Consider the following 72,089-nt stretch of genomic DNA (forward strand, 5'->3'; position numbering starts at 1 on the left):
GTAGTTAAATATAGCAATTTTAGGAGTTTAGTTGGGTGTCTAGAGCTTTTGGTCCCAGTATCACTGCATCTGCTGCACTATTGTAATCATGACCCTGTTGTCTGCAAGGTAACTACACTTGTGACTGCATGTTTAGTTTTAAATTATAGAAACAAACAAACTGGGTTTAGTGGGGTCTCTAGAGCTTTTGGCCCCAGTGTCACTGCACCTGATGCACCATTCAAACCAAGTCCCTTTTTACTGAAATGTAACTTCAATTGTAGCTGCCTGTTTAGTAGTCAAATATAGCAATATTATGTGTTTAGAAGAGTTCTGACAAATGTTTGGGCTCAGTGCTACTGCTACTGCTACTGCTTCTTCTGCACCATTCAAATCATGACCCCGTTGTCTGCAAGGTAACTGCACTTGTGGTTGCCTGTTTATGGGAAGTGACAAGCGACCCCTTTTAGTATATATGAAATACAAGAGATTTCACAACCACAGTGCAAGCGTTGTGCAGGCGAAACCTAAAATACGGGTATCGGAAATCTGCAAAAAGTGTAACAAGCAATTAACAGGCTTGTACTAATTAAAACAGCAGAATAATGGTGCCACTTGTTTACCGAGGGGTGGCACATCGAATGGTTGGCGCTTTTTGCTTCAAGGCAGAAAACTCTTGACAATTCAAGGTGCAGACGCACTGTTACCATTAATCCCTGTGCACCGGAAATATGAGAATAAATGATGCGCCTCGTGCCACTGTGGGAGGAGGGAGCACATGAGGGGGAGGTGAGATATCGGTAGTGTGTCTTTTACTTTTTGAATTTTATATATCTCAACGGCATTTAGAGTGCTTTACAAGAGATCCTGATGATGTTACATATTTTTTTCTTTACCACAAGCCTTTACAGCAGTAACAGGTAAACCGAGTATGTGAGTGACACAGCCTGATATTTATTAAATGGTCTAGAGAACTCTTTTAGTGGTCGGTTGTATACCTTTGAGTTAAAGAAGTAAAATCCCGAAAGTTTCAATATTGCCCTTCATTCGATAATTTTCAAAATTGTTCCTGTTTTTTGCAACTGTAAATCTAGGCCACCCAGACCCTCCATCAGTTAAAAGGAAGTTATTCACAATGAATACGCAGCTTCCTTCCTTCCTTTTATTCTCTCGAAAAGTAGACGCGCCAGAAAGTGCGCGTTCAATCGGAGCTTCTCTGAAGGACTTTGCTTACCCCCCCTCCACGTGACTCCTGTGTGCGGATGCGGTAGCTGCTGGTGTGCGCGCGGTTGCAAGCAGCAGCATATGTTTCCAATTATCGCGCCCATATCTGGGCACGATAATTGTAAACATATGCTACTGCTGCATGTAACAGACACCAATAGGCCATGGGTGGAGCAATGCACCCGCCTTTGGCCAATTGCGTGCTGTCTTTGGCTTAGTGAAATCTAATTTTTTGAAAAGTTCCTTTGTGGCGTGCGAACCATTCCGTGACAAGGAGGATGAGTTGTACTATTAGGAGAGAGGAAGGTCGCACAGCTGAGTATAGTTTGAAAGGTTCGAGTGTACACACAATTTTTAAGTTTGTGAGGTTTGCAGCCTGGGAGGCGTCTCCTGTCAAAGACGTCCAATGTTATATACGAAGAAGTGCCTACAATGGTCATTGAAAGCATCCCCTGGCGCTCCACTCTGAAGTCATATTTGACCTAACATTCACGTGTTTTTTAACGGACTACGTGAATGGTTGCATTTCCTAGATCGCCACCCGCGTCACACGCGAGAAAGAACTCGGTTTTGAAACACAGAAGACATGCTTTGCGCGTAGATTAAGTAAGTAAAATCTCCCCGGTAACTTCTTCACCCCAGCTACATATGTCGGTCAGATCATTTCATTTGCACGTTTTTCATTTTTTAGTTTTCAAGTTAAAACCGATGACAGAAGAATAACACGTGAGAGAATTTTACCTATACTTTTTCGCTTGAGTTTTGCATGCACTTGCACTAAGGCAAATCACACATTTTTTATGGGTCAGTCACATATATACATGTGTTATGATGTATTTCTATATACATAATTTACAATTATTTGAATGAGTTTTTTTTGGTCTTGTTTCTAGCTATTGTCCCGGATGAAGGGCGGACAGCCCGAAATGCATTGGACACAAATTGTGTTATTTCTACTTTGTACATCATTCTATGAACTTTATAACTGAATAAGAGATGTTTTGAAACTTGAACTTATAAATAAACAATAAGACTTGATTCGAACAAAATATTGTATGCATTTTTCTTATAAAAACCGTCAAATATGACTTCAGAGTGGAGCGCCAGGGGATGCTTTCAATGACCATTGTAGGCACTTCTTCGTATATAACATTGGACGTCTTTGACAGGAGACGCCTCCCAGGCTGTAAACCTCACAAACTTATAAATTGTGTGTACACTCGAACCTTTCAAACTATACCCAGCTGTGCGACCTTCCTCTCTCCTAATATATGAAACTTTGCCACAGTAAGTGCTCCATTGAGAGGCTTGATTAAAAAGAATGTTTCCTTTCATTAGTCAAATGAATGCAAGCAAACTTCAAGAAAATCAAATGAGCTATTGAAAATGCAACTGAAATGGCATACTTTGATCCAAAGCTTCATACTGCAAGGTTGTTGTTGATGCTAGCCCAGTCGGGTTACGCGCAATCCGAGCACAGCACAGCGGACACCCAAATGCTCAATGACATATCGTGGTATATGCAAGCAGAAGTTTATCCCAAACTGAACATGATTATTAACAACCTGAGAAAGAATGTTTAACAGTGGTTTGGGCTTGTAAATATTTTCACATATTCTTATATGGAAAACCTTTTATGCTTGTGCACTAGGGAAAACACAGGGGTGCATCATATTGTAGTTAATACGGCTCATCACTGCATTTTGAAAATGTCGGTGTTCTACGCTACCAATTTTTGGCACAGTTCTGCGCTCCAAGATTTTGTTGTACATATGCTCCAGAACAGAAGTAAAAAATTTCAAAGATGAACTGTCCATTACTCAAGAAGGCATTATCCTGAGAGGTTCAAGATTTTTTATTCTAGGGAGTCTACGAGAACAGATATTTGAAGTGGCCCATGAAGAACAACACAGAATCGTTGCCACAAAACGAGATCTCCGAGACCGAGTGTGGTTTCCCCATCTCGATGAAAGAGTTGAAAGAAAATTGAAGGCCTGTCATCCATGCAACTGACTTTCATCCAGAACCACTCAACTCACCCTAAACAGGACAGAGTTGCCAAAGCATGTATGGGAAGCAATTGCTATTGACTTCTTTGGTCCTCTTGACAATGGACATCAACTGATGGTGATTGTTGATAAGTACTCTTTTTTTCCGTTGATAGATCTCTAATTGATCACTCACAAAAGAGTCATCAATAGATTAGATGACATCTTCGCAACATGGAATGTTCCTTCTATTTTAAATCTGTCCACCTTTCAACAAATGAGAATTTTGAGGATTTCTGAATCATCTTAATGTGAATCATCAGAAGAACACACCTCTTTAGCCACAGTCCATTATCCTTGTTTCATGTTTCATGAGTTGTTAGAACTGGGGGTCTCTAGTTGGCCGAGGTATGTACCACTGTCCAAATAGGGACCCTTGCTTCTATTCAGGGTAAGGAGGAAACCCTCTGACATAACCCCTGCTCACCCCCTTGGTAGCTTGGCAGGAGCAGTCAAGGCTTATCAGAGGCAATGTGTAAAGTATTTGTACCAAAACTCACAGTAACACAGTGAAAACACCACAAACTGACTCCACAACAGTTTAGAAAAATAAAGGTATTTAATCTAAACTTAACAAGACCAAAACGACAAGAATCCAACATACACAGTTCAAGAATATGGTTGCAAAAGAGTTCTTAAGGTTCTTAAGGTTAGCGATAAAATTATCCACAGTCGCGTCACGTGTTAGCCACAGTACCTTTGTTAGCGATAAAAAGTTCTAAGCACAGGAGCTGTAGACAAGCGATGCGTTGCTCCTGAGACCCTGGGGAGGCGTTATCGACAGCCCCGCTGCAGCAGCGGGCGTGTTGCGACGAATCCGGTCTGTATGGGGCGGAAGGCCACTTGTATGGATTCCGGTGCGTAGGTTCTGTAGGAAGTTTTCTCCCACAAAGGCACGATGCGATGATTCTCGGGTGTTGCGACGATCTCCAGGGAGACGATGCGCGGTCCAGCGGTGATCTTTACCTCGCAGCTCCTCGATGCGATGGCTCTGCGATGATTCTCGCAGCGACATGATGCAATGATTTCACCCAGCGATGACAGGCTCTGCGACGATGTTCGCAGCGGCAGAAATCTTCCCGCTAACGAAGGGTGCGATGTCTTCAGGCAGCGGCGACAGGCGCTGCAACGATCTCGGTCTTCGTAGCGGTGGGAATTTTCTTGCTCGGCCAGGATTGCGATACATTTTCTGTAGCAAAGTCTTTAAAAGCTTGATTTCTAGCTCCCCAACACATGTACAACTTCCTGAGGCACCACACATGGGCCAAGCACTCCAGGAAGGACAGAGCTCTCTCAGCAGAGCTCAGGGAAGCTGGGGGTGGTCCATTTGTTCCTGGGACTTCAAAACAGGGAGCCAGCTCTTCTCAGGCCCTTGGAGATTCCTTCAAGCAAGGGGACACAGCACAAAGCAATGTCCTTCCCTCTCCTTCACAGCTAAGCAACAGCAGGTCAGTCCAGCAGAGCAACAGCAGGACAGTCGTCCTTCTTCAGTTTCAGCTTTCTCCTTGGCAGAGGTTCCTTCTTAATTCCAGGATGATCTAATTTTCTGTTGTCAGGGATCCTGTACTTATACCCCTAAAAGTCTTTGTTCCCTTTGTGTAGCAGGGCTCTGAGCCCGGTCTGAACCAGTTCTGGGTGTTCCTTGAGCACTTTGTTTTCCTGGCTTCTCCTTTCCTTTCAGAGTGAGGGGCAGGGTCATCAGCCGACCAGCAGGAGGTGGAGCCAGCATTGTGGAAGGCAAACACTCTAGATAGCTTTGCCCTATATTGGAAGATATGTAGGGCCCAAGACTCAGAGGAGTTAAAGGTGAGTCCCAGATAAGAAAAAGTGCTAATGCATTGTAAGGAGCGAGAGCCAACTGTGATATTTAACAGTTGGATGCACGCTCGGCCGCACATCATTATAAAGGATTTGGCAAAGTTTGTTGTCAGGTCAAGTCTGGCCATGAAGCCCACAAAGGAACGGACTAACAGACGCAGGGCATTGGGAGTGCGGGTAATTAATATGGCTTTGAATGCATAGAGCGGAGCTCAAAGTAAGACGCAGTTGATTTGAGGGACATCCAAAGTGCTCAGAATCAGCATAGCTGAGTTTTTTGGTGTATAAAATAAATAACAATGGTGCGAGCACACATCCTTGGCTCACTCCGCACCTAATGCAAATTTGGTTTGAAATGCCACTGTTCTAGCCGAACCTAACAATGGCCTTTGTATTCGTGTGGACTGAAGCAAGTGAATGCATAAATGCCTCAACCAGCCCCATCTATAAAAGAAGTTGCCACAGCTTTGACCGGTTAACACTGTTAAAACCCAAGGACAAGTCTATAAAGGCAGTATAGTAGAAAGTCTGCCTTGTCACTGTGTATTTCCCAATAACTAAGTTAAAATGTAGGCATTGCTCCACCGTGCTAATGCCAGTGTGGAAACTGTACAGGCAAGCATTTAGAATGTTAATGTCCTTGACCCACTCCTGTATTGAGCTGGAATGTCAATTACCTTAATGGGACGGTAACAGTGGGGTTTTGAGTGATCCCCTTTTTTAAATTTAGAAAAAATGACTGAGCTCACCCAAGGTTTTGGTATAGAAGGAAGGGTTAAATTGTTGAAAACATTAGTCAGCAGAGGGGCCCAGAGGTTCATATTACACTAAATTAAATCTATGGGGTCGCCATCTGGCCCAGTGATTTACCCCTGCTCTCTGCTTTATAGTGGCAGTGACTTCTTGCATGGAAAATATTATAAACTGGGGAAGGTCCTTGCGAGCTGGCTTCATAAGGGTTGACTTAGTGGATGAGTGAATGAGAGATTAGAGATCAACCCTTGTCTGGCTGTTTATGAGTGAGTTAGTGAGATCAGTTTTATTGTGCTGAGTTAAGCATACAGAGTGGGTTAACCAATGGTTAATTTGTGAAAACATAAGTGCTGGGGCTCTTGTCAAGAGGCAGCTTGCACTGGCCCTTTGCTGCTATTAGCAGACCTAACAACAGAACTAACTACTAACTATGAAACCCTACAAGTGGGGCGAGAATGTGGCCAAACTGCTGGAACTGCCGACTTGGAGCTGGGGAACAAGGTTCAAGCCTTCGTATATGTTCAACATCCTATGATTCCGGGCAAATCACTTAATCTCCCTGTGCATATAAAAAGTGAATGTGTACTTAACAGGTGCTCATGAAAAGCGCCTTTGGGTCGCGTTTGCTCTACAAGCACCGGTGTGGATAATTAAGTGCTGCTGCTGAGCACTGTAAACTAATGGCTGAAATTGAGCACTGGTGTTAACCTAGCTGGCCTATAAAATAGACTGTTGAAATGCCTGGGCTCGCTCATCAGTCTAGTCTTTTATAATTCTGGTTAGCTAGGACTCCTTGAAACTCTATGTATGAATTGACCAGTCCACAGGCAACACCAATCTCTTGCAAATTCTGTAATGCAAGATGTTTGGATAGGTTCTAGCAGGTGGTAGGTGGAAAAAAGGGTCCATGTCTTGAAGGAAAGATAAACAAAGTTAGGCCTCACGTGAGAACTTGATGTCCTCTCACAAAATAGTCAATAGAAACTAGGGATCTATTAGAATCAGCAAAGTCTCCTCTCTTGGATGGAGGGCTTCAACAAGGAAACATGTAACACTGATGGTAAGAACTTCTATAGTCTCTTTTTGATAGAACGCAACTGGCCGGTTCTAAACTTTGACTGAAAATCTTAGTATGTGGTGTCATAGGAATGTTCTGATCAAAATATTTGATGTAAGCAACTATTTTTACTGTGCTATTCTGTAGGCTATTTTCCAGAACTTAGTTGAAATCAGTGTGAATTGTTTCTGCATTTAGCTATAATAGCTCTTCAGCCTTCTTTATTTATCTTTACAAGCACAAGAATTATTTCAATTTTCTCAGTTTTGAAAGCCAGAGACAGCACTTGCTAAATCCAAAAGAGTGGCAACTGGCTTAACTGTGGTATGCAGCTAATTGACGTTAAGCTATCTCCTTCAATTATATCAGCAATGGATCTCAAATACAGAAAGCACAACAAAGTGACAAGCAACTGAAGGCTTCCACTTACAAGGCAATGATTTCAGGGCATACAACACGACTTACCGAGCTCCCCGATCAGTTTCAGCTGGTAAGAGCTTGCTTGGAAGCCCCTGTGTAAGATAAGAGGACCTTTGAAAACATCTTTGCTCTGTTCCTAGATGAGATATTTACGTTACATTTGCACGGACACTAATAAAGCTAGACGGTTGTGTTGTAGGCTGTCATTTTAAGTTGTCCCAGTTAATGGATGCAATATGTCGGAGCACTCTAGGGCAGAAAATATGTAGCCATTATGACGCGAGCAGTTTATTTTGCAAGGGTGGAAGGAAGTCTGAAGAAGTGTAGCTTGCATGTTATATCAGTCTCACCACATCCCAAATGGATGTGTCAATATTGATCTAGACGGGGGACTTTTCGGAAAGTATCTGCAAAGTGTGTTTGGCGGAAACACTAATTTCAGTTAGTTATGCGTTGTTCAAAGTAAGTTAGTCCAGATGTAAAACAAATCGCTTTCCAAATGCATCTTTTATTGGCTGGTCAGTTTTGTTGTTTAATCATGTAAGGGAACAAGCTCTTTAATATTGTTGTAAAAAAAATAAAAATATATAATTTTGAAAGAGTTTGAGAGTTGTCTTTTTTTTGGTGGACGTTAGTAGAAATTAATATTAAAACTGCCTTTTGTATGACTGAACTTCGATTTTGGGATTAAACATTTTACATTAAAGCAGCTGGGAGGCATTGTTTACAGCGTAGAGGGAGGGGTATTGCAAAAATGAATGCTTATATTATTATTTATTTTGAGATGTATAAATCCTTGACCCTGCCCTAAAGGGGATTTAAACACTTCAGTTATTACAGAGGTGCATATGACCAACACATGTTTGCATGTTAATCAACATGTACAAAAGTACAGCAACAACAAAAATCTCTTTGAGCAATTCAAAGAATAGTGGAAAGCTTTTCAGAACAGATAACTGTGCAAGGATAGCACCGTTGACAAGAGTGAGGTCTATCAGTGGAACAGCAGGACAGACTTTTGTAAGAAGTTAATTTAAAACACAGGTTACTATTCAGATAGCATGTGTGGAAAGTTTAAAGCTGGTATCAGAAATAAGGTAGGAGAGGCCAAATGAAGACGTCGAAGGCATCATAGCTGTTTCAGCAAAATATAAAAATGTCACAATAAACAATCCAGAGCAGTCTAGAACAGGTAAATGCTGACGAGCATGGGTTGTATATGCACTTCGAACAAAAGATATGTTATGCAACAAGGAATCATCATATACAGTGCCTTGATTCCAACTTAAAAATAACTGCCCCTAGGAAATTAAAACCTAACAAGTGCACTCCAACTGTAAAAGCCTGCAAATTGGGGATTTGTGGAATGGAGTGCCCTGGAATAGCAAAAATACTTGTTAAGCAGTTAGAACTCGATAGGGAGCCAACATTTCACCTGAGATGTTACATATTTAAACATCAGACTATTGCACCGTTCAAGTGAGATTAGTTATTGAGCTCAGCCCTGTAAACGGAGGTTTGGGAAGGAATATCCATATCTTCATCCAAGGCTTTTTGGAAAGGATTCATATGATTCATTTTGCAGTACAATTCTCCAAATGTATTGGCAGTTCCAATAAGGAGATCCTGTTCCAGTCCATCTGGGTTTTGTTTTGGGGGTCTGGATTAACTCAAGAGTACCTTGTTTTATCCACAATTAAAGCAGGCCACTGTGCTCCTCTTTAACTTGGCCAGCATTCTCCATTGTCTTATGCAAAAATGTCAGTCCTGCATCATTTTCTGGAGGTATCTTTTGAGGCAGCACAGGTCCAACCGAAGCTAGTCAGGGAGGAAGAGAGTTGAAGGCCAAGGACATCTCTTGGACAGGTGGCAACCTCATCATGTCTTGGGTATGAGATCACTTGCAGTGCTCCAGCTCAATATATCCAATTGCTGTACCGTGCAGCAAATCAGACAGCAAGACAACTGAATCCAATGTTGAGCACAATTCACTCCAGACTGTGGTTTCTGGATATCAATCACTGGGAGACAAGAGATCATTAAACAGGATGGCCAAATGCACTGTCAGGTAGCTATCATCCTCTGATCTCCCACCACAACAGAAAAAAATTGATAATGCTCTGTTAGTCTGACTAAAGATCAAATTGATTTTAAGGGTGTGAGAGCAGTTACTTAGCTGCAGCCCTCTCTCCCACACTCACCCATGCTGGAAACAAATACATGTTGGTAGCATTGGAGATGCTCATCCAATTCTGGCTGTGCACAGTGCTTTCCATGCAGAGGGTTTCTAACAAGAAGGCCAAGCTATATGGATGACCACTAGTCTATTTACGGATCTATGTTGATAATTTGTGCGCAAGGCCACCTGCTCATAAGATGTTCATTTTGACGTGTGTGTGTGTGTGTGGGTGTGTGTGTGTGTGTGTGTATGTGTGTGTAGAGATGTTAAATGAGTACTGAAACTGGAAGCATCTCAGTCAAGTCCAGCAGGCTGCCCAAATGCTTTTCCCTATAGTCACCCAAGTGCACATTGTGAGGCAACAAATGAGCCTTATTTATCAAAAGTACTTAAAGGCTTAATGATGTAGGGTACCTTGCAAGTGAAATCATGTTCTGGATGTGGAAGCAGATGATCCATTGCCTCCAGGCCAAAAAGAATGCAGTTACATGTTTTTTCTCAGCAACTCTTTATACCACTTCAAACAGACTGATCGCAGGCCTCAGGCTTTCTAGTGAAGCTTTGAGGAGCTTTGCCTCATAAAGTAGCCTCACAGAAAAATTGCCTTAGCACATTTTTCCAGGCAAAGTTACACTCTTGTACCACCAGAATGAAATGACTAAAAGGATTTCACAGTCTCTGAAATTAAAGGGCACCTTATTAGTCTAAAAACAACAGTTGATGGACAGAATGCAGAACAATGACATACATTCACCCCAGTACAGAGATCTGGGCCTAAATCCATCGTTTTTTTGCTCACCCCACCACCCCAATTCAGACATGGCCAAATGCAAATCAGCCTTGACCCTGTGCCTCATGGGAACAGTCCAGCCCAAACTGCAAAGCCGTGTCTTCCTTGGACCGGAATCAAGCATCCTAGGACCGGTTTCTGGCTATCAGCTGTCTTCAGCCAGGATAGCTTGACTCAAGTGGTGTGGAGAGCACGGGACTCACGTCTGAACATACCTGTCCCACTCGGGGTGACAAATGCAATAACAACAGTTGGTGGACAGAATGCAGAACAATGTCATACATTCACCCCAGTAAAGAGATCTGGGCCTAAATCCATTGTTTTTTTGCTCACTACACCACCCCAATTCAGACATGGCCATATGCAAATCAGCCTTGACCCTGTGCCTCATGGGAACAGTGCAGCCCGAACTGCCAAGCCATGTCTTCCTTGGACCGGAATCAAGCATCCTAGGACCGGTTTCTGGCTATCAGCCGTCTTCAGCCAGGATAGCTTGACTCCAGTGGTGTGGAGAGCATGGGACTCACGTCTGAGCATACCCGTCCCACTCGGGGTGACAAATGCAAAAACAACAGTTGATGGACAGAATGCAGAACAATGTCATACATTCACCCCAGTACAGAGATCTGGGCCTAAATCCATCGTTTTATTGCTCACCACACCACCCCAATTCAGACATGGCAATATGCAAATCAGCCTTGACCCTGTGCCTCATGGGAACAGTCCAGCCCAAACTGCCAAGCCATGTCTTCCTTGGACCAGAATCAAGCATCCTAGGACCGGTTTCTGGCTATCAGCTGTCTTCAGCCAGGATAGCTTGACTCCAGTGGTGTGGAGAGCACGGGACTCACGTCTGAGCATACCCGTCCCACTCGGGGTGACAAATGCAAAAACAACAGTTGATGGACAGAATGCAGAACAATGTCATACATTCACCCCAGTACAGAGATCTGGGCCTAAATCCATCATTTTATTGCTCACCACACCACCCCAATTCAGACATGGCCATATGCAAATCGGCCTTGACAAGTGCCTCATGGGAACAGTCCAGCCCGAACTGCCAAGCCATGTCTTCCTTGGACCAGAATCAAGCATCCTAGGACCGGTTTCTGGCTATCAGCCGTCTTCAGCCAGGATAGCTTGACTCCAGTGGTGTGGAGAGCACGGGACTCACGTCTGAGCATACCCGTCCCACTCGGGGTGACAAATGCAAAAATAACAGTTGATGGACAGAATGCAGAACAATGTCATACATTCATCCCAGTACAGAGATCTGGGCCTAAATCCATCGTTTTGTTGCTCACCACACCACCCCAATTCAGAGATGGCCATATGTCTTTTCTTGTCCTTGTAGATATGGCCCCTTTATGCGCAACACTATGCGTGAAAGGGGCGTGCCATGGATGTTGTTGTGGGTGTTCCCACGCATCACCCATGGCTTCTGTCACAACCTGGAAATGTGTCAGAAAGCTACGCCTCCCCAGGGGAGGCTCAGGGAGGCGCAATGAGGAGAAATGTTTTCATGCACAAAAACAATCATCCCTGTGACGCAGGCCTCCCCTTGCACTATGGTGCAAGGATGCATGACTCGCCACATGGCAGCTAATTGTGTGCCAGAGCAGGGGAGAGCAAAGGGATCTGCCATATCATTGTAGGCGCATCCCTTTGCTTCGGAATTAAGGCATCACGGTATAGCCAAATGGCTTGCGGCACAGCGCTGGGTTAATACTTTTAGAACTGAGTTGAAGTTGACTTATTCACACATCACGGAATAAGCAGACCCAAAAACAGCTGTTTCTGCCAGGCTTACGTTCTTGATGAATATGGCTATCCCTGTAATAGGAAATAACTAAGAAGAAGGCACAGAGTTACTACCTCCATAGTAGAACTAGATGATGGTGCAGAAACAATGGAGCTGGCAGGGAGACATGAAAGGTGCAAAAAGCTGCAAAAATCTATGTTGCTATTATGGAATCTGTGTGCATCCTCACAACAGGCCCCTCCTTCTATTCTGTTTTCTATATCCACAGAATCCAAAATATTTACCAATATATGTCTATCATATTGTGTGCTTGAGAGTAAATTCTGAAGTTCACACATATATTTTCACATGCGAAGCAAAGTCAGATATTGTGACTTTGTTAGCAAAATGTTTCTAGCGTTGATTTCATGCTGTCGTTACACGTGCCTACGAAGAGCATCTTTTGATTTAATAGGTCATAGGACATCAGTTGCAGTGTAGCCCATCAGAGAGCCATGTAACCCCAGCAGCGCTTTTCTCAAAGAAGGCAGTGAGACACAGCATGCTGCCAGAATGCTGATTGGCTACACCCGAGAAAGAGGATTTGTGACTTATCAACAAACTGACAGTTTCCAAAAATAATTTTGGGTTCAAAGGTCACAAATGTGTTTCTTCGGCCTGTGCTTAGTTTGAAATCTTAATGCATCCTCGCTGGCACCATGTTTATCTGTGAGATATGACCCAGCTGGCCTCAGTGGACCCTCCGCAGTGATTAACTTGCAGATAGCCGCCCCAGACATTAAGCTTTATGGCTCCTTAACGTGCGGAAGCATCTTTGCAGTGCAATGAGGGGACGTTTTGTGCAGGCTTCGTGGCTCATCAGTCACGCCTTAGTCTGAGAAGATGACTCAAGTTAGTAGGAAATAGGACACTGCAGACCTGCCGAAAAGAAGTCACAAATTACTTTGTTTTGCTAAATTAAATTTCTGATTCAGACAAGCAAAAGGAGCAAGGTGTGTAAATCTCGATGCTTTTCGGCACGCCCCGGCCTAAATAATCAAAATTCCTCTGGGCAGAATTTGACAGAATTGAATTACTAACCAGGCCAGTGAGAAATGCTCGTGTATGCCACCGGTAAACAGAAAACTCGTCTCGGTTGCTTTACCCATTACTTACGTGACTGTGGTTCACCATAGATTACAGAACAGCCTCATTACGCGCTGTTTATCTCTTTTAGTAGGTTTGCGTGCGTGGGAACGCAGCCAGCCTGCCAGAGGTTATCTGGAGTCAAAAGTAGCAGGGTCAGGTAATGCGAGTGTGGGATGAGCTAATGCAGCCCTCTATGAGCACGACCCTTGCTCTGGCAGACAGAGGGCTCACACAAGGAAGGCACGCCACCTCCTCTTTTATTGGCCTTTCAGGTGCGGCTATCAACAAAGAGCTGCCAGCAAGCAGGATAGGAAGGCCAGAGTCCAATCCAAGCCTCTTTCGGTGATACTATAGATTGCCTACGTACTTAATGGGCATGTTTTTTTTTTTCTTCTAATTTTCTGTTGATTTTATTTGTATATCTTTTTAGAGGTGTGTGAAGTTGTAGGGGCAGTGGGGCATTTGAGTGAAAACCAGGACTTTTATGATGCATTTATTATCTGATTATTCAAATTGTCACCCTATTGTATGCAAATAGAATACGCACAGAGAGCTTCCTGGGATATTCCCTTGTGTGCAAAACTTAAGCTCCAACTGTCTAAAAAGGGAAGGGCAGGAAAAACGTTACTATCCACATGCTTCATGAGGGTCATAATTGGGATATTTGCAAAAGTTTGTTTGTGTAATAAAAACTATGTACAACCCTACTTTCTTTTGTGAGCCATGCCTCGCCTAGTGTGAGCCAACTATGGGTGGATAGATTGTAATACCTAGCAATTAAAGGAATTGACTGTCCATCATCCTCAACTAGAACAATACATGTTTTGAACCCACGCAAAGAATACCCGAGAACAAAATTCAAGTGTGGGTAAGTGAGGGTGTTTGTTTTGCAAAGTGGAGTTAAATTGCATTTGCTCAAGGGGAAGTTTATGGATATCCATTTCTGTTTCAATGATGCAGCACGCGGTTGTGTTTGGCATGAGTTCATGTCTCAGCTCATTCCCAGTTGAATACAATGTGATTGTGATTAAACCGTGCTATATTCCTGCACAATACATAATCATGTGCTTACTCGATGTGTTGTGAAATTGTTATTGCTACTTGACACTTATGTAGCACACAACGCATCATTTGTTTGGCATTGCAGTTCTTTCCACGCCCTAATGATGAATTCCCAGATGATTGCAAGGTTTCCTTCTTAAGCTGGGGTCTGAATAGTTTTGCAGAGATGTTGTGTCACCAGGGTATCCAACGTGTCTTTTTTAGGCGAGTATGGCCCTATTACGATGTCAGTCGGACGAGCGTCTGACCAACACCGTAGCAGGATGGCATCTTCCAAACTATTAGTCGGCGGGTCCACCCGCAGTATAAGGATGCGACCGCCCAATGAGCGGTCGGAAACACCCATTTTTCTATTGCAGCTTTGGATGTGCGATGAGAGTTTGGAGCATTAACTTGCAGAAAAGATGTGTGGTATATGTTAGTGCCTAGTGTTTTTCTGTAAGATAGTTGCAATTAACTATGTGACAGTATTAGATGTGCATATATAGTTCTATTTAATGAAAGCGGTGGCATATTCTACTAGCAGGTGTTTGGCTATAGATCTGCTGCAATACCACCCAGTGTGGTATTTCAGGCTCTGTTAGGTGCATGTGTGTGATGTTGTGTTGGAAGTCGAGCATTAGAGATGCAATCTGTTGTCTGTATGTTTATGTCTAACGTTATGGGGTATGCATGCAGAGTTGAATGCATGAGAATAATTATTTCTATTATGTATAGTACAGGGTGAGGCAAACACACAAGTACAGTCCTGATAGGGAAAATGGAATCTGAAGATTACAATTTGCAGTAATTGAGCAGGTTTAGGGAGATTACGATAACAAACGTTGATGTGCCTACTTGAAGAATTTGAATCTTAAGAAGATATTGCACAGAGATTGAATTTTGTGTCCCACTATACATGTCACATACATATGTGACATATGTGAACATGCAAACATGCATGCACATGGACATCTTTGTTGCCTCCATAGTCAACAGAAAAAGCCCACATGCTTGTGGCAACAAAGCTTACGGTGTTCATGAAGAAGCTTTTAATATTATCTGATTTATTTTCTAATTTCGATGTATTCAATGTTGTAGAGCTCTTTGGTCTGACCAGGATCCTGGTGTACAGTACAATATGACACCCTAGGTATGGACCAATAACAGCATTAGCTACAATGTCGGCTGTGAACACAGACAATGTATTTGATACTGGACAAAACATCAATTTTGCAACAAGGAGAATCAGCCTACTTTATAAATGTAATTGTGGATCAAGTGCTTTTCAGGTTATTGCAGGGAGGCCACATTCAGGATTAAGGATTAAGGATTGCATGTGAGAGTAGCTCTTCATCCACGGAGATCATGCAGCATGGCACCTGCAGTGTCTCCAGCCCATAATCAGGTTGCTGTCACAAAGATAAAGCGAGTCATTCAGCAATTGTATGATGTCAGCATTTCTCTGGACTTGATGACGTCTTCCCTTAGCCCAACACACTGGAAAGTAGACCTGGGAGACATGTCCTCTTTTTGAGTAGCATCCACCAGTAATGAGTTGGTTATAACCAAATAATTTGAATTGTTTTTTTGATAACATTGAACATATCCTGCTGAGGGGACTCACCCCCAATACTAATGTAAGTATTTTGCAGAAAAGCTAAAATATCTTTGTGAAATTCAAAAGAGCCTTGCACTTGTGCCCTGCTTTAGTCCAGCTGAGTATTAGGTTATCATGGAAAAGGCTTTTAGTCCAATGGTTTAATCACCTAATCTGACGATTTCAAGTCGGCCAGTGTCTTGCCATTACCCAAGTTATCCAGCATTAAATTAAAGCAACATGCTGCACTAAGTTATTTCAATATGTTTATATATAAAAATTGAACCTGCAAGGTTTCGACATGTATAGCTGGATGCTGCTGTTCAAGAACAGAGACCCAATTCCCCAGAGCTGTTTTAAATGTTAAGCAGTGGAAAAATGGTGTGTCTAGTTGGGGACATATAATTAAACTATTTGAGACTCCAGCCTGGTTTATAGTGTTAATTGTGACTTTTTCTCAGGTTTTTTAATCTGTTATACTTTTTATCTACCTGTTTTTAGTAAGTTTATTATTTATATATTTGTTTGTGTGCTTATTAGAAATGGGGTCACTAGTTGGCAGAGGTATGCACCCTGTCCAAGTAGGGGCCACCACTTGAGTCAGAGTAATATAGATACTCACTAAAAGTTGACCTGTGCTCACCCTCTGGTAGCTTGGCACAGAGCAGTCAGGTTTATCTAAAGAGACAATGTGTAAAGTATTTGTGGTTTAGAAAAACAGACAATAATTTTATAAATAAATCAAGGCCAAAACGATAAAAATTAAATAATTAGAATTCAAGTTATGCATTTCTAAAGAACAAAAAGAGTTCTAGCTCTTAGAAGCAATAAGAACCAATGGGGCTTATCTGGTCACGCTGGACAGAGGCAAAGTTCAGGCTGACCATGATGGAGTGCAGGCCAGGAGCAGGAGCCACACAGGGCCAGTGAACAGAGTACTTTGATCCTGGCCGCAACAGCAAGATGCAGGGTACAGACAAGTGATGGTTCAATGTCGACCCCGCAATTGAGGTGATGCGTCGATCTTCTCCATGCAGTGATGGCAATATGTCAGTTCCAAAGATGGAGTGGCGAGCTGAGATGCGTTGGTCTGAAGTGTGATGCACCTGGTTTCTCCATACAGTCAAGGGGGTGCATTGATTTCTCTACATTGCAGCGGCAGAGATGCAGAGTTCCAATACATTGGGTCCTCAAGGCGACGCTTTGGTTCTGAGAACGATGTGCCAAACCTAATCCCACAACAGGGTTGATGCGCCGGTTCAGCTGCACACAGACTAGAATGCACAGATTTTTCTGGTGCAGGTATCTGGGTCCACTTTGGCATAGAATCATCCACTACAAAAATATTTTTTATATATGTATTTAACATTATTGTAACACTACAACAATAGTTATTTATTGAAATATAATACATTAATAAAAATGTATCCTGTATAAAAACATATTGTTAGACGTGGAATCCTGGGATTTGGTTTCCCCTTAACGTTTAGCCTTGAGACCTGTTTTTGTTGACTTTGTTTTTGCTGTGCTTAGAAATCCGCATACTTTACCATCGTTGACCAGTGCTAAAGTCCTGGTGCTCTTTCCCTAAATCATGGTAACATTGACTTTCGCACAGTTGGCAAGTGTAATTTACTTATAAATCCCTAGTAAAGTGCACTACTACAATTACACAGGGTCTGTGAATTAAATGCTACTGGTAGGCCTGCAGCACTGATTGTGCCTCCCGCTTAAGTAGCCCTTTAAATGTGTCACAGGCCTGCCATTGCAGAGCATAAGAGTGCAGAATTAAACTGTTTAGTCAACATGACAAGTTAAACCTCTTGCCAGGCCCAAATCTTTCTTTTTAATGCACATGTCACCTCTGGGGTAGGTCCTGAACAGCCCAGAAGGCGGGGTGTAGTGTATTTAAGAATCAGGTCACATATTTTCAAGTTTGACATGTCCTGGTAGTGAAAACCTCTTAGATACATTTGTTACTACTGCTTGGCTTGTCTCTCCTATAGGATAACACTGGAGTTTCAAAAATACTAACTTATGGTTCTATTTAATGGATTTCTGTCATTTTGATGTTGTTGTATTTACAAAAATATTCTCTATTACTGGTGTGGGATCTTTTTGCGTGGTGCTTTCACTGCTTTTACTGTTTGAATTGTTGCACAAATAATATACACATTGCCTTCATGTTAAGCCTAACTGTTTAGTGCCAATTTACCAGAGGGTGAGTACATGTTAATTTGGGGATTGATGGTGACTTACCCTGACTGGGATTGTGGTTACTGTTTGACCAGGGTTCACACCCCAATCAACCAGGAACCTAATTTCTATTACATTAACAGTAATTTAAAACGTTTCAAAAAGTTACATTCATGCAAATATATGTAACAAACAAATTATCTAAACATTGTGGCCATGTGGGCCAGATCAACTATTCTAAATTCAAAATAACAATTGGTGGAGAAAGTGAATACAGTGGGAGGGTAGTGGCAGGGGCAAATTTAGTAGCAGGCTATATAGGCTCCAGCGTTAAAGGCCCGAGCCGAAGGCGAGGGACTTTAACAAGGGACGGTACTTTAATAGCCAGTATAGCCCTGCTACGAAGGGCTTTAAGGCTATTAGAACATTCTGCCACTAGAGAGCAGACTGTTCTAACACATTAAAAAAAGACTTCTCAAAGCTCGAGGGGATTTAAATCCCCTCGAGCTCCGAGAGGACTTTGTAACACATTGGAATGTTGCTCTGCGGGCGTTTACCAGCCCGTAGAAGCAGGGAGCAATCCATTGTCTTCAATGGAGCTCCCAAAATTCCAATGTTCTAATATTCTATAAAGATTATGATCAGAGCCTGTTATAAGGAACATAAAAAATACAGGTCGAAGGGTGACAAATGCCCCAGAGAAGGACAACCGAGTCGTGTTTACATGAAATTAGTTCAGGATTGATCTACGGGCTCACCCTTGTTTTAATTGTTTTCTTCATGATAATCATTTAACATCTCATATCAGATGTATTTTGAGGTCTCAGGTGATCCAGATGGGTGTAGATTGCAGGTGAGAAATTGAATATAGAACTGGATAGTGTCACATCTCTCTGACGATACACTCTGCCTTAATTAAAATGTCAGATAAGAATCAGGGTTATAATAACACTTTCTCAAGCTCTCTGAAAAGGTGAGCAAATTGTCACTTAGTACATAAGGAAACAGCAAAAATTGCTGAAAGATATGTTTTCTGGGAAGGAATTTTGAAAATGAAGATATTTAGAGTATTTTTAGACTAGTTGAATAATTGTTTTAATAATAGCTATGTATATGGAATGCAAGATACATTTGTAACTTACTGCTTAATAGCAGAGGCTAATTACTATTCAACTCTATGGCCACTTAACATTCAGTAACAAGAGCTGTGTAAACAATAACTATAAAAGTGTGCATGTATGCATATTTGAGTGTGTGAGAAGGGTGATCGAAAGAGGTATAACCTTTTCACATACACTTTGATCAAAGTCATGATTTTGCCTTGCATATTGCAGAGAGCTTGCCCACAGCTGGTTGTAAGCCCCGACCTCTGACTGAATATGACCATAGCTCTTGGGGAACTAGTGGAGTAAGGATGGAGGCTGGAGTGTTGCGAGAAAGGTAGGTGAGAATATCCAGCCTGCTGAGCCACTTGTAAGTCTTCTTTCCTCTCATCCTCCTCAACCCCACGTAGGGCAAAACATGATGGAAAGATATGTTTGAGCCAATAGAATGGGGAAATGTACTCTTTGCACAAATGAATGAAAACCTATTCAGAGTCTCTGACCAATATTTTAAACTCAGTTTAAAAGAAACCCCGTATTTAGAAGGTCCAAGCAATAATTACAGTCAGTGAAATGCACTGGAATGAAGTGATTGTTTTGGTAGACACCACTAAAAAACAGCCCAGGTGAAATGAAAACTCAAGGGACAATTTACAAAAATGTCACACAGTGCAGCTCAGCAAGTCACTTTGCTGCACTGCGCTGAACTGAATGACAGGGATATGGCAGGAATGCATCCTACTTAAAGTAATATGGGCACATTCCTGCTTTTTCCTCTGCACTGGCCCCCTTTTGACAGCCTAGCCCCAACACAGGCACCCTTGTCACATTGTGCAAGGATGCCTGCGTTGCGTGCAGGATTGTTTTTGGCCAGTAAGGGGCAGCTACCTACAGATAAACATTCCTGGGAGGCATATTTCTCTTGCTATGTGTGCAATGGAATGCAGCACACACAGAAAGAGGAAGTAACAAGGAGAAATAAACATATGTCTCCTCGTTATGCCTCTCCTGAGAATGCATATCTTTTTGCCACATTCCCAGGTCTACCAGTTCTGGTAAATCTGGGAATGCATAAAAAAATCATAGGAGTTGCATGTTCACCCATGCAACGCCCATGGATCACCTTCCCAGGGCAGAATAAGGCAATGCGGTGACATGTACTGCCCTAATCCAGATATATAGAGCCACTCAGGGCCACACAAAGTCTCCTTGTGCGGTTTGTGTTGTGCATGTACCATGTTGCATGTTGCAAATGCAATGCAAACTGCTCGTAAATAGGTCCCTGATTGTATAATGCTGGGTCTGACCACCATTATATACTTATTTTTATACACAGAGACACTTTTCGTGTTCTGACTTCCCAAGAATGTGCCTTGCCGAATGCATGTTAGTAAATTCCATTTAAGAAATCATGAATTGGGATTTGGTATTTGTCAAATGGTATTTGTCAAATTTCTCAAATGGAATAGATGAAGGCCGTAGCTTTCCTTCGGCACATCTATCAGTCTATGCCAAGCCCACAGATTTAATAATAATCTTTAAGTGATGATCTGGTCTACTTATTATTTTTCACCTTCCTTAAAGCACAGCTCAATTATCTTTTGATGTTGATACTGTGTAATTCTCTATACTTCTCTCATGCCACTACAGGACATACTGACAAGCAGAGTTACAATGGTGGCAAAAACATTGTGTGTGCAATCATAGAGCCACCAAGTACATAGGACACCGAGAACAAGTACAACACTACTTTAGCAGCAAACAGAACAAACTATACTCATCTCATTAAAACTATGGAACATAAATAGTTGCTGTTAGAAACGGGGGTTCCCGGTAGGCTAGGGCACGCGCCAGAGCCAGGCAGACACCCCCGGTCTTGTCAGGGCGAGAGAGCTACACCCTGAGGATAACCCCTGCTTACCCCCCTTGGTAGCTTGGCTCGAGCAGTCAGGCCTATCCCAGAGGCAATGTGTAAAGCATTTGCGCAACACACTCACACACAGCAGCGACAGACCAGGCACACTACAAAAAAGACTCCACACAAGGTCATATAAAAATATCCTTTGTATTATAAAAACACATTAGAATCACAATCGCAGAGACATATACACTGTGCCAACCGGCACCAGGACATTATTTACAGGGAATTATGTACAGGGCAGTGCCAATCGGGTCACTGCCAGAACCATCAATAAGCATAAACAGTGAATGTAAACCCTCCAGTTCCTACTAGAAAAATTATGAAGGTAGCAACACTGCAATCAGCGCAAATCACACTAGGCATAAATCATGTTAGCATTAGGCCTACCCCCAATAGGCATAAATCACACTATGCATAGCATTAGACATAACCATATTACCATTGGGCAAAATCATATGAGGCATCTCATTAGGAATAAAAGCATTAAGTGAACTGAGCATTATCTGGTTAATCATAAATCACATTAGCATGAACCCATTAGCTCAGGCATAGCATGAAAGCATCATCATCATTGTAAAACATGAGGCTTGCTCATATGGGCAAAAAAGCATTAGGCATAAACCTTAGGCATAGTAACCCATTGTGCATCATATTGGCATACTACACCTATGGTATAAACACATGAGCATTAAGACATTAGTCACAAAATCACAAATGCAAACCTTAGGGAAAAGTTAAATAAATGATAGGTGTCGCCCACGAGGCAGGTGAGTCTCTGGCACCAGTGCGCCTGGGGAGCGCCACTCTGGGACTCTCTAAGATTAAAAATTATGTGGCACCTAAAGTACTTGCCCGTTGGAGCCCCCTCTGGGACTCAAAAGCATGTGGCACTAACAGTGTGTAGTTGGGATGCACTCTGGGAATTAAGTGGTGCCCACACATTGCAGCCGCCCGCTCCTGCGGTGCAGCTGGGTGGGATAAATCAGCCCAGTACTGGGAACATGGGAGCCCCACTTCTGGGGCTCTCAAATCACAGAATGGTCCCAACCATTGCAGCGGACCGCAACTGCAGTGCCGCTGGGTATCCCACAAGAACACTGGCACCACTCACTGCACAGGATCCCCACTCCGGGGCTCTGAAGTAAGAAAGAATGCGCCCGTCACAGCTCCCCGCCTCTGCGGTGCAGCTGGGAAAGCAGTGTCCCTGGTAGGCTCGGGATCAAATGCGGAGTCCCCCGGCGTGCCGCCACTTATTCTGGCCAGTCCCTTCAGTTTATCCACGCTGCCCGCTACTCCACAGCAGCTTCTCTCACAATGCTGACCGTACCTGGGGCCGGCTCAGGGCTTCCTGGGGGTCGAAGCTTCTTCCTCCGTCATCACCAGCCAGTCGCTGGGGTGGAGCGGGAAGCCTCGCACTCCTGTGATCCCAGTGCAGGTTCCTTGGTGATGAACCTTGCTGCTTCAATCCTGACGCGGCTCCCAGCAGGACGCTTCCTCGTGGCGGGGCAACCCGGGATGCCAGCACCTGCACGGGGCTACCCTCTGCTCACGGGGAGCCCCCACCTAGGTATCGAAGTTTCTGGTGTTCTGGGGGCAATGTACCAGCGTGGGGTAGGCTCCCGCCTGGATTCCTTGCAGCCATGGGGCTCCCTCTGCACCACGGGAGCCCCGTCCCTCACTTCCGGCTGGGTTCCTCTTCGTGCCCCACCCACAGGTATGCCCAGGTGCCGGTCTTCCGCTGTTGGCGCTCCCCTCCCTGTGCCAATCACAGCACCGCTACCCCGACGTCACGGGGGAAGCCCTCGATGTCCTTTTTGTGGCTCCCAGGCTAGCGGCGGTGAATTTCCTTGATAACGCGGGGTAGGCTCCCGTTATGCAGTGAAAACCGAGGGGTGGGCACCCGCTCTGTAGAATTCGAAAAAAAGCGGGGAAGGCACCCGCTCCTCCTGGTGAAACGTGGGGTGGGCTCCCGCTCTAGTTTAAATAAGCAAAAGTGTGCATAAATGCGGGGTGGGCACCCGTTCCTTGTAGCACACAAGGGAATACGCAGCACAGCGCTGCAAGGGACAGATGACCCTCGCCTCACCTATAGCGCAGAAATGGAGAATGCAGAATCCAGTCTTAGCACTCACAAGGTGCTAGAGAAGACAGCAGTGTTTGGCATAGGTCAGCAGCCTACAGGGCAGCTCTTCCCCAGCAAAGTGCAATCCCTTGGGACAGTCCAATGCAGTGTGGTTGGCAATCCTGAAAGTCAGCAGCCCTGGTTCCAGTGCAGCTCCTTTCCAGTCCAGTAGAAGGTAGAGGGGCCAAGTTGGGCACAGGGGCCAGCACACAATGTCCCACGGCGGTTCCTCCTGCCAGAGTGCCCCCTCCACGTCAGCACAAGCATCCCTCATGGGCTCACAGCCCTTGCATTTATACACCTCCCTGCCCTGCGTCTGGAAGGAGGTAGAAGTTTCTGAACGGGTTTGGGGGTAGGGGCTTCTGGAAGGGTCTTGGAGGCTTCAGTCCCAACTGGCACTGGGAGGGGTGTTAGTTGGGGGCAGAGCTAGCCATGCACAGGGCAGGCACTGACCAAGTCAGGGAAAGGGGATTCCTCCGCCCACTACCCTAGTTGCAGACGTCCCCCTCAGCCTGACCCTACCTCCCTGGTGCCACACACTCCTCACCAGCCCCGGTCACTTCTAGAAACAGACATGCAGGCAGGCACACAGCACACAGAAATCCCAACTTCTAAAAGTGGCACTTCTAAAATAGTAAGAGTAAATCCGCGCACACCATTGCACAGCATTTATTATTCCCATTCCACACATACTAAATATAAACTACTTATTTTGTCTTATTTAGGAATTATCCTATAAGGGGGGAGTTCCCAATGTTAGCCTATGGAGGGCAGAGATCGCCCGCACTCTGCACTGCTACCCAGTGCTAAAGCACCCAGAGTCCTAAAGCCACCAACACCAAGTCAGCAAAAAGAGTAGAAGGAAGGCAAAAAGTTTAGGGATGACCCTGCAAAAAGGGCGAACTCCAACAGTTGCTGTTAGAAAGGGGGTCTCTTGTTGGCAGAGGTATGCACCCTGTCCACGTAGGGACCACTATTTTAGTAAGAGTAACTCAGATACACACCCTAAATATACCTGTGCTCATCCTCTGTTAGCTTGGCACAGAGCAGGCAGGCTTAACGTAAGAGCCAATGTTTAAATTATTCATGAAACACATAATAAAGTATAACAGTGAAAAACACCACACAAAAATACTCCATAACAAGTTAGAAAAATATTGTTTCATTTAATGAACAAAACAAGACCATTTAGACAAAAAATTCAATAAGTAAAACCAGAGTTAGGAATTTTTGAAGATTACATTGATATATGGTGCGTAATAGTCAAAAGTGCTTAGGGATTACTTGAGGTTGCGTTTGACCGAGTCAAATCTGATGGAGTACGGGTCAGACACAGCAGCCACGGAGTCCCTGCTAAAAACAGTACCTTCCAGGAGGATGTGTCAACATCGAGGAGCAGCTGTGTCAATTCCAAACCCCTTTACAATGCAGACACTGCATCTCGACAAGCCTCACAGTTGGATCTCACGTCAAAGAAATACTTATGATGAAGACACTGCCTAGTCATCGAGCCTCACAGTCGGGTGCTACATCATCATCAAACCGCAGTGCCAAAGCTCTGGATCTCTGAAGTGATACTGTGTGGAAGGCAAATACATCAATTCCGACTGGCACAGAGCAGATGATGCATGGATTTTGGTAGTAGAAAATAGCTGCAGAACCCCTCTTAAAAGCCAAGGACTGGATTGACACCTCTTGGTAGGGCAGTACTGACAGTTAGAAGAGTCCAGCAGGTGAAGCAGAGTTGAATGAATTGTATGTCACTGAGACTTCAGAACAGGAGACAAGCCAGCAAGCACTGGGAGACACATGGTTCTGGGGATGTCGAGATTCAGGTCCAGTCCTTCTCACCACCAGGCAAAGGGCAGCAGGCAGCAGGGCAGGCACAGCAGAGCAGGAGTCCAGCAAGTTTAGAATAAGTGTAGTCCTTTCAGCAGCACAGCAGTCCTTTTTTCTTGCAAAGTGTCCTTGGGCCCCAAGTGCACTGAGTTGGTGGTGTCAGGAATCCAGCACTTATACCCAGTTGTGCTTTTAAAGTGAGGAAGACTTCAAAGAGGCCTTTGAAGAACACAAGTTCCCTGCCCCTCCTGCCCTGGCTCCAGACTCACTACAGGGGGGTGTGCAGCACTATGTGTGGTATCAGGCACAGTCCCATTCAGGTGCAAGTGTCAAATCCTCTCCCGCACCTAGCTCAGTAAGACCCATCAGTCTGGTGATGGCCCATCAGATGTGAATGTCACACCTAAGCTCCCTTTGTCTAAAGGGAATGCACAACGCTTAGCTGTCACTCACTCCAGACGTGTATTCAGAGAAAGGCAGGAGCACAGAATGGTTAAAGTAAGAACATGCCTAGAGTGGCATTTTCAAAGTTGCAATCTAAAATCATACTTCACCATAAGTTGTGATTTTAAATTGTGAGTCCAGAGACATCAAACCTATCCCAATTGGTAATTACACTTATAAGATGGAACAAGGTAATCCCAATGTTAACCTATAGTATAGATATGCTGTGCAGTAGTGAAAAACGAATGTATACAGTTTTTCACAACCAGGATATGTAGAACTTGAAAGTACATGTCCAACTTTTTAAATACACTACACCCTGCCCTTCCTTGGGTTTGTCTATGGGCTACCTTAGAGGGGTGACATATGTATTAAAAAGGAAGGTTTAGGCCTCGCAAGTTGCCAGGTAGAGATGGCAGTTTAAAACTGGAAACACAGGCTTTGCAATGGCAGGCCTGAGACATGTTCAAAGGGCTACTGAAGTTGGTGGCACAATCAGTGTTACGGGCACACTGTTATCATTTCATTTACAGGTAATGGGTACATGTAGTGCACTTTACTAGAGGCTTATTATAAGTAAACTAAATTTGCCAATTGAGGATAAGCCAATGTTTAAGTAGAGAGCACATGCACTGTAGCACTGGTTAGTTGTGGTGAAGTGCCCAGAGTCCTAGACCCAACAAAAATGAATTCAGCAAAAAAAGGGGGCTGGGGTGGAGTGAAACAGTTTGAGGTGACCCTGCAGAAGGGGGCATATCCAACAAGTGCACATGCTGAATTTTTAAAGACGTATGTGTTTATGTCTGTATCACTTCTAAAGAGATATTCTCCTGTCCATTCCTACAGTTTCTGGAGAATATGTTATATTTTCACTCCTAACACTCCTCTTCCAGTTTCATAGTGGCACTTCTTGGATATGTAACTGTACTTTGTGTGTTTTTTTTGTTTCTATTTCTATCTCTAATTCTAGCTCTGTTTCTGTTTCTACTTCTAGTTCTATTTCCACGGTGCTCTTGTTATATCTTTAAGAAAAATGCTATAAAAATGTGTGACTATTTTCCTGTCAAAGTCGGTGGTTATATGCGACAAGAAATAGCTCTGTCTTGCAAGGTAAATGTGATCTGTAATCTCATGTGCCTGAGCAAGGAGTTCAGTGATCTGTGATCATCAGGCTACAGCTAATACCAGCACATGTTCCATCGGATGGAAAATGTGATTTGTGACAGATCAGTGATGATGAACAAAACGGTATAAAAGATGTAAGGATTTTTGGCTAACTTTATAAGATGTGAAAGGGGGCGCTTTTTTCATTACTTTCAAGTGAACTTATAGGGCAAAACAAGTACTGGGCTGGAAAGCAAATGAGGAAAAAAAAGATTTTGCATCTATTTGTGTCACTTTTGTGATGCAAACACAGCACACAATCTTAGTAAATATATCCATAATGTTAAAATACATTATATGTCAAGCAAGTGGCACAAGAGGTCTTTAAAAGGCAGTGGAAAGGGAGAGTAATGCGGATTGGTAGGGGTACTAAGGGAGGGAAAACACATTATTTTGCGAAATAATCAACACTTTTTTCATTCTCTTTCCAAACAGAGAAGGGAAGAGCATGTGCGTGTGCATCTTTAGTTTGTGTTGGTAGAAATTCCAGGTGAAATCCGACAGACCCCTCACCATACCCGACTGAAAGCACTTTTTCCCAACTATTTATCACAAAATACATTTATAGGGTTCTTTGGGGGGTGCAACAACTTAAACACCCCTCACCCCACTGCTACAACCCTGGTCTTAGTGATTTATCAGAAATTTTCAGAGGCTGCCCATTCTTTCCGTAATTGTCCAAAAAAGACTATTTTTTACAGTGACTGTTGACCCCGTGTCCTCTCCTTAGATAATATTTTGACTTCTAGTTCTAGGAGTACTTTTTGGTAAAGTCATCAGTTTATAAATAAATTGATATTTGTTAAATTACTGTTTATTGCTTTTGAATCCAAATCTTGAAATAAAGTTTTTTTTAAATTTTTTTAATTATATTTCTATTAGATTGTACATCTTACAGAGTACAAAAGTGACACACAACAAATTACAGGTTTGTAGGGCAATTGCATAGGACCTTGTGGGTTTCGGTGGTGGTTGTGCTTACATCTGATTCGGAGATTGGTTGTACAGTCTTCTCGTGTCTGCCCCTAGTTCCTGCGCACATATGACATTTAACATAAAGATTGATGCGGGTGGTTGTGTTATAGTTAGAACATAAAACGTGACATAGAACATAAAATTGGCGGGCGGGTATTTAGTGTCAGGTCGCCAGGTCGTCTTGGAATCGTGTTTGGCTGGTTTAGTTCTGGGTTTTTGTTCTTCATGGAGATTCGTAAGGGTTTAGGAATATGTCTAGTTTCGCCCACATTTTTCTGTTTGGGTTCTTCCATGGTGTGTGTCTGAGTGCAGTGTTGTCCGCTCCTCTGAGAAATGTCACCCAGTTCAGCCACCCTTTGAATGATACTTTGGAAGTATCTTTTCATTTGGCTAGAACTGTTTTCACTGCTGTCGTCAAGAGGAAGTCTAAGAGGGATGTGTCCTGTTGGGTGGGTACATCTGCTATGATATAGGCAGTGGTAGTTGTGGCGAAAGCTCAGTCAAGTGTGCAGTCTATGGTTTTGTTGATGACATTGACTACCTTCCCCCAGAATTTGCTGACCTTACTGCAGTGGTATATGAGGTGTGCGAGGTCGTTTTTTTCTGTTTCGCAGTTCCAGCATCTATTGTTCTCTTTCAGTCCTATCGATGCTAGGCGCGCTGGTGTCCAGTATGCTTGATGTAGTAGCCAGAATTTTGTTTGTGCTAGTACCGGTGATATCATGTTTTTCGATGGGCTGCCCAAAAGGTTTCTAGTTCCTGTTCCATGAGTTTGTTACCTAGCTGTGCATCCCAGTAGCTGGTGTTTTTGGCGTTGGGTCTGGTGGATGTGGGGCGAAGTAGTTTGTACAGGTGTGAGACCTGGTGGCCTTTCGTGTTTATTGTTGTCATGCAGTTAAAGATTGAGGGTTTGTGCTTAGATAGCTTTGATTAAGTTAGGGCTGTTTTTATAGCCAGGAAATTGTATAGTTCTCTGTCTGGGAGTGTGTGTTGAGCTTTCAGGTGGTTGAAAGTGTGCGGAGACCTTTCTGCCTCTAGCTGCACTGGGTAGGAGAAGCCTAGCTCTCTCCATTACTTTATGTCTAGGGGCTTCCCCCTGTATTTAATCTTGGGGTTTGCCCAGAGTGCTTCCCAGTGTGAGTTTCTGATGCTATGCTTGAGCTTCTGATCTACTTTGAGCAGCGCTTGTCTTGTGATCTTAAAGATCGGGTTGTTTGAATGTGCCTGCTTGTTGGCGGTGAGGAGAGTTAGGGGATCAGTGTTATTTAGAATGGCCCTCTCAATAGAGAGGCATGTTTGTGTGTATGGTTGGCTAGGGAGTACCCAGTGCATTCCCTGTCTGGCTATAAAGGCTGTCTGGAAGGTTCTCAGGTCAGCCACGTGGAGCCCCCCTAGCTTCTTCTCCAGTCTGAGTTTTTTAGGCCTACTCTAGGTTTCTTATCTCTCCATATGAATTTGTTTAGCATTTGGTCAATCTTTCTGTGAAATTCATCAGTGAATGCCATGGGTAGCATTCAGGCCAGATATTTCACAATGGGCGTAATCATCATTTTCACTGTGTATATTCTGCCCCACCAGGTGATGAACTTGGGTGACCAGGATTTTAGTAGTCCTTTGATTTTGTCCAGTGTGGCTTTCTAATTCTGTTCTAGGGTGATTCTCAGGTTTTTTCCAAATTGGATACCTAGATATTTTACAGACCCGGGTTGCCAGGCCAGCCCTTAGTTTCCTATTATCTCTTTGGTTGTATGCATGTTGAGAGGCATGCATTCCGATTTGTCTCTATTGAGCTTGTATCCTGAGTGTTTGGCGTATGTTTCGATAGTGTGCATAAGTCCTGGTATGGATTGAGTAGGGTCTTCTGTTATTATAAGCAGGTCATCTGCGTAGGCTGCAAGCTTAGCTGTAGTGTTGTTGATGGTTACGCCCGCTATGTTTCTGTTAGCTAGAATGTCCCTAATCAGGGGCTCGAGTGCCAGCAGGAAAAGCAGCGAGATAGCGGGTAGCCTTGTCTCGTTCCTCTTTCGAGTTTAAAGTGGGGCGATGTAGTTCCATTTATAGCTATCTGTGCCTTGGGGTTTTTGTATAACGCCATGACTTTCTTCGTGAAGCAATCTCCTAGGTTGTTTGCTTGCATGCTCTTCTCTAGGAATCGCCAAGGTACTCTGTCGAAGGCCTTTTCAGCATCTAGTGTGATTGCTACCACTGATTTATATGATTTGAGGAGTGTTCTATTATCTGGCAGAGGAATCTAGTGTTGTCGTGAGACATGCGTGTTTTGAGGTAGCCTACCTGAGTACTGCCGATCAACTGAGGGAACCCTTTTTTTTAGTCTTGTGGCTAGGACTTTGGTGTATAGCTTGCAGTCTAAGTTTATTAGTGATATGGGTCGGTAGTTTTTGGGGCATTGTGAGTCCTTGCCTTCCTTGGGTATTACAACTATGTTGGCTAGTGACATAGATTCGATTACTTCCCCTTCTGTGGCGCAGTGGTTGAAAACTTTAGTTAAGACAGGCAGTAGATGGTCTTAGAACGTTTTGTTGAATGGCGCGGTATATCCCTCTGGCTTTGTTGTCTTTTAGTGCTCTAATGGCTGCGTTGATCTGATTCATTTTTATGTCTTGCCCGAGTGTCTTGGCTTCCTCTATAGTTATCTTGGGTAGGTTAGTGCGGTCTAGGTAAGCTGAGCAGCCCTTCTGGTCCAGGTTGTCATCTCTTTTATATAGTTCTTTATAAAAATCCATGAACGTGTGTAGGATGTCTTTGTGCCTGGTGTGTATTTTGTTATGAGCGTCTGTGATTGTGGTGATACAATGTGGCCTTTGTTTGTGTTTAAGATATGACGCTAAGATTTTCCCCGCCTTGTTTGCTTTGCAGAGGTTAATTTGTTTGTATTTTCTTATCCATAGACCGGTTCGCTCGCTTAGAATCCGGTTGAATTCGTATTTTTTCCTTGTGAGTTCTACCAGAGCGGCTGTGTTTGAAGTGTCTCTAATGTGTTTGGTTTCTAGTTGTTTTATGTCGCTTTCTAGTAGGTCTAGCTGTGCCTTTGTTTCTCTGTCCCTTCTGGCTTTGATTTCTATTAGTGTGCACCTGATGGTGGCTTTAAGGGCGTCTCACAGGCTTTTTGGGTCTATGTCTGGTGTGTCATTTTCCTTGATGTAGTCTCTGATAGCTTTTTCGATTTTGTTTCTGTCTTCCTGTTTTGCCATGGTGATGTTGTTGAGGCGCTATCTGCGGGTGATGTGCTCATTGTGTTGGTCCGTCAGCTGCAGGCTGATGCGAGAGTGGTCTGAGATTGTTCTGGCCGCAATATTTGTGTGTTCTATTAGGTGTGCGTGGGAGCCTGAGATGAGGATGTAGTCTATTCTACTGTAGGAGTTGTGTGGGTTGGAGTAGAATGTGTAATCTCTGGTGTCTGGGTGTTGCAGGCGCCATGGGTCTTTTAGGTCGAATCTGGTGCATATGTTCTTTAGAGTGTTGTGGGTGGAGGGAGGTCGAGCCTGGGATCCTGTTTGTCTGTCTAGGGTGTGGTCCAGTACTAGGTTGAAGTCGCCTGTCATGACTATCATTTGGTTCGTTTGGTACTGGGAGAGAGTGACAACAGAAATATTTCTGTTGTCACTCCCTCCCAGTATTTTGTGTCGTCTGTGTTTGGTGCGTATATGTTTGCTACCAGTATGGTTTCTACGCCTCTTTTTAGCTGTGTGATCAGTAGCCTGCCTTTGTTGTCGTGCTGCTCTTTCTCGATGGTTATGTTGGATTTGCTATTTATCAGGGTGATAACACCTCGTTTCTTGCCTACGGCTGGTGAGCAGGCTGACTCACCTATCCGCCTTGCTCTAAGTTTTCTCGCGTCGTCCATGGAGAGTTTTGTTTCCTGTAGTAGGATAATGTCGCTTTTCGTCTTTGCTAGATAGTCTAGTACTTTATTTCTCTTAATGGGGTGGTTTAGACCTTTGACGTTGAGGCATACAATTTTTATGTCGGCCTGTATTGCGTTGTTTTTATTCAGAGTCTGTACTATGGGTCACTGGCCAATTTGGGTATCTACATAGGGTTACCGTCTTACGTTTTATTCTGGACTTCTGTGCATTGCCTTCCTGGGCCAGAGTGGTTACTTGCGGTGATTTCGTTGACCTGAACAACCTGTCTGAGGGTTTGGTTTGAACATGGACAGAGACGTGAACATAGAAGTAGACGGGACATACTAAAAGGACAGGACAAACGTAACAAAACATAACAGACGGGACACCCACCCTTCCCTCTCCTCCTCCCTTGTCCTCCCCACCCTCCCTGCTACTGCTTCATGCTGTAGATGTGCGACAGCAAGGTCCCTCCTGCCCGCTACCTACTCGGGATAGTCCTGGTACTCGCAATTGTCTGAACATTGTTCATTCATGCATAAAAGTTAAAGGTAAAGGATATAGGCAGTTATATGGCTGGTTACTTTCCTGAAACTTCTTCTTGCTTGAGGTAGGTTTATTGTGTGCGTCTGCAGTCTTTGTAGGCACATGAGGTAGATTGCGTTACTATTGGAGTCTCGAGGTATTCTCTTGGTATGTTCCTTAACGATCCTGCTTGGTCACTTGAGAGATCCGATGAGGCGCTTCTTTTGCTTGACATAGTTGTCGTCTCCATTTCCTGTGTGTCTGGTCCAGATAGGTATTGTGACAGTTCCGCTGGGTCTTCGAATGGTAACGAGATTCCTTTGTTGATTACCCTGAATCTGGCTGGTCCGGTGAAAGAGAAGGTGATGTTTTGTTTCCTTATCTGGTCTCTTTGGGCCAGAAAGCCTTTCCTGATATCTACTGTGTTCTTCGAGTAGTCTTGCATGAGTATAATCTTGTGACCTTCCCACTGTAGGTTGGGTGTCTTCCTGGCAAACCCGAAGATAGCCTCGGTCTGGTGAGAGCGTAAGGGTTTGCAGATTATCGGTCTTGGGGTTGGTCTGTTGGATTGTCTGAAAGCCGGGACTCTGTAGGCCTTGTCTAGTTCGAAGGGTTTTTCAAATTGTTTGGGTATGAGTTCCTGTAACATTGCCATACAAGAGCCCGCTTTATCCTCCTCTCCCTCTGGGACTCCCAGGATTCTTATGTTCCCGTTTCTTTGCCGGTATTAAAACTCTGCTGCCTGCTTCCGGAGGTCTGTGGTTGCTTTGGCAATGGTGCCCATTGCCTTGCTTGTGAGCTGTGATCTGTCTTCTATATAACTGACTCTTTGTTCTACAGTTGATAGTCTATTATTTGTTGTGTGGATGTCCGCTCTAACCACCGCCAGTTCGAGTTGTATGGCATCCGTAGTTTTCTTAGTAGATTTGGCTAAATCGTAGACTTCAGCGAGCTTTTTTAGTATGCTGCTGCTGATGTCCGCCTTTTGTTTGAAGGGGGATTCTGGTTGGCCCTCCGACTTGGTTTTCTTCGGTTGTTGCGTCGGCTTGCCTTCACTCCCGGCCATTCTGTTTCTCCATAGCCCTCTTTTCTCTTGCAAGAGTTCGTATCTTTTGTTACTGCTCTGTGGTGTGGGATGGGTTGTCCGCCCTGGTTGGTCGCCGTGGTTCGAGTTTGGTTTTGGACTGGAGCTTCATTTGGCGCTCGCCTGCTTGGTGCTAGTTGCGACTTTTGGCTTGCTGATGTTTTTGTTTGTTTGGTACTTCCTGGAGCTTTTGGCTGCTACGGTTGGGATCCTTGTGCTGGGTGAGAGCAGTGTCTTTTCTCAGTATTTATACTGTTCGATCGTTCACAGCCTCTCTTTTTACTCCTCGTACGCTCTCAATAGCCACCTTTTGCTTTTCTGTACTTTGGCCTTGATGCACGGGTGGTCGATCGCCTGTGTTTGTCCCTTTGGGTGGGTGTGGTTGGGCACGTTCACACCTGCCACCGACTACATTCTTGCCTGCTTTCTAATCCGATCAATGTGGTGGTTAGTGTGGGCGGTTGTTGGGGTGGTTCACGTCCTATGCTTCACTGGAACCTCTGTGCTACCTTGGCTGAGTTCCCCGTGCCCAGTGCCGTTGTTGCGTATTCGCGGATCTTTTTTTATTTTTTATTTGCTTCTGTACGCATTGGTCGCTGAGAGCTACGTCCGCCGGCAGGCCCTGTACTTGTATTTCGGGGTTTCAGTTTCTATTGTCTCGCCACTCGGTGGTCGCGTTGAGCCCTACGTGCCTTAGACGTCGATCTTTCTGTATGAGTCATCTTTCCTCGTGTTGTTCATTTTTACCCTGTCTCCTCTTTGTGCAAGATGTCTATCCCTCGCTACGTCGTTCCTTTACCTCAGCGCTGCCTCCTGTTTTGTTACCCATGCTCATTGTGTGTAGAATGGCAGCCTCCTGTCTCTAAGCGGTTTCGGTTTCGTTTTTCCACCCACTATGGAGAGATTTTCAGGGTTTTTGGTGGGGACTGTCTTTGGGTGGCTAGCGCTCTGGTTTGTTCGCAATGCTTGCCCACCGTGTTGCTGCGATGCGGTTTTTCAGCCCCCTTTTTTTTTGCTAGTTTGCCGGATCGCTTTGTTTGCCCTGCCTCTGTGTGCAAGATGGCTGCCCCATAGAAGGTGGGAGTTTCTCTTCCTATTGTGATACGGTTTCGGTTTCATTTTTTGGCCCGCTGTGGAGAGTCTTTTGGGGTTTTGGAGGAGGCTGTCTTTGGTTCCTGGTGGTTAGCGCTCTGGTGTGTTCGCGATGCTTGTCAACCTGGTGACTCCCTTCGGTTCGGTGCGGTTTCCGATTGCTGCTTTGATGTTTGTTTCTTCGTTTCGCCGCGTGTGTCACCTTAAAATCTGTTTTTCATCCCGAGGTGTAGCGGAGCTCTGGACTCAGGCAACTCTTCCCATTGCCGTCCAAGCCACGCCCCCTGACATAAAGTTTTAGCTGTGACCTTAATAGTAATGTGTTGTGGTCAAGCATCCTTCTTTTTTGCTGCTTGTAAATCTCTCTGTGCGGAAAAAAATTTATTTTGCTCTTTCGTCATGTCAGATCACACACATTTTTTGGTTAATTTCCAGTTACGCTGTCATGGTTCCCAGATTCCAATATTCCTTGCTGACCTTTATTTTTATATAGAGGATTTTGTGAAGTCCTGCATGCTGTTCATCTTCTGTTTTATAGTCTGGTGTGAGGGTTCTGGTTAAAAACTGATTGTACACACCAGAATGTGATGAGGATGTAATGAATATCACCATGTTTTTGAGACAGGTGCCTTTAGGCTATTGTCATGCTACCTCTTCACACATAAAGAAAAGACAAATAGGACTTTCAACATTAGCAGAATCGATTTTTTGAGAAACAAATACAAAATAAATTAGACTTGTACAAAAATGTTGCAAAATATATATAAGGGTTGCTGAATATTTGACCACTGATATATGATGTGCTTTCCACCTGGTCATAACAGAAAAACTATTTTAACATTGTGTGACTATTCACCCACAGGTACTTAATCAAAATATCTACAACTGAAATCTATCTATCTTAAGATAAAAAGGGTGAGAAGCATAGATTTAAATGTGAAGACTTAACTTCCCTCCTATGAGCAATCCTGAAGTTCAGAAAGACCATCTAACTAAATACTCTCGAATTGTGCAAAAATGAATTTTAATCAAATTTTACATTTTTATAAACTTAACATTTTATCTATATTGTACAAATAGTGATCACCTTTTGAATATAACTGTTGCTTGTTTTTTGTAAAATTTGATTTTTTATTATTATGTGTGCTTTTATGAATTTGTTAATTCAATTCGAATAAAGCTTGTTGACTGACTGAAATGTGAAGACTTCTGTACATCAGACTGAGCCATCAGACCTCAATGAATGCCAATCACTGCCCCTCCATGTGTGGAACGTGAAGGGCCGGTTGGTATAAAGAAAAGCTTGAAAGGATCAGAGGGACATAAAACAGTGTCTGAAATGGTAAGGATTAGAGTGAAAAGCAAATAAGACACTGTGTGCACCCAGCTGATAATCCCCAGACCCCACCCACTATGAGGTATTAAAGGAGCCTTTGCCAACCTTCCCTCCTTAAATTTTCCATCTTGCTCAAGCATGAAATAATATAAAGCTTGAGCTGGGTACGGTTGCTCTGTGATCTTTCATGGTCAGCTGGAAGCTACAATACAATTCATGCAAAAGTAATCACCCACATTTTTGTATAGTTTCTTGCGCTGTTTTTCACTCCCTTGTGTCACTGCGCCGTTCACTGTCACGAGCACATTCAGTGCACACTCGTGTGTTTGGTTACTTTTATTTATTTTTTTCTATTTTTTTTTCACCATCAGTATTCCATCAGTTTTTTCACTGAAGATAAACAGAAAATAATTAAGCCTCAAAATATATAAACAATATATACAAAAAATCCCAAAATAAGAGAAAAATAAGAGATATCAGAAAGAAGCTATAGCATAATACACAAGAAAAAAAAACACAAAATATTACATATCATAATTAATTCTTAGACACCAAGCACAAATAATCCACATTTATGCTTAAAGTGATTACATCCTAGCCTTCCAGTCCACTATCGGAGCCCAGGTACTTTTTCCCAGCTTCCTAGCTTACCACCCTTTCTTCTCATAAAGACCTTTTTCCAAATTGTACATGGCCAAAAGCCTAGAGACCCATGGTTGGAATGTGGGGGGGTTAGAATCTTTCCAGGCTGCGGCAACACAAATCCTAGCAATCGCCGTGACAACAAATAGAAACTCTCTGTGCGGTATTACAACTCCCTCCCTACAAGTGCCTAAGATCATTAAATCGTTAGTTAGATTTACTTAAATTTTTAGTGATTGATCTAAAAAGGACTCTATAACTTTTTTCCATTTTTCAAGTTTTGGACAGGTTGCGAACATGTGCAGAACATCAGCCTCCAAGCTACCACAGCGTGGACAGTTGATTCCCGTTAGCCCTCCCCACTGGGCAATTTTTGCCAGAGTGTAGTAAAGATCGAAAATTGTTTTAAAATGTTGGGCTTGTAGGTTTGCTACCTTCAAAACCACGCAGCCCATTTTGAGCGAGGTTGCCAATTCGCTACCATCGATACCCAATTTCTCCCTCCATTTCTCAATATGTTTAGTAAGATCATCATTTTGTTTTTGATTTAGCTCGCCATATAGTTGGGATATGGAGCAGCCTTCGGGGTTTTGCAACCTGTCCATAACTATTTCTTTACACAAACCTGTTACACCCCCCTCTTTTTACTTAAAGCTGAGCGTATCTGTAAGAATTTAAAAAACTCCCTTTGGTCGAGGTTTTACCGACTTTGTGCCAATTCGAACGTTATTATACCATCAGAGTCCATTATATCACCAATAGTTTTTACTCCCAGCCCATCCCACCGCTTCATTATGTTATCGTGGAACGTCTCTGAGAAGGCTGGATTTCCGAATAGGGGCGTATAAGAGTTTATTCTGTCTATTCCTAGTATTTTTCTGACAGAGGACCAGACTGAGATTGCTGATCCTAGAGTCTTGAATTTCACCTTCTTGTGGTAACTGGCCTCGTGAAACTTTAAAAGCCATTTGTGTACCTCACCTTTTAACAGGAGCCCATATACTTCTGGCACGGTTTCATCCTCCCTCCAGTAATCAGTCACAAATTCCCCCAGTAACCCCGCGTATATTGCAGTCCGGTTGCCCAATAGTATAATTTTAGATTGGGAACTGCCCACCCACCTCTCTCCCTCGGGAGCGTCATAAACTTATATGCTCTTCTCGTCCTTCCATCGGCCCAGATAAATCTATTAATCATTCTCTCCATCTCTAAGAACCAGCTGTTATCAAATTTTAGAGGTATTATACTAAAAAGGTATAAAACCTTTGGGAGAAACAGCATTTTTAATAATGTTGTATCTACCCACGATTGTAAGATGCAGGTTGTTCATCTTATCTAAATCCCTCCTCAAGTTCTTAATTATGGGAGAGATATTTTTTCAACGACTTTAGTTAGATTAGATGAGATTACCACCCCTAGATATATGGCTGATTCAGTGACACATGAGTCTACCAAACTGATATGCTCATTGATAACTATCTGAGTTTTCCCCCTGTTAAGTCTGTACCCGGAGACTGACCCAAATAGATCTGCCTCTTGTTCAATTTCAATCAGAGCCTATGCACGATGAGGGGACATAATCACCAGATCATCAGCGTAGCCCAATATTTTTGTTTCAAATCCAATAAACTGTATTGGGGCGATGCGTCTGTTTATATAAATGGATCGATGTAAAAAGCGAATAGGAGGGGTGAGCACGGACACCCCTGCCTAGTTCCTCGCTTGATATCAATTACACCACTTTGTCCTCCCATCACCCGAACCCGAATCCTAGGGTTTTTATATAGAACTTGTAATGCCCTTAAAAATCCCCTACCGATGTTAGCTCTCTCCAGTACTGACCAGAGAAAACCCCACGAGACCCTATTGAATGCTTTTTCTGCGTCAAGCAGGATAAGCGCCATAGGGTCCCGCGTGACTGATGTACCAACCAGAAGGGTGAAAACTCTCCTCACATGCTCAGCAGTTCCTCTACCTGGTATAAACCCATGTTGTTGGACATGTAGAAAGGTAGGGCCGAATTCGACCAAGAACCCTTCAGTATTTGCCCGGCGTTAGCCGCCTCTCATACCATTCAATATTACCAAACAAAGAGGCAGGCGCTGGAGACAGAAGGCAGGAAACAGGAGTTTTATTCCGACGGAGCAGAACACGTCAAATCAGACAACAGGGTATCTTCTCGAGGTGCTCTAACCGCATCTCTGAGGCCTGGCCTCTTATACACAAGTTTATGGCTTTATTACATTTATGACATCAGTGGTATTGCTTTGAAGTACGAAAAAGGCATCTCTGGAATCCCCGGTTCAGGCCCGTTCTCACACATATCTACAGTAGGGGTCCCCACCCAAATCTCAGCATGATGGCTATCGCGCAGCTGGACATTCCGCTGGGAACAGGAATGCGGGCGATCGGTCGGATCTAAGGGTGTGGAGGCATTGATTAATCCCCGCTCCTTTGATGTGAGGCGAGGTCTTACTGGAGGGGGCAATAAACCGTATCTGTTGGGCTAGGTGATGGCCTGGGATCAGGCCGGACAATCGGGCAGGGAGGAAGAGGTTATCAAAAGGGCCTGTTCTATGAATGAGATGAAAGAGTGAGGGGGTTCAGCACGGGATGTGGCCCGGGGACAGGGTCGCGCTGGAGGTGCGTTTATGGCCCAGGCAGGAGAGACCGGGGGCTGTCGGGGCGCGGGGGGGTGCTTGCGAGGCCGAGGAGTGAGGGGGAGAGAGACGCGCAGGCTATTGGCAGTGGGCAGAGTGACCATGGCAATCAAAATGGCTGCTGCTTATGGATTTGAAAAGGACAAGATGGCGCCGATAATGTTTACGCCACAATCCAGATTTTAACAGTCCTCCCTTTTCAACATATCTAGCCAGCTTGTCAATTTATGTCTATCCCCATTATATTACGTATTTCGATGTCATACAAAGCTTTCATGCGTTCAGCTTCGAAGTTCGGAGTCTTAGGGCAAATACAGTTAGCAAACAGTGAGCACAGAGGTGGCAAGCATTGAATACCCAGGCAGAGTCCACATATTACGACGATTGGTATCAGTACGATCATGAACAACCTCCAACCCCAGTCTTTTACAGCACTCCAGAACCAACTCCCAAGTGACCATCCGTCTTGTTCCTGATGAACTTCCGAGGAGAGTCTGTGGAGGTGTTCAATGGCTCTGTAGACTGATGGTGAATTGTCTGGTATGTAGATACAACAGCTGGACCCGATGATACGGCATGCTCCTCCACGGTCCGCCAGAACCACATCTAGAACAAGGCGGTTTTGAAGAGCCACCAGACGGACCGCTTGAAGCTCGGCTGTATTGTTTGTGAGAATACCAGCTGTAATGTTCATCGTTGTTTCGACTGCCTGGGACAAATGCCGAATGGCGCGACTGTTCGCCATCGGACCCCAAAGTGGAACAAGACCCTTTATTGCATCCAAGAATTGTGCTCCAGTGGAGTCGGCCTGCTCAATGTCCTTTGCTCGTTTTTGTCGGTGATGGTTTGCCAGAGCCACATAGGTCGGCGGAAGGATGAAGGCAATGTAGCAGGTACCTCCCCAGCCCCTTGGGAGCCAGGTGTAGGCTTTTGTACCGCAGACGAAGTACATGTTTGGAGAGGTGACAAAAGAAGGCAGGTCGGTTGAGTCCAAAGTTCTGGTGATGCGGCAAGAGCTGTGGCCCACCAGTTGTGTCCCATGGCCTGTGATGCATACAAGGCCCGAGACATTGACGACAGATAGGGCCACAGTCAGGGTGGCAGCCGTTCATTTCCGGAGGTAGGAGAAGGTGAGTCTGGCTGGGTTGTTGAATACTTGCATCTCCACCCTTTCTTTGGCGGGGATGTCCATGTGAACAGAAGCATTGGAGGATAGAGGGCAGAAGGGAGCAGCAGTTCTTCCGGTTTTGTTCAGCCAGACCCCATGAGAAAAGTGCGACATAGTTCTGCTGGAAGTGGCATTGTCTCTCTAGCTCTCTTGCAAGAGGATCAGCCAAGCAAGGCAGGAACCATGAACAGAGAAAGGTGAAGGGATGAAGGGGATGGAATGTCCGGTGGCATGTGGTATCAACCCACAGATCCAGCAATTCGTGGCATTGGCAGCAAGGTTTTGTTGGTGCAGCAACTGTACGAAGGAGTTGTTCCAGAACTCCTTACGCCTTTCTTGGATTTGAGGTGAAAGAGAGACCAGGTAGTGTTCTTTCATGGTGGTAGGCTGTGCAGTCGTTAGAAATGTCTTATGAGCCGGTGCGTTCTCTTCCACGATCCAGAAGGTAGTCATGAGGAGGAGGCAAAAGAGAAGAGCGATAAAAAGAGCAATAGTCTTTGAGCTGTGCAACCTGTCAGTTTTCAGGTTTCTGTAGTGGGTCTTCGAATGTCGGGTTGCTTCCATCATCTTCGTAGCGGGCGCTTCCATCATCTTCAAGGTGCTCGGTAGTGGGCAGAACCACAAACTTCATTGGGCTTTTCTCCTTGCAGCCTTAGTAGTGTTAGGCCACCAGTCTGAGAATTGTAACTTAGTCAGTGGTCTGCTTAGCCGAAGCTCCCTTCTTTCGTCGCAGGTTATACCCTTCTCTGGATGGCACAGTGGGATCAGGAAATTCCGCCAATTCGAGTGTCTCTGTCTCAGGGTAGCAGCTCAGGGATGGCTGGTCTTTGTTCAGGAGCTCTTCTTGGGTGGTCACGTCTTCGGTCGACGTCAGGGTTGGAGAGATTTTCTTGCAATGATGTGCATGCAGCCAATTTAGCTTCCCCTCCACTCGAAGAGCTGTTCGGGTGGTGATCAGGACTTGCCAGGGGCCCGTCCAGCGGGGTTCCAGACTCTTCTCCCGCTGGAAGTTCCGAATCAGGACGAAATCTCCAGGCTGGATGGTATGTCCGGGGCCCCTGGAAGCGTCGGGGATGGCCTGCAGCACCTGGTGATGAATAACAGACAGTGTTTTAGTTAGGTTATACAGATAGTCAGACATTAGGACATCCGGGACGTCGTGAATAGATGTCGGTTTGGGTGCAGACCAGATACTCATGGGTCGGCCAAAAACAACCTCGTAAGGGGTCAAGTGGTGTTTGGTGGGGGTGGAACGCATTGACAGCAATGCCAAGGGAAGAGTGTCTGGCCATTTTAGTCCTGTGGTAGCCACTAGTTTTGCCAGTTTTAGTTTCAATGTGGCGTTGTGTTGCTCGACCAGTCCAGCTGATTGGGGGTGAAAAACTGCGTGGAACTTCTGTCGTACCCCCAGCCCCTTCAGGATAAGCTGGATAACCTCGGCTACGAAATGGGGGCCATTGTCACTCCATAAAATACGACAAAGGCCGTAGCGAGGGAAGAACTCTTTCAGTAGTACTTTTGCAGTGGCAATGGCAGTGTTGTCACGCGTCGGGTAGGCTTCCACCCATTTGCTAAAAGCGCATACAACAACAAGTACATACTTCAGCCCTTGAAATCTCTCTAACTGGATATAGTCCATCTGTAGGACTTCAAATGGATGGTTGGGGACCCCAAACCCTCCCCGGGGTACGACAGTTCCTTTCCCAGGGTTGTGTTGCAGGCAGACTAGACATTGCTGGACTAATCGTTTGGCTGAGTCTGCAATTCTATTGTTATGCCAGACAAGTTCGGTCATAGGGGCAGATCCTATGTGTGCAGGGGAATGAGCCATCGTCAGTATGGGGATCAGGTACGAGTTGGGTAGCAACCATTTGTTCGTGTCTTTTGTCCGCCAGCAGCCTTCATCGTCCTTTAATCCCACCCGTGCCCATTCAGTCAATTCTTGTGGTGAGCTGGCCATTTGGATGTCCCTAATAGTTTCCCTAGCGTCCGTCCATTTTTCTGCTTGTGACCTAGTCACGTACATGCGAGTCGTCGTCCTGTTCTCAGCTGTGGTTCGGGCAGTGATGTCGGCCAGTGCATTTCCCTGTCCAATGATGTCTGTCACCTTTTTGTGTGCTTGGCATTTGATTACGGCAAGTTGTTTGGGGAGGAGAACCACTTCAGTCAGAGCGGAGACTAGATCTCCGTGCAGGATGGGTGTGCCATGAGATGTCAGAAATCCCCTCTCCTTCCATAAGAGCCCAAAATGATGAACCACCCCGAAGGCATACTGGCTGTCCTTGTAAATGTCTGCTGTCGTCCCCTTTGCTAGGATACATGCTCGTGTGAGGGCAATCAGTTCTGCCGCCTGGGCGGATCGTTGCGTGATGCGGGTGGTTTCAACTACAGTTCGGGCTGTGGTAACTGCATAGGCAGCTGAGGTGGTGCCGTCGGGGAGTTTAATGCAAGAGCCGTCTACCCATAGCTCTCCGTCAGGGTTTGGGAAGGCAGTGTCTCGGAGGTCAACTCTACTCCTAGTCTGTTCGTCCGTGAGGGTCACACAGTCATGTATTGGGGGCACATCGGGATCGTTTTCAGGCAGAGGCAGCAAGGTGGCTGGGTTCAGTGTGGTGCATCGTTTCAACGTGATGTGAGGTGCGAGCAGTGTCAGTTTGTATCCAGTCAGTCGTGCGCTGGTCAGGTGTTGTGTCTTGGTCTGGTTCAGGAGGGTGTCAACAGCATGAGGCACTAGTACCGTGAGGGAATTCGAGAGTACGATTCCCTCACTTTGTCGGATAGAGACAGCAGCAGCGGCTACTGCTCGAAGGCAGGCAGGCAAAGCTCTTGCTACAGGGTCAAGAGTGGCAGAGAAATAGGCACATGGTCGTTGTTTGGGGTCAATGGACTGACAATGGGCAGGATAGGGCTGTTGCAAACATTGCTAACTACTTCTTCTACCACTCCTGCGTCTACCAGGGACTGGATGATTTTTACCAATGCTTTCTCGCCTTCGGGCGATATCCGATACTGTGGGAGTTTTGGGAGCACTGCGTCCTGTCGAACGGTTATGTGTACAGGGTCTATCATCATGCGTCCTACGTCCGAGTCAGTCTTTGCCCATAGGTACAGAGCTAGGGTGTCGAGTAAGGACAAGTCAGCGTCAGTGATGGAAAACATGCGTTGTGTGTGACAAGATCTGAGCAGCGTTGGGTTGTCGTACAGGATGACTCGAACTCCGTCTTGTGAATACCTAATAGTAGCTCGAAAATGTTTCAACAAGTCAAGTCCCATAATAGCGTCGGGGGTGTTGGAGGAGAGCAAAAACGTCGTGTTAGTAGTGTTATTGTCCAAGTTAAAAGAGATCCGTGTGGACAAGGGATTAGTGGAGGGCGTTCCATCAAAACCTATTGATGTCACATGTGAGCCAGACAAGGGTGCCCTGGGAATCAATCGTTTAGACAACGCGCTACGTGTTGCACCAGTATCTACCAGAAATGGAGACTTCGTACCTAGGACCTTAGCGGTGACATAAGGACCTTGCTGGTCAACATAGAGCTCGACTGGATCCCTTCCTTGCCCTTGGCAGTCCTATGCAAAGTCGTGGGCATTGTCGCAGTCAGACTGTTGGCACTGATTCTGTCGGGGACGGTCAAACATGTTCGGTCTGCCAGGTCTGTCATTGTTGGTGTCGTTTGAGTGCCCTCGTCCCTGTCCTCTATTTCTCGGCCCGCCCGCTACGTCTCTCGTGGCTTTATTTCTGAGTGCTTCTTGCAGCGCTGGACATTGAGATTTCCAATGGCCAAATCCTTTGCAAAACGCACACTGGTTCTCATCGAGGTCTGTTCGTGGAGCGCCGGGTGCGGGTGTGCGGTCTCTAGGGGGTGGATTTCTAGGAGCATTCGACTGGTAGTTCCCTCTATACTGTTCCCTTCCTATAGTCACCCCTTGCAACTGAGCAATCATTACCCTCTCTTTCAAGTCCTTTTTCTTTTTCTCAGTCGCTTGATCGTTCTCGTTCTTTTGTCGCTCATAGTATTGAGCCATCTGAAGGATAGCTGCGGGCTTGGAGGCCGCCCAACTACTCTCGCTAGTCTGTAGTTTCTGCGAGACTTCTGGTGTCAGGCCTTTCACATAGTTCTGGACAAACAAGTGATGTCCGGTTGCAGTGGTCATGTCCTGGCCGCTGTAATCGGAGAACACCGTTTCAAACCGGGAGAAGTATTCTGATACGTCTTCCTGGGGTTTCTGGCGACAGGCTGTTACTACCGACCAGTCCACCTTCCTTTCTGGGACTAAGGTTTTTAATTTCTGCACGATCTTATCTGGTAGGTCTAGAATGGCTTTCAAAGGTTTCTGTCCCGGCTCTCGCTGTTTGTCTACATCACCGAGTTGTATCCAGGTATGTCCGAACAGCTCAAGGTGGTCAACTTTCCGGATTTGCTTCCACACATCAGCTGGCAGACATAACCCGAAAAACAAATCGATATCCGCTAGGGTCATAATCGTTGAACCCAAAGCGGTGGCTAATTCTGTATAGAAGGCTGTGGGGTTCTTTCGCAGATCAGGCAAGGACTTTCGGAAAGTCAGGATGTCTTGCCGATCCCATGGTTGGTAAACCCAGTTGTAAACTACCCTCCCTCTCGCATCTTGGTGGTTATTATCGTCGTGTGTTCCCTGTCCTCGTGGGGGGACCCAATAGGGAGCAGCCTCCTATATGGGCATCATAGTGTCAATTTTTTCTACTCTGGCTTCAGTCGCTGCAGGAGTCGTGGTGTTAGTCTCTGGTTTCAGTTCCGTGAGGTGGCGGAAAACTTCAAGCGTACGCGTGAAGAGGTTCGCCACATCACACTCGCCTCCATCTTCGACATCAATTTTCCTATACAGAGTCGTTAGGTTTTCAGGGCCTTTTCCTTGGTATCGGTCCTCGTAGGCATTAAGGGTGTGGTAACAAAGGCGTACGACAAAGTGTCGTCTGTGGCCATTGGCATATGTATTGTACATATCCGTTATATAATCCTCACTTTCCTTTCGCACCACCAGTGTCTTTACAATCTTATCGATCCCAGCTCGTTCGTCCTTACTTAATCTATTCGATCTCGCGGGGTCTTTCCTCCCCGCTTCGGGATCACCTGAAGTTGCTGCTTGTGCTGCGCTGAGTGCAAGGGGTTCGGTCGGCGCAGAGGCCGTGAGGACCGAGGCTCCGGCACTACTCTCGCCTGTCAATGGGGGTTGCGGGTGCTGTGCTAAGGGTTGGGAAGGGTTATATGGAGGGGGCATGTAGATGATCGGGGGACCTAGTAGTAAATCATCGTTCGTTCGCTGTTTCGAAGGTAGCTCGGGGTAAAGTGGAGAGGGTGTCCTGACGGGACACTGGCCCGATGATTCGGAATCTTGTTTTAGCTTGGTTTCCTCTCTTTCTTTTATTTCTTCCTTCAATTTGTTAGCGGCTAGGTGAGCAGGTTTGCATAATTCCTTTTCTAACCTGACCTCATTTCTCTTTTTCCGCTGTTCTGTTTCTTTGCGCCACATGCCGAAGCTATCGAGCATAGTGGGTGTTGTCTTATTGTTATAAAGGGCTGTTCCCAGTGCGTTTATTTTATCGTTATCAAAGGATCCTATCAGTGGCCACTGATTTTCTCGATCCTTTCTCGTGTATTTATGCCACAGCTTACTATAAGCCACGGCGACTAGTCCATATTTAGTAAACATGTCCTTGTTAGGGGTGCCCTCCAGTGGAGCCGGATGGTTCACCTCTAATAAGCAGTCCGGGCTGAACCAACTACCAACGAACGGGGCGAAGACAGGCATGACGGGCTACAAAGGGGACAAAAGTCTGCACTACCTATCCTTCACTATCCGCAAAGACTAAACAGAGTATTGCGACCCTGTGCTTATTTGTGAATAGAGAATAACCCAAAGAGAACCAATTCCGAACGATCAATGTTCGGATAAACAATCAATCAAATGAGGGATAAAAATAGGCACGACGGATTACAATGGGGGAAAAAGCCTGCGTTACCTATCCTTCACTATCTGCAAAGACTAAACAGAGTATTGCGACTGTGTGCTTGTTTGCAAATAGAGAATGATCCCAAGAGAACCAATTCCAAAACAGTAAATGCTTGGATAACAATCAATCAAATGGAGAGGGAAGCAGGCACGACGGGTTACAATGGGGGCAAAGGCCTGCGTTACCTACCCTTCACTATCTGCAAAGAGAGAATACTCCTATTCTTCCCTGTTTGCAGACAGAGAATCTCTCAGAAACAATCAAATGAGTAATACTAGTATTTTCAAACAATCAAAAAATCAATTCGCAATTCGTCGTGTTACACGACCTTACCCGGACCGCATGGACGGTTTCTCGTCTTCCGCTTCCAGCGCCCAATCGTCCTCTATTCTCCGTAATTGCCGTGGCACTCCTGATGGTTCTCAGTCAGGACCGTAGATCACTCGAGAGAGGTCCGCTCAGAACCGGTGAAGTTCGGATGATCGGCTGCCAGACGAGGGTCTATCGGGCAGGAGCTCTTCCCGATCGTTGCAGTTGTTCACACTGTCGTCGGGACCTCTCCCACTGGATCCACGTGTCGCTGATGGGCCCCACGTTTGGGACGCCAATTGTAGAAAGGTAGGGCCGAATTCGACCAAGAACCCTTCAGTATTTGCCCGGCGTTAGCCGCCTCGCATACCATTCAATATTACCAAACAAAGAGGCAGGCGCTGGAGACAGAAGGCAGGAAACAGGAGTTTTATTCCGACGGACTAGAACACGTCAAATCAGACAACAGGGTATCTTCTCGAGGTGCTCTAACCGCATCTCTGAGGCCTGGCCTCTTATACACAAGTTTATGGCTTTATTACATTTATGACATCAGTGGTATTGCTTTGAAGTACGAAAAAGGCATCTCTGGAATCCCCGGTTCAGGCCCGTTCTCACACATATCTACAGTAGGGGTCCCCACCCAAATCTCAGCATGATGGCTATCGCGCAGCTGGACATTCCGCTGGGAACAGGAATGCGGGCGATCGGTCGGATCTAAGGGTGTGGAGGCATTGATTAATCCCCGCTCCTTTGATGTGAGGCGAGGTCTTACTGGAGGGGGCAATAAACCGTATCTGTTGGGCTAGGTGATGGCCTGGGATCAGGCCGGACAATCGGGCAGGGAGGAAGAGGTTATCAAAAGGGCCTGTTCTATGAATGAGATGAAAGAGTGAGGGGGTTCAGCACGGGATGTGGCCCGGGGACAGGGTCGCGCTGGAGGTGCGTTTATGGCCCAGGCAGGAGAGACCGGGGGCTGTCGGGGCGCGGGGGGGTGCTTGCGAGGCCGAGGAGTGAGGGGGAGAGAGACGCGCAGGCTATTGGCAGTGGGCAGAGAGACCATGGCAATCAAAATGGCTGCTGCTTATGCGCACGTATGGATTTGAAAAGGACAAGATGGCGCCGATAATGTTTACGCCACAATCCAGATTTTAACAGACAGACATCACTTTTCCTATAATCAGGCTAAGGCGATTGGCCAGGATCTTTGAGTAGATGTTACAGTCGCTATTCATTAGACTTATTGGCCTATAAGACCCAAGTTCAAGGAAGGGTTTACCCTTTTTTGAAAACACAATCATAGTTGCCTCTCCCCATGTTTGTGGAGGTTTTCGCAGTATACTACATAAGAATTTATTTAACAAAGAGAAAAAGGTTTCATAAAATTCCAAGGGAATGAGATTCGGGCCGACCGCCTTCCCTGATGGTAAGTCAAAAATAGCTTTCCTAATTTCCTCATCTGTAAAGTTTATTTCCAGTGCGTTTGAATCAGCCGAAATTGATTCTAAATATTCCCTGTTGCCCTCTGGATCTCTTATCTCTTCCTCATTGTATAATGTTTGGTAATACCCTTGAAAGGCCTTACAAATATCCTCTGGAGTTTTAGCAACCGTACCAACCAATGAATTAACTTCTGTGATCTCCCCCTTAGAAGCTAACTGTCTAGTCCTTACTGCCAACAAATGTCCTACTTGCTCGCTAAATTCATACTGTGTTTGCTTCCATGCTAGGAATTTCCCTGCTGCCTTTACTGCGATAGCTTCCCCTGCGGTCGCTTTTGCCTGCGTCAATTTACACAAGATTCCATCTATATTCGAGCCCTGTGCAATTGCGTTGACCAAATCCTCCTCAAGATCCCCAATTAACCTCTGTGAAGCCTCCCGTTCACATTTTTCCAACTGGCTCCTTCTCAAGGAGTAGCTCATTGTTTCCCCCCACATTCCTGCCTTAACCGCATGCGCGCGGCTGCTTTTCCCGCTGTACGCGGCATACCATGACGAGCTCAGCTCGTCATCAGCGTGCGAGCGGCGCAACTGATGACGAGCTGAGCTCGACATCAGTGCCGAAGTGGTTAAGAGAGTCCCTGACAATACCAGGTTCAGCACTCCCCCAGTTAATCTCCAAGAAATCCTTGAGCCAATTATTCATATGGGATACATATTCAGAATCATGTAATAAAGCTCGTTCAAATGTCCAATTAGCTGTTTTTTTGACCCCCCCATTGATCTGGATATCTAAAATCAAAGGACTATGATCAGATATTAGATGCAGTAATTTCTTAATTTTGCAGGCTGAAATAATGGAAAGGGAATCTAAAAAGTAATCTAGACGTGCCACTATCCTATGAGGTGCAGAGTAATATGTGCTACCAGTACCTAAGGAATTATAATGCTCCCATACATCTTCAAGGCCATTATCCTCCATCGTTTGGGTTACCGCCCTATGGCCCTTCTTTTTCCGGCTTGTAAATTTAGTTGGATCCCCCTTCCAAAGTCCATTCATACCGTTTATATTAAGATCTCCACAGTAGATAATCGGGAGTGGCCAATTCGCCTGTTGTTGGTTAACTGAGTCAAACATCTCTGCATCATCAACCGTGGGGCCATAAACCGAACACAGTGTGAATTTGAATCCTGACATTTGACCCTCTACAATTACCCATCGGCCATATTTATCTGAGAGACACTTTTTAAAGGTTAACCCACTACCTTTGGCCAATATCGCCACCCCCCTAGTCCTGGTTCCCTGTGAGGTACATGCTATTAGTTGAAAGCCTAGTTGTTCCAAAAGGAACATGCGTGACCCCGCAACATGTGTCTGTTGCAGGCATATAATATCTGCCCGTAGTGTTTTTAGATATTCGCTCACTGCTCTCCTTTTGACTGGGTCATTCAGGCCACAGATGTTAAGTGTAATTACTCATATAAACTTAAAGGTTTTGTATAGTACCAGTCATAATAATCTTGGCTTTTTTGCGAATCAACTTTATCTTCTTTATTAAACTGACCATATTTCAAAACTAGATGGTGAATTTTCCTCCCCTTTCCCCCCCATAACCTCCCAGCAGAGCCCCTCCTCCCAACCCCCCACCCCACCTACATTGTGAAGCAAGCAGACCTCAGGTCTCTGTGATGAAGCCTGCGAAGCGACCCTCCTCGCTGCAGTCAAGCCTCTCTATTTCTGTGCAGACCCAACGGCCATCCCTTCATAGCTAACCCTGTTAATAAACTATATGTGCATCTAGCCTATCATTCCCTCATCATCCTACCCCTGATCCTTTCTGGTTTCCCCTCCCTTGTTAAGGTAATCTACCCCATGTTTCAGCTGCCCCTAGCTTATGGACCCAAGATTTATTTAAGCTCGAAGTATACAACAGGTTTTCAATCCACCTGTACTTTTGACAATGAATCCATATAAGCCTTTGCTTGGATCTCTGAAGTAAAGAATTTAGAAGTGTTTTTATATATAATTTTTAGTTTGGCAGGATTCATCGGGAAGGCCTGCGCGCCCAACGCTTGACAGGGTTGGATCAGTTATCTTAACCTCCAGCGTCTTTCCACAGTTGCATGGCAGTAGTCTGGCCTGGAGAAGAAAGATTGGTTCCCGAATGAGCGTTTAGCGTTTGGGGCGTGCCTTTGCGTAGATCTCTTCTCGTAACAAGAAATTTCCAAAGTATATTAAGATTGCTCTAGGTAAAGTGGATCCCTGTTTGGTCGTATACAATGATTTCTTCAGCATCAGAGGAAAGCGATGGACGCGTTGAATCTCTGCCTCCCAATTCCAATGTTGTAGCTCAGGGAAGGCACCTTTCATCAACTTCAAGATATAGGCACGGATGTCATCGCCCTCTCCGCCTTCCTCAATCCCGAGAACTCTGAGGTTATTGCGCCGTTGCCTGTTCTCAAAGTCCTCCATCTTCCATTGGAGATCGACCAGTTGTTTGTCATAAGAGTCAACCTGAGGTGGACTTTCGCTGCGTTATCTTCTAAGGTACTTGTACGCTCTTCAACGTGTGTTATCCTTGTATTAACATCCGTGCAAGCCTTGGCCATTTTCCTCACTGCCCCTTGCAGTTTTTTGGTAGCAAGTCTAGTTTTTCTTACCATCCATGCACGTCTCTTCCTGCAGTTGTTTGATAGAATCGAATATCATTTTCAAGGATGGTGAGGTCTCATCTCCACCTCCTTCCGATCCCGTTTGATCTGGGTAGGTGGTCCTGGTGGCCGAGTAATCCCATCTCAAAGCTGTGTCCAGGCTGGCTCTTTTTTCTCTCTAATGAGCCTCCAGTACTGAGCCTTCTCTCTGTTTCTTTAGTAATTTCTTTCTACTAACGACCGTGTCTCTCTGAGGTGTACCAGGGCTTGTCGTAGCGCTGGAAAGTTGAGACTCACTCTCTTCCGCCTCCGAGGGGCTTAGGTCAGATCCATCACAGCCATCCGTCATGGAGTAAAACTTATCTCCTAAATCGAGATCGAGATCAGCCAGTTCTCCCAAGACATCGGTAACTTCAACCCCATCTATTAATGCGCTAGTGTCCATTTGTGCCTCAATTGGAGGCGATCCCCCTGAGGCCCCAAGTGCCGCAACTGCCTCCGGGGAGCCCTCTTCCCCTGCTGGGGGGTGCGTTATATCTTGGCTTTCCAGAGGAGTTTGTAAGCTTGCTACAGGATCAGTTTGTGGGATATGCTCATATATGTGATCAGCATGCACATTGGTGTGTATGAGTATACTAGTGCCAGGTTGAGAGGGCGGTGTTAGTACCTGCTCAGAGTGATCAAGTTCTGGAACCACCATCTGCTCCTCTCCATCGCCCCGTATTGGAGCCTGTAAGCCCTTTATTTTTAAGGCTGATGCCGTTCCAGAGAAAAGGTTTGAGATGGTATTCCCCTTCCCTGGATCCTTAAAGCAAGTTTTTTCCCCCTTGACACCTGCAGCTGCACCTACAGTGCCCTTCTCCTTGTCCTTCTCTCCCTTTTTCCTGCTTACCTCAGTGCTCTCACCTTTTAATGCAGTATTTGGGTGATCTTGGGGTGTTTTCGTGCTGATTAGGCCTTTTCCTTCTTTAGCAGCATTTATCTCGTTTTTTTCCTGGGGTGAAGGACACATCTGTATGTCTGGAATCTTTCCCCGAGCTCCACGGACCGTCTTCGGAGCCATTCTCACCGCTTGTGTTAGTTGGGAGCAATGTCCTGCAGTGAGCCACCCAGACCCTGTAGCCGGGTCCGCCCACGCTCCTTTGCACTTCGTGCACTTTCTGGCTGGATTCAAGCCGCTCCGGAGCTCTGCTAAAATCAGCCGCAACGCCGCCGAGGCCGCCACCAGCAGCCCCTCAACTACGGCGAGATCCAGGCCATAAATTTACCGAGCGGCGAGGAGAGATCTCCGAGCCAACTACTCAGGCGCCATCTTGCTTCCTCGTGTGTTTGGTTACTATTGCATAAATTGTATTGTACTGCTGATATAACTACTTACAAATAAGAATTTACTTTCTACCTGAAAACCTCTTGTGGTCTCCCTTTTTTCCACCCTCCGAGTGATTTATACTCTCCTTGTATCTGCCCTCTTAAATGATTACCGGTTGAGGCATTTGTTTTTGGTGACATACTTTACCCGAGTCTCGACTGGCTTAATGGGTTTACTCCTGTTTTTCGATTACATGATATTGAGCAACTGTGGGGTTGCGAGAGTATTCTTCTATATACTTTCCTCATATTTGTGATACATTATGTGCAACTAATCAACACATTATGTCTTCCAGGGAGACCTCCAACTACACCGTTGATTACATCCAACGTATTCTCAGTGGCCCTTAACTGCTCTCATATTCTTCCACCCCCCTACCGTTAGCTCCCAATATGTCTAGGGCGTTATTGGATAGACTTGAGAATTTGAAGAAAAAACAGATTTGCACTGATTTGCATGCTCCCATGCTAACTGAATACCATAAGTCCGACACAATACCACTAGGACTTCAAATCCGCATCATCCCAGCAATATTCACACAAGATCCTAAGTTTCACAACGGTTTTAGTCACCTGGTTACCATCTGTTCAAGAGATTGGATAGTGCTTGGCATTGACACAGCCATCAAACACAGCCATAGAGAACTTAAAGAGATTTACAAAATTGAAAAACTCATCTTAGCTGACACCAAGATTACTGACGCTAAGAGTCTTCTAGATAAGATCAACAATACCATTGCTACATTTAACACTTTCGAGCAGAACAAAAAAACAAAAAACAGAAAGACATAAAGAATTACAACAAGGATGCTACATATCCTTACTTACTCAACACCTTCTATAACACCACCTACCAGCACCCTAGGAATAGGAATTGGGGTACATACTGAAGTAATCAGATCATCACTTTTTCAGATTCATCTAACACCTCCATTGAAAACTCGGAGCCCGGTGAAGGCCCTAGCACAAAACGCAGACACAACATCCCTCACCCACCCCCACTCCTACCTACTGTTTTTTAGGAGTAAACCGCGGATGCAGAAAGGGGAGAACAAGACACAACTATCAGTACTAATAAGCAGGCAAACAGCAAACTCGTAGCAAATTTTACCAATTGGCCCTCAGCAGTAAACTCCCAACCCAGCAAGGTTACCATTGTTGGCATGACCCCCACTTGTGCTAATGCTTTCAACACCGCATCCATTCCCATCTTCAAGTTATCAAAACACATTCTCTCTTCAGACAGAAGTTTTGCTCCTCAGTAGGGGTTCATCGTTTGTCCCTGTTATGTTTTGTTATGTAATGTTATAACAGATTTATAGAGCGCACGTCGACCAAGGTTTCATGGTGCTATTCTGGACTGGTCGCATACTGAGGCAGGACTTACTCATATGCTTGTTTAAATAGCCATGTTTTAAGAAGTTTCCTGAACTGCAGTAGTTCTGTGCAAGACCGGCTCTCCATTGGAAGCGAGTTCCACAGCTGTGGGGCCAGATATACAAAACGGCATCCACCCTGTCGTTTCCATTTAAATTTCGGAATGACTAACAAGTGTAGATGTTTAGAGCGAAGATCCAGAGTAGGGATATATCTAGATAACAAATTGTTGATAAATATGGGACCATGACAGTTTAAGGATTAAAAAATTAAGCAGGCCTATTTAAAAGCAGATTGTTGAGGCAGTGGAAGCCAGTGTAGCTTTTTTATAAGCGGTATGGCAGAGTGCCACCTAGGTTGCTGGTGAATCAATCTTGCAGCCTGGTTCTGCACCAGCTGAAGCTGCTTAGTCAGACAGGCAGGAAGCCCTAGGTAAATTGAGTTAGCATAGCCTTGGTGTCCCTGCTGAATGTAGCAATTTTTTCAAGCTCTAGGAGGACCTACTTTTCTTCTTCTGCTGCATCCGGCTGAAGCAGTTTTTTTCAGACAAACCTGACACCAATAGACCATATGAGCGCCAATTCTATCCGGCCTCTACCTTTCTTGCCCCTGCAGCCTTGATGCCACCGGAAAGTTTGACTTTGGAGAGATTAGTACTTCATGAAATCAAAGAGCTAAGCAACACCCTGAATTTGTTCCATACAATCTCCCACTGAGTGAGAAAATAGCTCTGAATAACTTATGTGACAATCAGCATTTAGTCATAAAACCCACTGACAAAGGCAGAGGCATAGTTGTAATGGCTGTTGACAAATATGATGGTGAAATCATGCAGCAACTTGCCAATGTCACACACTATCGTGCCCTCTCATCAGCCCCCGTTCCTGTATCCGTAGACAGATACAAGATGTCACCAACCAGGCTCTACTTGCTGACATTATCACCAAAAAAACACACCTTTCTTAACAATACACACTCTAGAATGTCTGTTATTTACTTACTTCACAAAGTCCATAAAAACTCCATTGAACCACCTAGGCGACCCATAGTCTCAGGATGTGGTTCTATCCTCGAACCCCTTGGCAAATACTTGATGCCATCCTGAAAGTATTTGTTCCCATGACTGATACCTTTATCCGGGACAGTACTCACTTGATCAATATCATCGAAGACAGACCCTACAATGACCAAAAAGATCTGATTGTTGGTCTGGATATCAAATCGTTATATACCAATATCACCCACACAAAAAGCCTAACCGTCATTGAACATCTCCTAGGCACTCACCCTAGATTCACCCACATCCCCTCTGAATTTATCATGGACGTCCTTTGAATTGCACTAAGTAACAACTACTTCCTGTATAAAGATACCTTTTATCTTCAGGTCAAGGGGGTTTCCACAGGAGCATGCTTTGCTCTGAATTTTGCTATCCTTTATGTCCATAGTCTTCAAACAACACATATCCTATCACTCCAAAATCCATTTTTGACACAAATCAGTCTATGGCCTCGTTATATAGATGACATTCTCCTACTATGGCATGGCATCACTGAAAATTTGTCGTCCTTATTACTTGGCTGAACAACTGCCAACCACACCTCACATTCACCTCGGATGTCAGATGCAATGACCTCCCTTTCTTTGATTTAACTCTTCATGCCGAGGAGGGAGCCATCAGCGCTGCTTTAGTCCTTAAACCTACAGAGCACAACACACTCTTACTGTACTCCAGTTACCACCCACGGAGCCTACGAGACGGCTTGCCGTATGGACAGTTCCTTCGTATCCAGAGAACTTGTAAATGGCGTAACAACTACTTCCGTGAGGCCGCCATTCTCTCTGAGAAATTGACTAATCGTGGATATCCCAAACATTTGTTATCCCGCATCTGTAAATGCGCTTGGTACTGCCACAGAGAAGTCCTCCATTCACCTTTCCCCAAGTGCACGAACTCCAGCATCACCCTTCCCTCTGAGAAATTGACTAATCGTGGATATCCTAAACATTTGGTATCCCGCCTCTGCAAACGCGCTTGGTACTGCCACAGAGAAGTCCTCCTTTCACCTTCTCCCAAGCGCACAAACTCCTGCATCCCCTTTGTGTCAAACTACAACCCCTCAAGTAACAAGGCCCCCTACCAGGAACCTCACCTGTTTCATACAAAAGGGGCAACAATCTTTCTGACACCTTGGTACATGCCATCACCTGGCCAGATAACAGAAGAGAACCCCAATCTGTTACCTCTCTCTGGGGCTTACCACCCATCGTAGGCCATTATAAATGCCAGTCCTGCTCAGTTTGTGACCTTACCCTCAACATGAAGGTATTCGTTACCGGTGACGGATGTATGACATGACAATGCGGGCTTTTACCCCGCGTTGCCATTACGACGCTGCTTTTACAACGCAAGTCGTTACAACGACTTGTGCTATAGGCGCTGGATAGTGGAATAGTTTAATTTTCTATTCCAACTCCAGCCCACGTTACAGTAGGGAAGGTGTTGGAATAGAAAACTAAACTATTCTTTTTCCAACAGCGCCCTCCAGCGCAAGTCGTTGTAACGACTTGCGTTGTAAAAGCAGCGTCGTAATGGCAGCGCGGGATAATGCCCGCGTTGTCATGGCTGCTCACCCCGGTGACCGCAGGTATCAACTCAAACAATTTTTCAACTGTCGCGCATCCAACGTGATCTATGCCATACGTTGCCCCTGTAACTTATTGTATATTGGCCAAACCATCCAAACAATTAAGCAATGTATCTCTCAACATAAACGCCACAAGCGATGCAACATTGAGACAGCCCCGCTAGTCTCACTCTATAGAGAGAACAATCATTCAGAAACTTATATAGTGTGGCAAGATATTGACCAACCGGTACTTCCCCTCCATGGGGGCAATCTGCAATGGCTTCTGAACAAATGCGAATGCCGTTGCCGTTGGATCGCATGCTGCGACTCTGTCAACAACAGTCTTAACACGCTTGATGAATGGAACACGACCATTGATGTACACTGACAATACTCTTAAACACCTGTCTGAGCTTCCGTCTATCCTTTACCACTACCATTGTTCAAAGATTGCAATCAAGTGTGTATATTAATGATTATTTGCATTACCTTTACTTTTTCCTTGTATCTGTATTTTAACATATCAACAGAAACTAATCTTAAGCACTTTTGTATGATCAAGTTACATGATCTTATATGCCTACCCTCTTTCCCCCGGGAACCTTCTGAGGTTCCGTGACGATTTTACTCGTGTTTGTAACATTGTCGTAAATACATAATTTTGGTATCAGTGAACCGCAAATGATCCATTTAGTATATCCTGGTGTTTTCGCTATGCTACGAGCAAGAGCACTCCAGTTACAAACACATTTCTGTTCTACCCATGGCATCCATCTTAGAACACGGAAGCCATTTTGTATTCCTTGCCCTCACATAGTCAATGGACGCGCAATGACCTCTTTTCATTTAAGGACACGTAGGCTTTAGCCGGCGGTTCACCTTGCGAGGGACACGTGCACCTTAGGCCAGCAACGCTGTGGCAGCATGACTCGGCAAGAGCTGCCTCCCCAGCCTGAGGCCAGTCCTGCTATACTGGTTCTTGTGTTCGTTGGCCTGATCATGATTAGGCGGCCGAAGCTGGTAACCGTGCCCATTTACGACCCACAAACATCTCTTATCCTGTCTTTCTATCTTCTGCACCTGGCTCTGCTCCTTTCCTTCTGGGCCTTTATTAGGGGGAGGTAACGAAATTTACGATGAGGCGGTCCGGGTCTTGAATGAGAAATTGACATGGGATTATGATGGAATAGTGGGAACCCCTCATTCGTAATGTTTTGACATCAGATACTGTTGACGATTCCTGTGCAACGCCAAATATTTATTGTTCAAGACACGAATGTTTGGAATGTGCTAACATGTAAAGAATTTGCCTGAAGCCCAATATTCAGTATATAAGGAGCAACCCTCTTTGTACAAATTGAACAGGCTCCTAGACACTGCCCCTGAGCAGTTTCTGTGACTTCTGTGTCCCTGCAGTAATAAACCTTTGGTCTTTGACGCCACCATCGAGAAGCCCGTGTTTCTGTTTGTTTGTGCACCGAGACAGGTAGAACTCCGGGGTCTTCGGGTGTTGTCCCTGACACCTCTGGACAGAACCAAAAAAGTCCAGAACTCCAATTGGCGCCCAACGTGGGGCGACGTCATTCGGTACCGGTCCAAAAGCCTGAAGAGTTCGAGGAGCTTCGTGTGAAGATTTCAGAGGGAGGCGCCCCACTTCATCGATCCCGGCATATCGCAAAAGTGGCCCGACGTTCTCTTCCACGAGGGTTCCCGTTCAGACGGCTGCAGTGGTCCGTTGCCTTGACCGTCGCCCTGTCTTGGACCCGAGGTGCAGTCTTCAGTACGGCGAGACGTGACGGGTTTCTCCTTGGTGACGTCTTCAGTGCCTCAGTTAAGTATTTTGTGAGGGTTGCTCCTGTTTGGATAATCCTTTTAGTTCTCAGTTCAGTTCAGTTCTGTAAGATTATCACTGGTTATTCTGGTTACGATAATCATTCGGTTCAGTTCAGGTATCGATACATTTATCAGTTCTGGTAGGCCTAAGTTCTTGGTTCAAGTGCGCACCCTTTTGTTTGTATTTTGTCTGTTCTGTGTTCCGGATTATAAAATGGTAAGTCGGAAAAATTGTATGTTGTCTTGTTTTAGTTGCAACAGTGATTCCCAGTTAGAGGACTTGTGTTTGGTTCCTCCGATTGGAACTCCTCTTTATGATCTATATTGCAAATTTGGTGTGGGCCCTATCTCTTATAACGAGGTATGGATCCACTATACAGAGAAAGATGGTGTCCTTAGTTGGCCACTACATGGTAGTTTTGAACCTGAAGTTCTCGATAATCTAGAAAGAAGGTTGTTCAAGAAGAAAGCCCGGCCGGCAATGTTTGATTCTTTCCGTTATTGGCGAAAAGAATCTAAACAGAGGGAAATTAAAAAGTTGAAGAAAGAACAGAAAGAGCAAGAGTTGACTTTAGAACAGTCTGCTAAGCAGCTGCAACTCAACGAGTCTGAAAAAGCGATGGAGGTGGCCAATAGAGAGCGTAATTTAGCGATAGACAAGTGCTATCCTGCTTTGCCATCGAGTACAGCTAAGATAGTAGAGGACCCTGAAAAGGATCCCCTGTTGTCTTACTTGTTACGATCACCCCCACCGTATGCACAGGGTGCTACGGCTCCACCTATACCGAATGTTCAATTACCGGTTGCTGGACAACCTGGTGTCCCTGTTCCCGCTCCCCTGAATCAAGTTCCTGTACCTCCTGTGGTCAATATTAATGTTCCTTTGTCAGCCCCTCTTCCAGGGTTGCCGGCTTCTTTGCCTATGCCTGTGTCGCTCACACCTGCTAGTTCACAAGCTAGTTTGCCTGCTACTCCTACTGTTCCTGATCTATCTGTTCCAACTGCTACTCTATTTACGGCTTCTACTAATATTATGACTCCGCTTTCTGTTCGTCGGAGAATCACTGATTCTGTCTCTAATATTCTATCTCCCTTCTATAAAACTCTGATTAAGACTCCTACCTCTGACTCTGTGCAGAGGCGTAGCCAGCTTCCCAGTACTGAAGAAAGAGGAATATTAGATTCCACTGCTCTTAGATGGGTTTCAAAAGTTGGAAGATATAATGTACAAGATGTATTAGATACATTTATGCAATGGAATGAACCGACACAACGATATGTGTTCGATGAAATGTGTTTCCTTCTACGTGAGGAATTGGAAGAGGATGACCCTGAATCAAATCTAGGAGAATTAATTAATGTTCAGAAAGAGTTTGCTGCAGGTATGATAGTCGGTCAAAATATAAAAGAAGCGATGGAACTGGTTCTAAGTTATAGGACCGACTCATCCCTTCGTTCACCAAGAGAGTTAGGGAAACGTAGTACGAAACAAAATCGTCAATACCCAATGAGAGAGGTTCCACCAATTTGGCATGAAGCTGTGCAAGCTAATGCACCGCTTGGTATCGCAGCCGCTCCGGCCCAATTCCAGAGAGTATGGATACATATTCCATGGAAGCGAGCTGAAGTATTAGCAGTGAAACAGGCCTTGCCAGATCCGCGTAAAAATCCTGCAGGGTACTACAAAGAGTTGGCTCAAACAGTTGACGCTTGTGTATTGAATCTTGCTGACATAGATCTGCTATTTGGTAATGTAGTACCACAACCAATTTGGGCTAAAATTCGTAAAGAGAATCATCCAGTTGCCCTAGGTGGTGATTGGGCAGCTATAATTGCAGCGGATGGTCAACAAGTCGGTGGTTCTAAACCTGAACCCTTAATTGCTAATTTGCCCGGTAGAATAATCGATTTAATGAAAACCTTGATGCCAGCATTGCGCGTTAACTGGGACAAATTGTCCGCGTGCAAACAGAAGAAAGACGAAAGCGTCTTCGACTTTTTCACAAGATTCGAGGAGACTTTCGTGGATCATAATGGTCAGGATATGAGCACAGAAGGAGGCTAGAGATTATTTGTTGATAAATTTGTGCACAATCTGTTGCCAGAACTTAGTGGTAAATTAAAGAATTCTGAAAGTGCGTGGGCTGTCTCTACGACTGCGCAAATACTTGCGACTGCCCAGTACTATGAAAATAGGGATAAAGAAGAGAAGGAAAAAACAGATAAAAAGACGAAAGATTTAAAAACTAAAGTACTTTTACAGCAAGCTTATCCGCCTCGCACGAATCAGACTAATATACAGCAAGGGCCATATCAAAGAACGGATTATAATTTTCAAAGGCCACAATACCAATGGAATCAATGTGCTTATTGCAAAATGGAAGGTCATTACAAAAATGAGTGTCCTGTTCGAACGCAAAATAATACTGCGGCTGCTCAGAGAGGTCGTGGTGGTTATATGCAAAATTCTAGAGGTCGAGGAAGAGGTGCTATGCCTCCGCAGACGAGTGATCGCCCTTCTAATTATTTCGACCAGCGAAATGGACAATCTGCCCAACAGAATAGGTCTCCACAGTATCATGTTGAAGACTATTATGAAGCTAGTGAGGAAGGTCAGCAAAGTGAGTACTAGGACAGCCATGGACAAAGAGGGGGAGTAGTATCAGTTCCAGTAGATCAGAGTGGGCCTTATGTCGCAGTAGCAACATCAGGTATAGTCGAACCGTTTCTGTTGGATACTGGTGCAGCAAAAAGTTCTATCATACATGCGAAACTCCCTGGCGCACCTTTGTCTGGCTCAACAAACGTTTCAGTAGGTTTTTCGGGCGCCCCTGTTCATAACCCTGTTTCTGGTCCTTTGTCTATTTCTGTTGGACCCTGTCAATTGAAAGCACCCCTGATTTTGACGACAGGTTGTAACAAAAATCTGCTTGGTTTAGACTTGTTAAAACGCCTATATGCGACATTATACTGTTCTCCAGAAGGAGTACAGCTTACGTTGGGTAAAAGAATAATCTCTCCGATGTACTTGTCGATGGATGCGCTCCCACCAGAGCTGCGTTCACTCCCTGATACTCTTTGGGCGACTGGTCCTAATGATGTAGGTCTATTGGAAATTCCACCCTATATAGTAACTTTGAAAGCAAATGTCAAACTTCCACGAATTCCACAATACAGAATCTCTAGTGAAGGTGAGCGTGCGCTCCTACTGATAGTGCATGATCTGATTGAGAAAGACGTTATAGAAGAAACTAGAGGTAATGTCTGTAATAGTCCTGTACTGCCTATTTTGAAACGAACTGACCCAACAAAACCTCCAGTATATAGGTTTGTAATTGATCTTAGAGAGGTTACTAAAATTGTGATTCCACAGTTTCCTGTGGTTCCAGACATTACTGCATTGTTAACATTGATTCCTGCTACAGCGGCATGGTTTTCGGTTGTCGACTTGAAAAATGCCTTTTTCAGCATTCCGATAGCCGAAGAAAGCAGAGATATCTTCGGTTTCTCTCTAGGAGGACGAAGCTTCAGGTTTAAACGCGCTCCACAAGGCTATTGTGAAAGCCCATCCATTTACAGTCAAGCATTAAAAAGCCAGTTAGATTCCTTCGTACTTCCTCCTGGTTCTGCTTTAATACAATATGTTGATGATCTTCTAGTGGCTGCTGATGACAAGGAAACTTGCAAAACAGCTACAATTTCTTTATTGCATCATTTGTCAAATTTGAATCACAAGGTGTCACCTTCAAAAATGCAATACTGCTGCCAAGAAGTGACCTACCTAGGTCATCTCTTGTCAAAGGAGGGAAGGAAGTTGACCCCAGAGAGAATAAAAGCAATTACACAGATGAATGTTCCTAGCACGCAGAGAGAAGTACGTGCCTTTTTAGGTATTACCTCATATTGTAGGCAATGGATCCCAAATTTTTCTCTTTTGGCAAAACCATTGGTAGCCTTGACTGGGAAAGGTGTTCCGAGTCCGGTACCATGGTCTGCTGAATGTCAGCAGAGTTTTTCTGAATTGCGAAATGCACTGTGTTCAGCACCTGTATTGGGTACACCCGACTACAGTAAGCCATTCACGCTCTATGTCCACGAGAGAGAAGGTTGTGCATTGAGTGTTTTGACACAGAAATTTGGCGATAAACAACGCCCTTGTGCGTATTTTTCATCAACGTTAGATCCGGTAGCTAGAGCATTGCCTAGTTGCTTGAGAGCTACAGCCGCAGCTGCAGCCTCCATTCGACAATCTGCTGGTTTAGTAATGAACAACATGCTAGTAGTTATGGTTCCTCATGCTGTAGATACACTCATGAACCGAACCAAGACGCAGCACCTTACCAGTGCTAGATTATCAGGTTATGAACTGACACTGTTAGCGAGCCATATTCAGATCAAAAGATGCAATGTATTGAATCCAGCAACATTGTTGCCGACTAGCCAAGAGTCGAGTGATTCCGAACCACACGACTGTTGTTTCAAAACTGAGGAAGAAACAAAAGGACGAATTGATCTAAAAGACACTCCGTTATCAGATCCAGATGGAACGTTGTATGTTGATGGGTCTTGCTTCAAATTAGAGAATGGTGATGTGACTGCTGCTTATGCAGTAACGACTTTGAGTACGATTGTGGAGACTGCAAGAGTGAGTCAGAATTCTGCCCAGGCTGCAGAATTGATCGCGCTAACAAGAGCGTGCGTTTTAGCTAAGGGAAAGAGAGTAAATGTGTTCACAGATAGTCAATACGCGTTCGGCGTGGCCCATAGTTTTGGCCGCTTGTGGAAAGAGAGAGGTTTCATTACGTCCCATGGGACTAAGATTCAACATGGCCAGCTAGTTAATGACTTGTTGGAATCTCTAACCTTGCCGACTGAAGTTGCGATTGTGAAATGCAGTGCTCATAAAGCAATCACGGATGATGTTGGTCGTGGGAATGCTTTTGCCGATGAGACTGCAAAACAGACAGCTAGAAATATGATGAGTAGAATGTATGTTGCAACGTCTGCAAGATGGATTTCTGAGTCTGGAATGTGTGAAGACACAGTGGAAAGCGTGAAAGAAATTCAGAAAGAGGCGACTGAGGAGGAAAAACTTGCATGGAGAGAGAGCACGGGTAAATTGGACTCGAGTGGGTGTTGGATTGACTTGTCGGAACAACAGCGTTGGATGTTGCCTGATGCGTATGTGCTTGCAGTAGTAACGATGGCACATGGAACAGCACACATCAGTTCAAAAGGGATTTGTAAGATGTTGGCTCCGGTCTGGAAGAATGATGGGATTAGTAAGTGTGCAGAGAGAGTGGTGAGAAATTGTATGGTATGCTTGATGCATAATCCTGGCAAGGGAATCCCCACACCTGCAGGTCATTTCGCTCCTCCCTCCTGCCCCTTCGAAGTGATCCAGCTAGACTTCATTCACATGGATCGTTGTAATAATCTGAAATACGTCCTAGTGGTAGTTTGTGCTTTCTCCAGATGGATCGAAGCATACCCGCTAAAGGACAATACTGCCTTATCCACTGCCAAAATTCTTCTTAAAGAATACTTCCCCAGATACGGAATGCCACGGATTGTATGGTCAGATAACGGAAGTGAGTTCGTAGGGAAAGTTATGCAGAGTGTGTGTGCCGGCCTAGGGATTAGACAGAAGTTTCATAGTGCGAATCATCCCCAGTCCGCGGGTTTAGTCGAGGGTTACAATGGCACCCTTAAACTGAAACTTGCTAAGATACAAGCATCCACGGGTTTGTCCTGGCCAGACGCATTGCCTTTGGCTTTGCTATCAACAAGAGCAACTGTACATTCTAGAGTAGGGCTTAGTCCATATGAAATAGTTTTTGGTCGTCCTGCAAATGTTTGGGGGGTACCTAGACCAAAAGAATTCAAGCAGCTGGAATACCCAATGTTAATTGATTACCTTTTCGACTTGACTGCTAAATTGAGTCTTATTCACCAACAGGTTTTCGATGCATTGCCAAAGCCACCGGAGAGTCCAGGCCATCAGCTGAAACCGGGTGACCAGGTGGTCATTAGAAATTTTGCAAGAACGAAAAATCTTCAGCCCAGATTCATTGGCCCTTTTCAAGTCTTACTAGCAACGAGAACTGCTATTCGTGTGGCCGGAAGGAAGAACTGGATCCATACGACACATGTCAAACGTGTGCCTCTGCCACTTCCTTACGACAACTGGGTAAAGAAAGGAATCAGTGCCTCTGAAGCAGAACAAATACCCAGGTTCATCCCTTTCAGTGATGCAGAACTGATCACAGATACATCAAACTCTGACTCTCCTCCTGAAACTGCTCTTTTGAACCCTGAACATTTGCCATCTGCGAACGTGAACATTGTAACGTCAGCTGAAAATACATTGTTTCCAGATCAGACAGTTCCTGCAAAACTGAGATACAACTTGCGACCTCGCAATATGGACAAATAAAGCAGGCAACTGCCAATTTTCACATTTGAATTTTCTGATACATTGCCTCCAGCCAGGAAGTTTACTATTATTTTTGTTGTTTCAAAATTTTGCCTTGCCGTCTGGGTAGCCGTAGGGTCGTGGCTGTGTGCCTAGTTGAATCTGCGGGGGTCAGACACAAGGTCGATCTTTCTGTTAGTTCTGGGAACTCCCAGGGCTGATAGAGGCATTTTCATCTACGTACACATCATCAGTGGTCGCGAACGGTCGTAGAAGATGGAGCTTCCTGAGCTGCAAAGAAAGAATGTAATTTATGTTCGCAGAAATAGACTGTACCGAATACTTCACAGCAAATGCTTTCTAATGCAATGTGCAGTTACGTTTTTAATCATTTTGATAACGTTGGTGGGTGGAATCATCTTTGGTGTGCATTTGATTTTCATGCCGGTAACTACAGTACCTCCCCTTGATCCTACTACTTCTACGGTTTCTTCTATGCATTCTTTTCACTCATTTCCTGAACACGAACAAGCTCGACGCTCAGAATTTATTAACAATACATTTGTACAGCTCTTGCATCAACACCAACTGGTAGTTAATACTACAGACTGCTGGGTGTGCGGCTTGATACCTCACACTATGGATAAAGGCATTCCCTTTCTAGTCTTGCCTTTTAGCTACAATGGATCATTTCAGGCCTTTCAGACCATTTTTTCATATGCCCTTGAGACCTATCCTCCGCGTCCACCACGGTCCACTAAATACAACTCAGCCAACAAAGCTTTAGTCCAGGGAATTATTGACATGATTGTAGACGTCAATAATACTCCATCTTACCCTAGAGATGAATTACGGGTGTATTTGAGTTGGAACTCTACAGAGTATCGCCTTAGTTTGGGAGAAAGCAAGCGTAAAAGCTCCACTTCAGTTTGGGTCGTGCCTCACCGAGGTCAGGTCTGTTTGCAAGGAAATGGGAGAAATCTGAGAGCTCAGCTAGGGAGGAGTGAGTGCGTTAAGACTTACGTATTTCCGTCTAACTCCTCCCCTGCCTTCCTTACTGCTAGGGGTACTTACTTCATCTGTCAAGACAGAGCGAATACATGGCTGCCTGCTGACTTCTCAGGTTCATGTTATATTGCTCGATTGTTACCTCCGACATACACTGCTTCTTCAGATTATCACAAGACCAGAGTAGCAAGAGGTGTCTTCAGCAAGGAAGATACCGCTGGTCAGGAAGCTGGAGACTTCTTCAAAGGTTTCCTTCCGTTTTGGGGGCCTATGGCCAATAGTAGAAATCTACGTCAACTAACACGGGTAGTTGAATCTACTATTACAGAAACTGTTGGTGCCCTTAGTAACTTAACAGCTGAGCTTCAGGCGGATCGTCTCATGACGTTGCAGAACCGAATGGTTCTAGACGTAATACTTGCAGATCGAGGTGGGGTATGCAGAATGATCCAATCGAGCTGCTGTGTCTTTATTCCAAATAATGCTCCAACAGTCTATGAAGCGATCTCTAAGCTACACAAGATTTCCGACTCTATACACGTAGATAAGGGAAACTGGTCCTTCATGGAGTGGTTTTGGACTCTGGTATCAGCGTGGGGATGGAAGGTTCTGATGGTCATTGGTGCCATCCTAGTATTTCTCTTCTCGTGCTGCCTTATTATCCAATGTGGTCCCGCTTTGTGTAGTCTCTGTGCTGCAACCTGTTTCAGAAAACCACCTGCATTTGGAGAAAAGGTACAAGACAAGATGATGGTGCAACAACATGTCACTGACCTAATGAGCATAGAATTAGACTCTGACTCTGACATAGACTGAGTAATTGCCTATGTAAGGGCAAAAGGAGGGTCTGAGGTTCCGTGACGATTTTACTTGTGTTTGTAACATTGTCGTAAATACATAATTTTGGTATCAGTGAACCGCAAATGATCCATTTAGTATATCCTGGTGTTTTCGCTATGCTACGAGCAAGAGCACTCCAGTTACAAACACATTTCTGTTCTACCCATGGCATCCATCTTAGAACACGGAAGCCATTTTGTATTCCTTGCCCTCACATAGTCAATGGACGCGCAATGACCTCTTTTCATTTAAGGACACGTAGGCTTTAGCCGGCGGTTCACCTTGCGAGGGACACGTGCACCTTAGGCCAGCAACGCTGTGGCAGCATGACTCGGCAAGAGCTGCCTCCCCAGCCTGAGGCCAGTCCTGCTATACTGGTTCTTGTGTTCGTTGGCCTGATCATGATTAGGCGGCCGAAGCTGGTAACCGTGCCCATTTACGACCCACAAACATCTCTTATCCTGTCTTTCTATCTTCTGCACCTGGCTCTGCTCCTTTCCTTCTGGGCCTTTATTAGGGGGAGGTAACGAAATTTACGATGAGGCGGTCCGGGTCTTGAATGAGAAATTGACATGGGATTATGATGGAATAGTGGGAACCCCTCATTCGTAATGTTTTGACATCAGATACTGTTGACGATTCCTGTGCAACGCCAAATATTTATTGTTCAAGACACGAATGTTTGGAATGTGCTAACATGTAAAGAATTTGCCTGAAGCCCAATATTCAGTATATAAGGAGCAACCCTCTTTGTACAAATTGAACAGGCTCCTAGACACTGCCCCTGAGCAGTTTCTGTGACTTCTGTGTCCCTGCAGTAATAAACCTTTGGTCTTTGACGCCACCATCGAGAAGCCCGTGTTTCTGTTTGTTTGTGCACCGAGACAGGTAGAACTCCGGGGTCTTCGGGTGTTATCCCTGACACCTCTGGACAGAACCAAAAAAGTCCAGAACTCCACTCCTTGCCCACCTCATCACCTAATTCTTCCACAACCCCCCACGCAAACCACCCCACCAACTGCAAATCCTCCTTCCCCTTTCTGCCTACCCTCACACACCTACCCGCCCCTCCTTCTCCCTCTTCTCATCCCTCTAGACCTTGATTTTGTAAACCTGCAAATTGGAATTTTGTGGTGATATTATGTCGTGAAATAATATGAGACTTGAAGAATAGTTCCATCAATGGACATTTATGGATGCATTTACACATTCTGTCGCAACTACTATCTGTCATATATGACTGTTATACAACTGTTATATATGAATGTATTTACATATTGTGTTGTAACTTCAAGTATAGGAATCATTTAACACACTCATTCGGGTGCTTTCTTCAACCTCACTTCTCCTGCCATCTTACTATTGGTGTTTTACCCTCCTTTATCCCTTCGGGGCACTGCACGCATTAGCTCCTCTCTCACTAGTCATGTAGAGCTACATGTGACCCCATTCAAGAGCTATTTCAGGGCAGTCTCACACCGGCCAGCATCAGCACTTCTGGCTGGTGTAAGCAGTACTTCAATCGCTCATTTACGCCGCATGCTTCTGCCGAATTTCTGCCACATGCCCCGGCTGGAGTCCTTGCCCGATCATCACGAGGATGGCTGGCCTCATCACTCAAAGGTGTGCTCCAGTATCTCTCACTGTCCCTGATGGCTGAGCAGCCTCTTCCGTTACTCTGGTTAACCCCAAACCCCCTTTTCTATCTCGTTCCAGTTGAGGTTCGAATGTACAGGACCTAGGTATATTGATGCTGCGCTCTCCATAATTCTATCCACATGAACCCTCATGTCCTGATTCTTCCTTGCAGGTAGTTATTCTGTTGCCTCCGCTGTCTCCCATCTCTCACTGCTTCAGCAATTCTGGCAATTTCCAACCGCCTCAGACCGGGTTTGCCAATTCACAGTACTTTCCTTTCTTAGAAATCAATCCTGGATCCTCCTCACCGTAACCGCCATCGGGCTGGACATATTTACTTCCTCACACCTCTTCTGGATTGATTCATTACTACCCGAACAGTTAGTTTTCCTTTCCCCTCTGTTACCGCTTCTTTAAATAAACTATTGTTGTATGCTGGGTCTCATTCTCTTTTTTTCTTTTAATTTATACACCACTATATTGAATTTAGTAACTTTGTCCTGTGATGACCTGGAATCGAACAGGTTGGAACGCCGTCGACTACTCAGTGTAACCTTTGGCATAACTGTGGTCAACCTAAACAGTCCAAACAAAAAATACTTACCTTGTATATATTCCTCATTGTATCCTTGATCACCCAAAATATTGTATATTTCCCTGCGCCACTCACACTGTTTTTCACTCCATTGTGTCACTGCGACATTCCCTGTCACTAGCACGTTCAGTGCACACTTGTGTGTTTGGTTACTAATGCATAAATGGTATTGTAGTGCTGATATAACTACTTGCTAATAAGAATTTACTTTCTACATGAAAACCACTTGTGGTCATCATTTCTTCCCCTCTCCAAGTGATTTTTACTCTCCATGTATCTGCCCTCTTAAATGATTACCAGTTGAGACATTGTTTTTTGGTTCCCTACATATCCCTGCAGCATGTGGCAGGCACCGCATGGTGCCTGCTACATAGTGAACGCATTTGCACAATTTGCGTTTTTTAGACTGCAGTATTTGCTGTAGCCAGCAGCACACGCCGCAACACAAAAAAATCACTTTGCAACCGCCTTGAAGGTGGTCGCATTGTACTTCGGGGTGCGGGACCGCCAACAGCTTGTCGTATAGTCCCATCCCTAAACGATCCAACCGCCATCGTAATCAGTCCCAAAGTTTGCAACAGTCAATGCAAAGAGTAGTTTCAGCATTTGGCAAATGTGTGTCTATGAAACAATAGAATTACTGTAGTAACTGGCCTGCATAAGCCCGCCCGTAGCAGGACGATGGAATCCTGACAGTTCTCCTGCGTAATTCTACACGGGGTGGTAGAGTATGAGTTGCGGTGTTGAAAAGAACATCCGCTGTACATAGCTTTCTCCGTCCATGCTTATTGACAATCACTTACTTTGTTGGTAGGTTACACAGAGTAACTGGTGGTTGGGGGCATGCATCAATTTGTATTACTACGTTTTTGCAAACTTGGGCTTTTGAGATTATTTTGCGGCACACTGCACTCTATGGTTGGCCGCACAATAAACAGTTTCATTAACTACTCATACACCAGTGGCTTCTTCTGTCTGTAAGAGCAGACCTAACATAAGGTCTCAAAAAAATATTCAGAAAGCAACAATATCACACGTGTAGTACGCGGCCACCCTTTTAAAACACACGTGTAGTACGCGGCCACCCTTTTAAAACTACGCGTGTAGTACGCGGCCACCCTTTTAAAACACACGTGTAGTACGCGGCCACCCTTTTAAAACACACGTGTAGTACGCGGCCACCCTTTTAAAACACACGTGTAGTACGCGGCCACCCTTTTAAAACCCTCTATTCGGGCGGGCCGCGTTTCCCAAATTGGAGACGATTGCGTATCGAGATACGGAGACGCCATCTTGAAGTTATTCGAACTGACTGAACAGGTACATATAGCGAAATACTTTTACTCAAGGTCTCGCACATTTGAAATATCGTTGTTTCTAATATCTTTGTGAGTTAGAGGGAACTGGTTAATGTTGGACCAGCCTGTTCACTATACGACCAAAGATTGATTGGGTCTGGGGTACATATCGTGTTATTTACACGTTTACCTATATGCCCAGAATGAACCGACACAAAAGTTTATTTATTTTTCCCAGTGCGGTCCAATAACCTGTTGGTTCTAATATTTTCTAAAGCAAAAGGGACTTGGTTTATGTTGGACCAGTCCGCTTGTTACACGACTAATTACCACATGGGTTCGTTGAATATACCGCTTTGCTTGTATATTGGTTTGTATGTCTAATGTGAATTTATATATAAGTTCACCAATTCTAGTGTGGCTTTAGAGCTCGTTCGTCAGATGACGAGTGCAATATGTAATCTCTTTCAGGCAATTGCAGCAAGGAGATACTTTATGGTTGCCCACAGAGAATAAGAGGTGGGACCGTTGTTGACTACACTGAAACAGCCTTGAAATTATACAAGGTAGGCGTGATAGTATAATATAAAGAATGCTCTTGGTGGAAGTCATCTGTTCGTTGCTTCTCTCTTGAACAGTTGCTATTTGCACAAATATGTTTACAAACAACTGGGACTGCAGTTTTCGTTTGGTTTCATCTTCGCTCTTTCTTACAAATGTAGGTAATATCCTATCTGAGAATATAAAGAAATGTTTGGGAGCCGTTTGGAGTAACCAGATCCCTGGTCCCATAACAGTAGGATAACCATATACAGAAAAATTCCCCAAATATATGGGAAGACATTACTAAAGAAATTCTTTGGAAATCTCGCCACACTTTGAAACACAAATTGCGGTAGGAAGTATTCTTTATTTACTTTTATACAGACTCTTTTTGATTAATATATATTCTTGTGGTATATCTAAATCCCTAAGAGATATATATAATATAAGATACAATGATGCTAAAAAAATACTATATATAAAAATACTGCAATATATGTATCATGGAGACTTTGGGCCATATATCTTTGAGCAACCAGGACAATCATATTAAAGTATATACTAGGGTTATTGTGTTTGATTGAATGATGCTTCGGACATGTTTTTTAAGAATACACATGATAATTGGGACATATTGGTCCAGTAGGGACACAACTGAGTAATAGGAGACAGTAGATTGTGTCTGCACATGTGAACATCAAGCTATGTGGATAACAAGTTCTTGGATCACAGACTAGAAGTGATACGAGGGCTGTTAGACAAATTGGTTGACATATATGTTTGGGCAATTATTCGATTGATGTCAGAATATGAGGGGATGCTGTGTGCGAAGGGGTTTGTCACATTTGGGGTGAATATAAAGAATGGCGCTGAGCGACGTGATGACTATATTTACTCATGAAACAATACTAGGTTTTTAAATTGATGACATATACACAAAGATCTTGTATGTATCGAATAGCATGGAATACTCAGACTTTCTGTTTACGAATACAATGAAATGTACTATATAATGTTTTTAAGCACTGGATGTTAGATTGGTTTTTCTAGGTGGTGCACTGTATTGTTGTAATTTTTATACACTCACTTACACATGTTTGTTTATATGTTGTTTTTGTGATATTTATAGCGTTATCTTTGTATGTTTTTTAAACTCACAGCCCTGAAGAAGTTCTGTTTGGCAGAACGAAACGCGTTGGCTGGTGTCTTGTCTATAAACGGACCATTAAAAGAACAATGAATTTTGTACATCACGACTAAGCGTTTCAATAATAAGGATATTTCAAAGACTTACCATTCTCCTATGATGGCTGGAGACACACATTTGTAGCGGTGCTTTTCCACTCAGGACAAAAAGAAAGCAACAATATTATTCCATCAATTCTCCCTTTCAAGACAAAATCGTTCCAAGGCTCTGTACGCTGTGACCTTTAAATGAAATACTGTGCTGCAGTTGAAATTCATTTTAGTATGATTATATACATAAGGAGTTTGATTACGTTAGGACCAGAACCAGAGGTAAAAGGATTACATACATTCCAGAATCAGGGTATTAACTGTCCAAATGGCCCTCAAAGAGCCCATAATCCTGGTTTTATCATGTTGATACACCATTGCAGATCTGAACCACTTGAGAATCTGCAATCAATTGATTTGTGACTCCAAGAGAACCCAGTTGGGGAGATGTCATTGATGCACTTAGCAGGCTCAGGAGTAACATGTGCTCTGCTAGTGAACATTAGCCCCTGCTCCCCATACAGTTTGCTCTGTCACTGTCAGACCTGGCATCTTTTGTTGTGGATTCCCCTGACTTTTTGCCTTCTGATCTTCTGGTGCTGACTATGAGCTGACCATTGTTTTTGCTGACATTAGGACTCTGGGCACTTCTTCACTGCTGACCAGTGCTAAAGTGCAGGTGCTCTGTGTCTAAAATGTAATGGCATTTGGTTTCTCCATCATTGGCATATCTGATTCACTGATAAGGCCTTAGTACAGTGCACTGCATGTGCCCAGGGCCTGTACATCAAATTCAACAAGTGGACCTACGGCACTGATTGTGTCACCCTCATGAATAGCCCTTCAGACCTGTCTCAAGCCTGCTACTGCAGAGCCTGTGTGTGCAGTTTTAAACTGCCATTTTGCCATTGCAGGTTCACCTACCTGCATGGCCCAAAACCTCCCTTTTACTGCATATAAGTGACCCCTAAGGTAGA

The sequence above is a fragment of the Lissotriton helveticus genome, chromosome 9, assembly GCF_964261635.1.
Source record: "Lissotriton helveticus chromosome 9, aLisHel1.1, whole genome shotgun sequence".
NCBI lineage: Eukaryota > Metazoa > Chordata > Amphibia > Caudata > Salamandridae > Lissotriton > Lissotriton helveticus.